This window comes from Ailuropoda melanoleuca, chromosome 1 (assembly GCF_002007445.2).
Source record: "Ailuropoda melanoleuca isolate Jingjing chromosome 1, ASM200744v2, whole genome shotgun sequence".
Classification (NCBI taxonomy): Eukaryota; Metazoa; Chordata; class Mammalia; order Carnivora; family Ursidae; genus Ailuropoda; species Ailuropoda melanoleuca.
The window spans coordinates 123,172,888-123,244,976 of record NC_048218.1 but is presented as its reverse complement, the minus strand read 5'-3'; the positions used below and the strand labels follow the sequence as shown (position 1 = coordinate 123,244,976).

The 72,089-nt window shown below is 41.1% G+C and overlaps 2 gene segments (V, D, J or C); both read right to left on the bottom strand.

The window, feature by feature from the left end:
- Positions 1-24,447: 24,447 nt before the first annotated feature.
- Positions 24,448-47,578, bottom strand: LOC117795072. The segment is given in 5 exon segments: positions 24,448-25,060; positions 33,604-33,732; positions 35,274-35,603; positions 43,878-43,928; positions 47,533-47,578. Coding segments are annotated over 5 exon segments (699 nt in total).
- A 17,372-nt stretch (positions 47,579-64,950) lies between these two features.
- Positions 64,951-66,306, bottom strand: LOC105234544. The segment is given in 3 exon segments: positions 64,951-65,507; positions 65,623-65,968; positions 66,056-66,306. Coding segments are annotated over 3 exon segments (492 nt in total).
- Positions 66,307-72,089: the final 5,783 nt, after the last annotated feature.

Sequence of the window (72,089 nt, the reverse complement as noted above, 5' to 3'; positions counted from 1 at the left end):
AGTATGAATTGTGTTATTAAAATGTCTGTATTTGTATCTGAAGAAAAACCAAAAGCAACGATTAGTGAAATTTTGACATTTAAAAAAATAGTATGCAATTGTTCTCTATTAATGAGAAGCTTGGGATATAGACTTCAAAATTTTTTGTGTGAGGAATTCGGGGTAATGGCGGAATCTGTCAGCTTAGTTGAATGACCCTGTGGGCTTTCTTTCGTGCACATGGGCTGACTTGACAGTCCATGCTTTCTATCTTCTTTCTTCACCGAGTGAAATGTCCCATGGGAAAGCCCACTGACAGCTCCACAGGGAGGCAACCAGGATGACCTGTGGTGGGAGCAGCACCATGCCAGCTCTTGTCAGGAGAGGTGGTTGAACACTGGGTTGATCACAGAGCAAATCTGAGGGCTGATTTAGTAAGAAGTGTGCTCTGCACACACAGCTAAGACCCATAGACTGCAGAGGAAGGGGCCCACAGTATTTACCCTAAAACGTCCTGCAAAATAGGGCTACATGCTCCCTTTGTCAGCAAATGCCTCTCATCACTGTGTAATTGTTACCATCCAATGATACTTGTGTAAAGAAGCCATTTTCCTCTTAAAGGACTAAAATCCTTTATTGGTTTAAAACAGAGAGGGGAAGAAGGATAATTCTCTGGCAATTCTTCTATGATTTATGATTATCTGCATTTCTCTCTCTCTCCCTTTCTATCTAATCACCTTGCATTGTTGTTAGGGTAATTTCTAGTGGACTATCTTCATGTTAGCTTCTTTCCTTATTTCTCTTTAATCTGCTCCCAGTCTTTCAAAGGCATTCTTCATTTCTGTTACCGTGTTTTTTATTTCTTGCATTTGCTTCTGGTTCATTCTCATAATTTCCATTTGGGTCTTTCCATAATTTTAGCCTAATTTTCCTTTCTGATCTTGCATATTGTATATCTTTTCTTTTAGAGCATTTAAGATATTAATGATAATCACTTTAAAGAAACTTCCAACACCCATGTCATGTCTTTGGTTCTGAAGATTGCTTTGTGTCCTCAGACTGTGTTGTTCTTGACTTTTTGTATGCCTCTGAAATTTTTTATTGGAAGCTAGACATGTATAGTATAGTAGATACTGAGGTAAATAATATTTTTTTTTCTGGAAATGAGCGCGCCTCCTGCAGCACCAAGGGGAACTTTCTTTAATTTTCCCTTATCATCCCTGCAAGGATTTTGTGGAGTTCCTGGAAAAGAAGCTTCAAAGTGGATGGGTAACACCACTTCGTGGTCCCCCAGTGTTAACAATCTCCCCCTAGACTATACTTCCCTCTTATTATTTCATTTAAAACACCTACTTTATTTTTTTTGTGTGGTTTTATTTATTTTTTTATAATAATATTTTTTTATTATATTATGTTAGTCACGATACAGTACATCCTGGTTTCTGATGTAAAGTTCGATGATTCGTTAGTTGCGTATAACACCCAGCGCACCATGCAATACGTGCCCTCCTTAATACCCATCACCGGCCTTTCCCAATCCCCCACCCCCCTCCCCTCTGAAGCCCTCAGTTTGTTTCCCAGAGTCCATAGTCTCTCATGCTTCATTCCCCCTTCTTAAAACACCTACTTTAATCTTGTGACCAGTTGAATGTGTTTGACAACATCTGTCCAAGGAGGACAAATGCCAACATCCTATTTCTCTCTGCAAGTGCCTGTGTATCTCCAGGTTTGAGTAAGTCATGTATCCTGCAACCTTGGTTCTTGGATGCGTTCAAACAAAGTAGTTAAATTTCAGGTCGTCCCTCTTTTTTGGATGTTAAAATGGGAACTGTGCAATTTACTGCTGATTTCTATGGAAAGTCCTCCTGTAATTTTGTTTGGGATTACAATGAATCTACTTATCTGTTTGGGGAATATTTGACATCTTAAATATATTGAGTCTTCTAATGTATGAATATGGTTTATATCACCATTTATTTAGATCTTCCTCAAATTTTGTCATTAATATTTTTTTTTTCAGCATATGAATCCCTAACTAACCATTATTACCATTATGGCTAATTGTAGTTTTTTAGTTTTTGTTTTTTTCTGGAAGATATAGAGTATTAATAGTATTAGATGGGAAAATTAAATACATAACCATTTTAAGTATGTCATATATAGTTATATTTCATATTTTTATATAAATAATCTCATTAAATATAAAAACCAATAAAACATTGACTGGATTAGTGCTGAAAATACTGACTCCACCTTTGGCCCTCCATCTTGTTCAAGTCCTCTCTTGGGGCAACATGTTCTGGGCCCCTTGGAGCTAAATACGCACATGTTAGAAACATCTGCCAAGGCCCAGATTGGAGGAAACTTCCTTCGGCCCTCAGTAAATTTGTAAATTTTACCTATAATTCTTCAAAAAATATGTTTTAACTGCTACACTGTATCTCATCACTCCAAAACCACACAACTAAGGTGTCCCTTTCCCGCCTGTTCATCACTGTAGTGTTTCATGGTTGTTGTGTGTTGAAATTCATGGTGGCTTCATCTCCTGAGGCCAGGCCCCATAGAGCCACTTCAATCCAATTCTGCGCTGCTCTTCTGAGAATTAAATGGAATAATCTGTGTAAAGTATTTAGCACATATGCTGTGAGAAACTTGATCCCTCTTTTCATTCACTTTCTGGAAAGGGTTCATGTTCTCTGACTCTATATTCCATTCAGGGGTCTTCTTACTGTTGCTTTTGTAGACATGTTAGAGGACAGGTGAGGCCTTATTTGAGACCCAGGCTCTCAGGTTCCTCCCACTGTGGACCCACCCCAGTCAAGAATCATGATGGACAGGGTGTGGGACACAAGATCCTGAGGTTGCCCTGGGAAGGGCCTGACACAGCTGTGGGAGGAATTCATTCTGCTTCTCAGGGTCCTGAGCAGTGTGAGTTAAAGTGAAAATCAAATATGAGCCCAACTGAAGTGGGAGAAGAAGGGCTGAAGGATCATGTGAAATTCCTTCTCTTGTGTCTGTCCAGCCCACAAATTAATCTTTCCTCCTAATAGATCTCAAAGTTGAAAAATAGGTTGGGAGAGATTTGAAATAGGGGATAGAGTGAATGGATATGTTGATGTTCTTTGGGGAATTTATCACTAAGGTGAACAGTTCACATAGGAAAGTTGCAAGGAGATAGCTTTATTTCTACAAGAAGCCCACTGGAATTACGACCATTAGAAGTAGAAAATAGGGCCTCTTTTCCTTGTTTTATATTGAAAAGTCAATTGATAATATACTGGCAATTTACTTATTCTCTGAAGACACGACACCTAATCCCTCAGGTCCTGCACTGGTGCTACAGCACATTGTGATAATTTGTGTCCGTCAATGGTCAGTATCAGTCTCACTCTGTGGTGAGGAAGTCATTTAGTGCAACAGTCAAGAGGATCCAGGTGATGTGGGTCCCTCCCTCTCTCTGCCACCTCACCCTGTACAGCTGTGTCACCTGGACAAGTCACTGAACCCCTTAGTACTTCAGTTACCTCAGGAGTCAAATAATACTGGAAAAGAACATTTAGGTGGTGTGGGTTACAGGAGCTAACATATACCCAGCAGTGAGAGCACTGAGAGAGAACTTACACACACACACACACACACACACACACACACACAATACACAGATTAGCTCTTCTGGTCTTGGCAAGCTCTCTCTTCTTTCACAGAAAGAATCAACCGTGGCCCAATATGGCGGCCCATCTCACAGCCTCAATGAATTCTGAGCTCTATTCTGATGACATCGTGCTGGCACAAACCTTCACACGCCTGCCAGCAAAAAGGCCTTGCTCCAATCTTAATACACGAGACCCCCTAGTGCAATTCCCCTAAGGAATCGCAGGGCTTAAACCTTTCAGGGCCCATTATTCTCATTCAGAAGGCATGGACTTACTGCCTTTGGTTCAACAGTAAGCCTGAATTCTTTAAGCTCTAATTTCTTAAGTCGTAAAATGGACCAATGATAGTCATATTACAGACAGGTTTCTTTTACATGCCATAATAATGGCACACCATGAATCCCTGTCTCAGCCTGAACTTTACCCACATACTGAGTTTCTGGATGCTGAGATGAGGGTCAGCTAGGTACAGCCTGTGTGCTGTCAGTCCCCACAGAGGATTTTTGTTCTCTTGGAAATAGTGTCCAAGAATGTTTTGGGAAGCACAACTCCTGGGGTCAATCACACTTGACGTGCAAGTATAATTCAAGCTGGCTTCTTGGAAAGCTCCAGAAGTGCTGCAGACCAGGGGAGGCTGAGGCTGGGAGCCCAGCTGGGGGCTGGTTGTGGTTGCCACCGTAGAGAAGGATGTGGATGGCGCAGCTAAAGGAGGAGACTTTGTATAGGTTGTGTCCACAGGTTTAGGACTGTGAGCACCATCCCGCACAGGAGAAATGGCCACATCTTCTGTTTCTATCAAATTTATGATAAGGATTGGAGTAAAAATTTGAGAATACTTTGTTGCCTCAGGTTTGTTTTTCCCACCTACATGACGTCAAGATGGGATTTTTGTCATCCTCAGAAAAATTGGGTATTCTAAAACCTGAATCAATTTCTGTCCTTATCAGTGAATGACTTTCTTTTCAAAACTTGTGCTGGATATCTTGCAATATACGTCAGTATTTTTCTTTGCATTTGTGGAAATGGATATCTGGAACTGCTCCACATTTGATAACCCAAATCCAACTGTAAGTAAAAGAATATTACAATATTATAAGGAACATTGAAGAATTTCTTCGCTCTCTCATCTAGACTGAAATGATCTGGGAGTGTGATGCAAGGAGAAGAAGGTGAATGCTTGGAGGAGTGACATCGTGTCTGCCAGGCTGTGTCCTAAAGGAGAAGGCAGGACAGTGGGGACCTGGTGGCTGGATGCCTCCTGCCTCAGTGCCTGGAGGACGTGGCCTGAAATGGGGAGGGGGGAGGAAGTAGTTGATGGAGGTGGGTTGTTGGGCCTTTAGCGCTGGCAGCAGGCTTATAAGGACTGACGGCACTGTCTTTTACAGGCCTCTTGTTTGCTGTGTCCACCTCAAAATAGGACTGGTGGTCTCTGGAGGACTGTTTGGCACGAATGTGAGGGGACATGGAAGTATCTCGATTTCCATGGAATCGGAATGGTTTCTATTTGCCAGGAGTCATTTTTTGACCACTCTATAATATATTAAAATACTGCGTAAAATATGTTAATATATATAAAATATTGCATTTAATAAATATTAACTTTCATAAGAGTATTTAATGAGCATTTTTAATTCATTAGGCTTTTTTTTTTTTCAATGTCCGTCACCTTTTCCATCTTCACAGTGATCACATGATACAGATGCTTGTAGTTTTCATTTCATAGATCAGGACAGTGAGGGACAGAGGAGTGACACCTGACTCAAGGAAAGCCACAGTGGGTAAACATCTTCCCTGAAGAAACTTATAGACAAAGGATAAAGATGAAGATAAAAATGCCCGTGAGCATCTCACCACGAGCAACAACTCGCTCCATGTGTAGAGTTCTAGATTCCTTCTTTGCAGATACATGGGCATAAGCACCATTTTGAGGAGTACAGATACATTGATGAGTCATAGGTGCATATGCACAGGGTTTTGTGTTCTTGTTTCCATTCACTTCATATTCTGAGCCTGTCCCCATGTCACTGGAGCAGTTTTTCATGTCTGAGGCTATGAAGTGTTTATGTCTGTCACTCAGGAGCTGCCTGAAACTGCAAATTTCTTAATCTATTATTGTCTCAAATTCCTCATCTGAAAATGGCTGTGATACCAATTCTTACCGCAAACATTTATGCACATTAAATAACTGAATATATTTCAGTCTATTTTAACTGTTATCAGTTTCTGGAATATAGTTAATTTTTTTGGTAATAATTAGGTTTTGTTACTAATGCTATCATTTCTCAAATTTAACATTTCCACACTTCAACCAGTATTATTTGCTCTGACTTTTATTATGAAAATGTTTTGATGACCATTTTGAAGTAATAACCTGGAAAATTAGTCACATATTATTAGTATTTTATTTTTCTGCATTTATTTTTCACGTTCCTCTTTTCTTCCATCCTTTCTTCAGCTAAGCTTTTTTGCTTGCCTTTTATGATTTCCATATGGTTTTCTCTAAATATTTGTGTGTTTTAAAACTTGAAGCAGTTCTCCCTAAAACTTGTGTGTGGCTCTGTCACATGCCTGTGGAGCTGATGTGAACTCTGGCTTGGGTCATTCCTGAGGAGAAAAGAGAGGAAGAAGCCAGCTTGATCATAAACAAGATACATTATTTCATCCATATGTACCTATTAGAATATTATATATTATACACCACTATGCAATAAGAATATGTATACATGCATATGTACATATATATGTATGTATGTATATAGTTGTCTGTGTAAATATGTTTCTCTCAAAGTTCGAGAATGCATGTTTTAGGATTCATTACAGGAAATACTCTATATGTGCTTCCTCAGTAATGCCTCCTGAGATTCATTGATTCACACATCAATTCAGCAAGTGTGTACAGAGGCTGCACTAGAGACGAGGCATGTGCGGACCCTGGCGGGGTCAGGCACCAGAGACAAAGGTCGTCCTTGGGAGCTCTTGTATCCCAGCAGCACTTGCGTTCATCTTCATTTGGCGCCGCACCTGGTGCTCACAGTCACGTCCATGACTGCAGCCATGAGCCTTTCTCCGTTTCAAGCCCCTTTTTGCACAGCCTGTGCCACCCATACTCCCTGGAAACCTCTCAGGACAAAGAACTGATGGTCCAGATTCACTCAGGCTGTTCTCAACAACCCCAGATACAAGCTGTCATCCGGTCAACAGGAAGGTAGAAGAGGAAGGCTGTCGTGAAGGCAGGGGCCACCATTCCATGCAATTTCTGAGGATTCTGATTTGTCTGAAGAATATTCGTTAGGTTGTATGAACAACAATCCCACCAGTCCATTTCCAGATAGTCAGACAGGAGTAAATGGATACAGACATAGATGATAGAGATAGAGACAGAGATAGAGACAGAGATAGAGATGGAGACAGAGAGACAGAAACAGAGATGGAGACAGAGACACAGATATATCTTGTGCAGATAGAATTATTGCTAAAATGACTGAAGGAAGATTTTCTTGATTGATTGTCCCAGTTATTTCATGCTAAGGAATAGAGACAGAAGTGAAATGTAATTACAAGTACTGATAAGTAGGGGCACCTGGGTGGCTCAGTTGTTAGGCATCTGCCTTCCGCTGGGGTGATGATCCTGGGATCCTGGGATCAAGCCCTGCTTTGGGCTCCCTGCTCAGCGGGAGGCCTGCTTCTCCCTCTCCTACTCCCTCTGCTTGTGTTTCCTCTAAAAAAAAAAGATTTACAAGTATTGATAATTAATACTGAGTCCTTACTCCAAGCTGCATGCTAAGCATCTTGGATTTCTCATCTCATCATCTCACACCAGTCGCTGGGGTGGGAGCCTCTCTGCTCCACAGAAGACAGCTCTGGAGATGCCCCAGCTGACCTCCTCCTCTGACCCCACAGTCTGCCACCCCTGGGGTCTATGCAAAGGCCGGGCCATTGTTGTTGTTGTTGTTGTTGTTTTACTACATCTCTCTTCACTATCAGTCTGTCTCTAAGCTCTGAAATTTAAAGTCTGGTTGCTGGATTCAAACAAAACTATTTTCATTGGTCTTTGACAATTCTTTCTGCAGACAACTTTATGTTTTTTACAGCCAGGAAGCTTCATGGATTAAGTTTTTAAGAAATCCTGTATTGTGTTTACATAACTCTATGCAATTCATACCTCCTAAGCAGGGCAGTTCTTTATAGATATACGAGCCCTTTATCTGATGAGACATTTGCAAATATCTTCTCCCGTTCTGTCGTTCTGTCGGTTGTCTTTTGGTTTTGTTGACTGTTTCCTTTGCTGTGCAAAAGCTTTTTATCTTGATGAAGTCCCAATAGTTCATTTTTGGCTTTGTTTCCCTCGCCTTTGGAGACGTGTCTAGGTAGAAGTTACTCCGGCCGAGGTCAAAGAGTTTGCTGCCTGTGTTCTCCTCAAGGATTTTGATGGATTCCTTTCTCACACTTAGGTCCTTTATCCATTTTGAGTCTATTTTTGTATATGGTGTAAGGAAATGGTCCAATTTCATTCTTCTACATGTGGCTGTCCAATTTTCTCTGCACCATGGATTGAAGAGATTGTCTTTATTCCATTGGATGTTCTTTCCTGCTTTGTTGAAGATTAGTTGACCATGACATTGAGGATCCATTTCTGGGCTCTCTATTCTGTTCCATTGATCTATGTATCTGTTTTTGTGCCACTACCATACTGTCTTGATGATTATAGCTTGTAATAGAGCTTGAAGTCTGGCATGGTGATGCCTCCAGCTTTATTTTTCTTTTTTAACATTTCCTTCGTGATTTGGGGTCTTTTCTGGTTCCACACGAATTTTAGAATTGTTTGTTCCAGTTCTGTGAAAAAAGTTGATTGTATTTTGATAGGGATTGCATTGAATATGTAGGTTGCTCTAGGCAGCATCGATGTTTTAACAATACTTTTCTTCCAATCCATGAGCATGGAACGTTTTTTCATTTATTTTTGTCGTCTTCAATTTCTTTCATGAGTATTCTATAGTTTTCTGAGTACAGATCCTTTGCCTCTTTGGTTAGATTTATTCCTAGGTATCTTATGGTTTTGGGGGCAATTGTAAATGGGATTGACTCCTTAATTTCTCTTTCTTCTGTCTCATTGTTGGCGAATAGAAATGCAACTGATTTCTGTGCATTTTATTTCCTGCCATGTTGCAGAATTCCTGTATGAGTTCTTGCAATTTGGGGGTGGATGGAGTCTTTTGGGTTTTCCACATAGTGTATCACGTCATCTGCAAAGAGTGAGAGTTTGACTTCTTTGCAAATTTGGATGCCTTTTATTTCTTTTTGTTGTCTGATTGCTGAAGCTAGGACTTCTAGTACTATGTTGAACAGCAGTGGTGATAGTGGACATCCCAGCTATGTTCCTGACCTCAGGGGAAAAGCTCTCAGTTTTTCCCCATGGAGAATGATATGCACTGTGGGTTTTTCATAGCTGGCTTTTATGATATTGAGTTGTATACCTTTTATCCCTACACTATGAAGTGTTTTAATCAAGAAAGGATGCTAGACTTTGTCGAAGGGTTTTTCTGCATCTTTTGAGAGGATCATATGGTTCTTGTCCTTCCTTTTATTAATGTGGTGCATCACATTGATTGATTTGCAGATACAGAACCAAGCTTGCAGCCCAGGAATAAACCCCACTTGGTCGTAGTGAATAATCCTTTTAATGTACGGTTGGATCCTATTGACTAGTATTTTGGTGAGAATTTTGGCATCCATGTTCTCCTTTTTGGTGGGGTCTTTGTCTGGTTTTAGGATCAAGGTAATGCTGGTCTCATAAAGAGTTTAGGAGTTTTTCTTCCATTTCAATTTTTTTGAAACAGCTTCAGAAGAATAGGTATTAAATCTTCTTTAAATGTTTGTAGAATTCCCCTGGGGGTTGGGAGATTTTTTTTTTTCTTTCTTTTTTTTCTTTTTGATGACTGCTTCAATTTCCTTGCTGGTTATGGGTCTATCCAGGTTTTCTATTTCTTCCTGTTTCAGTTTTGGTAGGGTATACATCTCTAGGAATGCACCCATTTCTTCCAGATTGCCTAATTTGTCAGCTTATAGTTGATCATAATATGTTCTTATAATTGTTTGTATTTTTTCAGTGTTGGTTGTGATCTCTCTTCTTTCATTCATGATTTTATTTATTTGGGTCCTTTCTCTTTTCTTTTTGATAAGTCTGGCCAAGGGTTTATCAATCTTATTAATTCTTTCAAGGAATCAGCTTCTAGTTTCGTTAATCTGCTGTACTGTTCTTTTGGTTTCTATTTCATTGATTTCTGCTCTAATCTTTATTATTTCTCTTCTACTACTGGGCTTAGGCTTTATTTGCTGCTCTTCCTCCAGCTGCTTTAGATGGAGGGTTAGGTTGTGTGTTTGGGACCTTTCTTTTTTCTTGAGAAAGGCTTGTATTGCTATATACGTCCCTCTTAGGACCGCCTTTGCTGCATCCCAAAGATTTTGAACCGTTGTGTTTTCATTTTCATTTGTTTCCATGAATTTTTTTAATTCTTTAATTTCCTGGTTGACCCATTCATTCTTTAGCCGGATGCTATTTAATCTCCATGTATTTGTGCTCCTTCCACATTTCCTTTTGCGATTGAGTTCATTGTCTAAAAATATGCAGGGAATGATCCCAATCTTTTGGTACTTGTTGAGACCTGATTTAGGACACAGGATGTAATCTATTCTGGAGAATATTCTGTGTGTACTCGAGAAGAATGTGTATTCTGTCGCTTTGGGGTGGAATATTCTGAATATATCTGTGAAGTCCACCTGGTCCAGTGTGTCATTCAAAGACCTTGTTTCCTTGTTGATCTGTTTAAAATGATCTGTACGTTGCAGTGAGAGGGGTGTTAAAGTCCCCTATTATTACTGTATTATTATCAGTGTGTTTCTTTCATTTTGTTATTAATTGGCTTATATAATTGGCTGCTCCCATGCTAGGGGCCTAAATATTTACAATTGTTAGATCTTCTTGTTGGATAGACCTTTTAAGTAGGATATAGTGTCTTTCTCATCTCTTATTACAGTCTTCAGTTTAAAATCTAATTTGTCTGATATAAGGATTCCTACTCCACCTTTCTTTTGATGTCCATTAGCATGATAAATGGTTCTCCACCCCTCACTTTAAAACCAGCGGTGTCTTCGGGTTGAAAATGAGTCTCTTGCAGATAGCATATCGATGGATCTTGCTTTTTTATCCAATCTGACACCTTGTGTCTTTTGATTGGGGCATTTAGCCCATTTGCCTTCAGAGTAACTATTGAAAGATATGAATTGAGTGCCATTGTATTACCTGTAAAGTTACTGTTACTGTATATTGTCTCTCTTCCTTTCTGATCCATGTTACTTTGGGGCTCTCTCTTTGCTTAGAGGATCCCTTTCAATATATCTTGTGGGGCTGGTTTGGGTGATCACAAATTCTTTTAGTTTCTGTTCGTCCTGGAAGCTTTTTATCACCCTTTCTATTTTGAATGACATCTTAAAGTATTCTTGGCTGCTTTTTTTTCTCATTTAGCACCCTTTATATTTCACGCCAGTCCTTTCTGGCCTGCCAGGTCTCAGTGGATAGGTCTGCTGCCAATCTAATGTTTCTACCCTTGTAGCTTATAGACTTCTTGTCCTGAGCTACTTTCAGGATTTTCTCTTTGTCTCTGAGACTTGTAAGTTTCACTATTATATGTTGGGGTGTTGACCTATTTTTATTGAGTTTGAGGGGGGTTCTCTGTGCCTCCTGGATTTTGATGCCTGTTTCTTTCCCCAGATTAGAGAATTTCTCAGATATAATTTGCTTCAATATACCAACTGCCCCTCTCTTTCTTTCTACTTCTTCTGGAATCCCAATTATTCTAATATTATTCTGGTTTATGGTATCACTTATCTCTCAATTTCTCCCCTCATGATCCAGTAGTTGTTTATCTCTCTTTTTCTCAGCTTCTTTATTCTGGATCATTTGGTCTTCCATATCACTAATTCTCTCTTCTGCCTCATTTATCCTAGCAGTTAGAGTCTCCATTTTTTATTGCATCTCATTAATAACCTTTTTTACTTCAACTTGGTTAAATTTTAGTTCTTTTATTTCTCCAGAAAGGGATTCTCTAGTGTCTTCTATGCTTTTTTCAAACCCAGCTAGTATCTTTATAATCGTTATTCTGAATTCCAGTTCTGACATCTTAGTAATGTCCATATTGATTAGATCCCTGGCAGTCAGTACTGCCTCTTGTTCTCTTTTTTGAGGTGAGTTTTTCTGTCTTGTCATTCTGTCCAGAAAAGAATAGTGAACAAGAGAACAAAATATTAAAATGGTAACAACAGCCCCAGAGAAATATACACTAAACAAATCAGAAGAGACCCAAAACTGGGGGTGGGGGAGGGGAAGAGAGAGAGAGAATATAATCTGACAGGTGAGCAGAATAGAGCAATACACTGGATTCTGTGTGTATTTTGGGTTTTTTTGTTTTGTTTTGTTTTAGAAAACTAGATCCCAAAATTGTAAGGAGAGAAAAACATATATGTACAAAAACAAAATTAAATATAATGAAAGGATAGAATGTAACTGTAAAAGTGGAAATTAAAAGACAAAAAAAAAAACCAAAAGAGAAAGAAAACAACAACAACAAAAGGAAGATATATAAACAGACAGGTGAACAGAACAGAGCAATACACCATCTTCTGAGTGTATTTTGGTCAGTGTGTTAGAGGAAACTATATCTCAAAATTATAAAGAAAGAAGAATTATATATACAAAAATAAAATTAAATACATTGAAAGTATAGAATGTAACTGTAAAGATGAAAATTTAAAAAGACTTTAACAAAACAAAATAACAAAACAAAACAAAACAAAAAAGAGAATATGATCGGACGGGTGAATAGAACAGAGCCACACACTAGATTTTGGGTGTATTTTGGTCTATTAGAAGAAACTACATCCCCAAATTTTAAAGAAAGAAAAAAATTATAGATACACAAAAATAAGATTAAATATAATGAGGGAACAGAATGTAACTGTAAAAATGAAAATTAAGAAAGATGACTTGAAAAAGGAAAGAAGACAAAATTTTTTTAAAAGTAAATAAAATTTAAAAAATTCAAGTTGAAAGACTGAAAACTCATGGGAAAAAAAGTCATGAGTTCTGCGTTCTGTATTCCCCTGGCGCTGGAGTTGTGCAGTTCTCATTGATCAGTAAACTTGGTCTTGGCTGGATGTTCTTGCTGATCTTCTGGGGGAGGGACCTGTCACAGTGATTCTCAAATCCCTTTGCCCCTGATGGAATTGCACTGCCCTTGCCAGGGGTCCAGGCTAAGTAATCTGTTTGCTCTTCCCGTCTTCTGTTCCCTGAAGGCTTTCCATGCTAGCTTTAGAGGAAAAAAATGAAAATGGTGGCCTCCCAATCTCAGGCCAAAAGCTCAGGGCCCCACTCCTCATTGTGCCCTCAGAAAAAAGCAGTCAGTCACTCCTGTCTCCCTGGTCTCCAGCAGCATTCCGTGCTCACCTGGCCTGTGACCGAGCATTTCTATCTCTGGCACGTGACCCTGTTTGGAGTCTCCAAACCCAGAAATTCCTGCGCAGACTCCTGTGCCGCTCCTCCCGGGGGAAGAAGGGGAGTCTCCCCGTTTCTGCTGCTTATTGGGCCCCTGCTCCAAGAGGTGAACAGAACAGAGCAACACACAATCTCCTGAGTGTATTTTGGTCAGTGTGTTAGAGGAAACTACATCAGGGTTTATGGCAACACTGAGTTGAGAGCCCACTCCTAGGCTCACTCTTTGCAGCCAGCTTCCCGCCTCTGGTACCTGGGAGCTCTGCCGCACTCAGTCACCCCCAGTCTTCCTGTGGCCCCATTGTCAGACTATAACTGCAGATTTTTGGTAATTACTCTGTAACTTCAATTTAGAAGTTAAAAAAGTAAAGGCAACAGTACTACAATAGATAGGAATAATCAGTTTGTGATTGAAACAGTTAAACGTTGTCTCATAGGTGGTCAGAAAGTAGTGTAAGGAAGTAGAGAAAAGATAGATCAATTACCTACTATGAGAGGCTGGATTGTAGTTGACATTATGAAAGTGGCTGGCATTTCTCTAGTGTCTTTTAATAAGAGTTGGGATTGTGTCACTACTTTATTGTATTAAAGAATATCAAGAACACATAATTGTAATCATCATAATATTGGTTCATAAAGCACTATAATCATTTATCTACACAGAGATCTCTTTAAGTAATATATTTTATTCTACTTAGGTATTGAAACTTACTTAATCAGTAGACAAATACCTGAGAACACCGGAATTAACCAAAGAACAAAACTATTACAAATAAACTACAAGCTTCTTTCTACTAAGTTCATCAACTGGAAAAGAACAACATTTAATGATAATCTCTCAACCTTTGTCCCGTTTCCTCTTATGCTACTCAGGGAAGAATACATCCTGTTCTTTTAGAGATGGGACTTTGGCGGCTTGGTGGAAATGGAAATGAAACAAACTAGATAAATTCTTCCCCCTGCTCCCCAAAATGTTTGACTTATTTGATAGAAATCAAAACCTACTTAATTGGCCACTTGCTTGATTTCCTCCTTTTGCTCCTGCAGATGGACGGACCACCTCTCTTTACCTTGCCCTGGGCATTACGAGGCTGACCCTCATGGACTGCATCTATGGTCTTCCTTATCCTCTGGTTGTTTCTTGGTAGCAGTCAATGGGAACATGAGGAGGAGGCTGGGATGTGGGAGCAGCGTGAGCTCAGGATTCCCTCCCTGAGAGGTGGCCTTGGGTTGGCTTCATCCTCCCCTGGATCCAACATCTGGCGCCATCTACCCCAGAGCCAGATGTTCATGCTCAGGAACCAAATGGTGCAGGTAGTAGTGGCCATTCCTTTTTTACTAGTTAATCCACTGAACGGATTTGTTTCTTTTCTCCCAGGAACCTGGATCCACAGGCCTGGAAATCTAGTGCTCATGGAATGAATGTTTATGTCAAGTGACAAGGTCATGATCCCTTTGAACTTCAACTCTCATTGGCCGACATTCAATGGAAATCAGAGCAAAGATGCCCATTAGTGGAATCCATAGGGGTTAGCCCCTGGAGCACAGAACAGGGTGGATAAATGTGGAGAGGTGATCCTGAGGGGAAACAGAAGGCATTCAGCAAAGTCCACCCTTTCTGCCCCTCAGCATCCATTCCTGTGCTTTGACTGGGAAAGAAATCCATGTCCCCAAAGAAGGGGACAGACAGAATCCTACTTGAAAATCTATCTTCTTCTCAGTCTTCAGGTTCAGATCACATGAAGTTAATTTCTAGCAACCTTCCATGAAAGGAAGCAGACCATGTTTTCAGGCAGTAAAAATGCCAGACCACATTTGCTGAATGAAACCACAGTTGTGTGCAGCACTGTGTTACTAGTGCTTCAGAGAATATCATTCCGCATTTCATGAGGATAAAAGAGACATAAAGAAAGCAAAAGTTATAATACAGTTGTAATAAGAAAACTGAGTATTTTTGCCACTTTATAGTATTTGGTATCTGTCCTATACAGGTAAAAGACACACTCAGCCCAAGTAGCTATTCTGAGCTCTCCAAGCATGAAACTTGTCTGTAATTTGACAGAGAGTGAATAGATTTTAGAATCACATAAGATTTTATTTTATAAAAGAAGCAAAGGTTGTTTGAGAAAAGGGAAGAAAAGTGATCAAGACAGAGCCAGTTACAGGCTGTTCTAACCATCAAATTTCACATGTTGTATCTAAGTGCTCAAAACATGCAGCGATTTTTAATATTGTAAAATATGTGAATTCTTTTAAACTAAATTTTATTTATTTTTTTAATAATAAATTTTTATTATGTTATGTCACCATACAGTATATCCTTAGTTTTCGATGTAATGTTCCATGATTTAAACTAAATTTTAAAATAAAATTCAAACACATACAAAGTTTCAATGAGACGATTTAGGGAATAAGGAAGCGATGTAGAAAAAACTATCCTGATCCAAATGTTTAGAGATGTCCTCTCTTTTCTTCTGCCCCAGGCTGCACCCCTGAGCCTATTTTCAGGGCTGACCATAAAGAACACCCATCAAAAACAGTCAACATGGATTTCCAGGTGCCTGGAAACTTTTAGAATTGTAATTTTCACAAAGTGACTGAGGTACCAGACATCACTTTCCCTATAGCCTAGTGTATGGGGGAAGTTGGTAATGGATAATATAACTATGAAAATCAGGATTCTGAACATATTCTTTTTTTTTAAAGATTTTATTTATTTATTTGACAGATAGAGACAGCCAGCGAGAGACGGTACACAAGCAGGGGGAGTGGGAGAGGAAGAAGCAGGATCCTAGCAGAGGAGCCTGACATGGGGCTCGATCCCAGAACCCTGGGATCACGCCCTGAGCCTAAGGTAGACGCTTACCGACTGCGCCACCCAGGCAACCCTCTGAACATATTCTTAGACTTTATTCAGCACTAATTTGATAACATAATGTTGGTTCCATTGTTTAAAGTCCTGTGTGTTGCTCTCCTGGTGGTGGTACCCGTAGATGCAGCTGAACTTGGTGCAAGACAGCTTGCCCTGCTGCCCACCCGCCAGCACGCCCTGCTGCCCACCCGCCAGCACGATCAAGGCCAGCTGCTGCAGCCTGACCTCTGTCAGTCCAGCTAGGAGAGGACCATGGTGAGGCAGGGGCAGCCTGGACCCCAGGGTACACCCTGCACCTGGCACAGGAGAAAGAGTCATGACTCACCTACAATCCCGATAGCAAGGAGACCCAGCATGGCTCTGAGTCCTGCTAGGTGGACAGAAGACCAGGGTGACCTCCAGGCTGCACCTGCTTGGAGGAGACCGCCAAGGTGGCTGGCAGAAGGCAGGTTAGGCACTGAGCTGCTATTTCTAGGTGGTGCCTGCAGATACCGGTGAGAGAAAGGTGGGGGAAGGAGGATGGGCGGGGCCAAGAGAGCAGGTGACAGTGAGCGTCAGGGGGCTGGACCAGGTCCTGTAGTTCCACTGTCATATCCTCAGAAATGGTGAGGCAGGGCCTCCAGAGGTGTCAGCTGAGAAATGCATCTGAAACGAAGTTTTGAGAAGGAAAGGTAGCATTGACTTCCAACTGATAGGAAGATTCCTTTTCTGTTATCCCAAGTATAACCAGGACCTCCTGAGTAAAGTTATAGCAATTAATTATGCTAATGATAGTCTGTCTGGCTGGAGCGAGAAGACAGTGGGGATGGCAAGGAAAGGGACTTATTGGGGCAGGGAGGTTTGTGTCGTTCGCACCCATTACCAGACCCAGTTCCTGAGGTCCTCCTCTTAATAAAAACCTAAAAGGCAGACACACTGAGCTATCAACAAGATTCGGGTCTCAAGTGTCCCAAAATGTAGGCTTTGATGTTGTGCTGAGTTGGTGAGGAGTTGACTAGGACACTCTGCTAAAAGAATATTCCAGGCCCATCATTTAGACCCTCAGCAGGTGTCTAGGGCAGCTGTGCTGAAATATTAAGTGGAAAAGAGGGTGACAATGAGGGGGGTGATATCTGCACAGGAAAACAATAGGTGAAAAGTGTCTCAGTAGAGAAGGTAAGCAATGTGAGGGCGCCTGGGTGGCTCACTTGGTTAAGCATCTGCCTTCGGCTCAGGTCATATTCTCAAGGTCCTGGAAATGAGCCCCACATCGGGCTCCCTGCTCAGTGCGGAGCCTGCTTCTCCCTCTGACTCTCTTCCCTCTCTCTCTCTCTCTCACTCTCTCTAAAATAAATAAACAAAATCTTAAAAAAAAAAAAGGTGAGCGATGTGGGTGATGAGAAATAAGGTGAACTCTTTTCTTCCTACTTCTCCCTTTTCTAGATTTTTACCAATAAGAAAATCTTCCTTTAGGCGAGACAATTCACAACCATCTATTGTTTCATGAAAATAAATTTTATGTCACATTATCAGCATTCAAAATTCTGTTTCTCTCAATTACTGTTCCCATTTTTCTTCAAACAATGCTGACATCAAAGGCTCAACACCTGTTGGTCATGACCAGCCTTAGTGTTTAATGAAGTCTGTGCAAGTTGGGTGCAGCCACTTTGTTTTTTGTTTTTTGTTTTTTTAATTTAATTTTATTATATTATGTTAATCACCATACAGTACATCCCCAGATTCCGATGTAAAGTTTGATGCTTCATTAGTTGCGTATAACACCCAGTGCACCATGCAATACGTGCCCTCCTTACTACCCATCACCAGTCTATCCCATTCCCCCACCCCCTCCCCTCTGAAGTCTTCAGTTTGTTTCTCATAGTCCATAGTCTCTCATGTTTCATTCCCCCTTCTGATTACCCCCCTTTTCTTTATCCCTTTCTTCCCCTACCGATCCTCCTAGTTCTTATGTTCCATAGATGAGAGAAATCATATGATAATTGTCTTTCTCTGCTTGACTTATTTCACTTAGCATTATCTCCTCCAGTGCCGTCCATGTTGCAGCAAATGTTGAGAATTCGTTCTTTCTGATAGCTGAGTAATATTCCATTGTATATATGGACCACAGCTTCTTAATCCAGTCATCTGTTGAAGGGCATCTCGGCTCCTTCCATGATTTGGCTATTGTGGACAATGCAGCTATGAACATTGGGGTGCATATGGCCCTTCTCTTTACTACGTCTGTATCTTTGGGGTAAACACCCAGTAGTGCAATGGCTGGGTCATAGTGTAGTTCAATTTTTAACTTTTTAAGGGACCTCCACACTGTTTTCCATAGTGGCTGTACCAACTTGCAGGTGCAGCCACTTTGGAGAACGTTGTGGAAGTTCCTCAAACAGTTAAAAATAGAGCTACCCTGTGTTGTGATCCGCTAACAAATGCTGACTCAGCAGCTGTGCTAATACTTACAGAGCTTCACACCCAATGTCCCCTGACCCCAATGCTGTCAGTCAGGCTACTGTTGGCATCACTCCGGGCAGGTGTCATGTTGCTGGGAATCCTAGTTGGGGGGTGAGGGACAAGGCCCAGGTCCTGTGGGATGATCTCTGGGCTCCCCAACCACTAGGGGGAGCCCCGCCTCTGCATTTCAGGGGTCCCTGCTGTGGGGAGACTAACTGCCTTAGCCTGTTGCACCTTGTGGGGGACAAAACTTAGTTTTCCAGCACACTAGCCTGCTAGACCCTTGGAGGAGGGAGAACAGCAGCAGCCGGGGAGGGATCGGGCACCACGGAGAAGCCCACGCTGGCCCCGTGAGCGTTCAGGGGCTGGAGACAGAGTGACGTGGGCAGGAGCTGGCCTGGCAGAGCTTTCCAGGCGTTAGGAGCTTCTGGCTCAGACGGGTGTCTTTTGGGAGCAGGTGCCTTCCCAGCATAAAATGTCTAATTTGAATGGTGCTGGATTAAGTGTTTGTCATCTGAGGACAGCAGTGACCTGTGCCTTTTACTCCCAAAGTGATCCTGTTACAGGTCCAGCCTCCCCCATGTCCTAGCATCACTGTCTATAATGGGGATGCCTCGTTTTCCAGTGTGAGCTCCTGGAAACTGCATTTACCTCTCCTGGTCACGTCTGTCCTTCCTGCTTTTCTCTCAGGGTCTTTTAGCTGGGTGCTCCCCATCATTTCATTCCTCCTTTATATGATACACAAATATTTTCTTCCAGAACTGCAGTGTTTTCATTTTCTTCATGGAGACTTTTGAAGCACATTTAAAAAAAATTTTTTTGATGAAGTCCAGTTTATCAGAATGCATTGTTTTATGGATAATGTGTTTGGGGGCATATCTAAACACTCTTTGCCTTAATCCTGTATCACAAAGATTCTCTCCTATGTTTTCTTCTAGAAGATTTTATAGTGTTTGCTCTTCCGTTAAGCATATGGTCCATCATGAGTTAATTTTCATGGACGGAATGGTAAGGACCTAAATTTATTCCTCCACCTTCGGAAATTTAGTGGTGGCTGAATCATTTGTTGAAAAGACTATCCCATCTTGCACTGAATTAACTCAGCACGTTTATCCAAAACGAGTTGACCATAAATACATGGGATTATTTCTGGACTGTCAGTTCTCCTCCACTGACTTGTATGTTCTATTAGCACCAGCACCACACCGGCCTTATTACTGTAACTTAATCTTTCTCTAGCTTTGAAATCAGATGCTTTGAAGTCTTTGTCTGCTAAAGAAAATATCAGCACAAACTGAAGGACGGTTTGTATTGAGTTGCAGGGGATTTTTTCTGCCTGTTAATAGTAACACTTTTCTGAATCTTTGCCTGTCTTCCTACTTTTTTATTGAAAAATACTTTGTTGGAAATATGTTCTAGCAGCTCTAATATGATTTTGACTCAGTGCTGCTTGCATGCTGAGAACGTAGCTGGGACTAAATCCGTGCGATTATATCCCCTATGGTATGGGCCTGCTCACGACTCTCCTGTTTTCTTTTTCAATATTTTATTTTTCAGCCTAGCTTCCTGGGGATCTCCCCATGTCTACGAAACTTCATGGTAGCCAAGATTAGATAGGGATTGTGTTCAGGCAGCGTTATTAAGGCTTGGGTACCCTGACAGATGATTTTGTTGTATGTGTTGGGTAGCACATTCATATTTTAGGCAATTAGCACATAGACTCTATGTGTTAAAGGATAACTCTTCCCACCTTATACTTTTTCTGAGTCTTTCATGGCTCCTCTGCATATGCTGATCACTTCCAGGTCGACTAGGACTATTAGGCCACTTTGGGCTCTATTTAGTCTTTGCTAAGCCCACACACAGCTTCAGCCAAGCACATGCTTGCTGCAGCCATGACCCCAACCCCAGACCAGCAGAGCCCCTGGTTTTCCTGCTTGCACACCACACGGCTTGTCCGCCCACCTTCACATCACTCCCCACCCCAAACTAATGCAGCTCCTTACACTGTGTAACTCTGTTGCCTCATGGCCTGTCCTATTTTAGAAGAACCTTCATACCCATGGAGCTGGGTGTTGGGAGGTGGGAGCCTCTCTAGGCAAGAGAATCACTGTTGTTCCTTGAATTCTGCAGCTTTTCAACATAAACACCTCTCAGATGGTAGCATGATTGTGGACATTTCCCAACCACTGAAATAGTTAGTTTGGTTGATCTAGTCCGGTTTTGTAGTTGTTTTTCAAGATTTATTGACCATAGCCAGAAGGCCTTGCTATCATTTACTTTTTAAATTATGCAAAGCATATATATTATTGTTTTAATTAAAAGTTTGGTTTTATTTAGGATTTTCAAATAATTCCAAGACATGTCAATTCATTGTGGCTCAAATGCTGTTAGCTTGACAGGTGGAAAGTAAGCCCAGAAACAGGTAGACATGGTATGACCACCTTCCTCAGTCTCATTTTCACGTGAGAAGGCGTTTAATCTGCCCCAGTGTCTCTGCAGCAGTTTAATAGGCTAGAAAATGAAGGCTTCCAACAGCAATACCTTTACCTATTTGTGTTACCACAAACTTCCCATGAACTGTGAAATTTAGTTTAGAGGTGGGACACAAATTTTCTTAATATTCTCTGCTATTCGTTCTCCTGTACCAGATTTTATATTGGCTATATTGCAGGCTGACGCTCTCAGAAGAAAAAACGTCCTATTTCAGTGAGTTATCTGACAAGGATGAAGCAACCGGGAGGCAGGTACTTGCTACCTTGGTCTTCCCACCGATGCTTTTTTATTTCCTTTCCCAGATTGTGAGAGTAATACATGCCTTCTAGAAAAATGTGCAGAGAACAAAAATCAAAGAACCTGTCCTTCAAACTCTGGGACAACATATGTGCTGATAGTTTCACTTGTCTCCTGCTTGTTTTGTGTTTGCAAATTCACATTATTTTGGCTGTACTGCTGATATTATTTATACCATGTCTTTAAAAGTATAATTTAAGAATTACAAAGTCAGTTTTGTTAAGGAAATTTTAGAATATCCAGAAATTCTTGAAGTTGTCTGGTTATTTTCTTAAAGTCTTTCTGATTTGAGCATATGTAATTAGGATTTTATTTTTCTTAATATGATCCTATGGAATATAGCTTTTTTCATTATATATTTGCTTTTGCATGATAGCATACATATTTTCCACGCTGTTATAAATGATATAATTTTAAGTGGATGCAAAAAACTTCATGGAAATACAATAATTATCTAACTTTTCTTCTACTCACACACATTTAGACTTTTTTTTTTTTTGAGTTTTAGAGGGAGTATGTATTACATAATGAAAAACAAGCATTATTTCATCAGAGGTATTTCCTGAAGAAATAACTAAGAATGTCATGACAGGGTCCAAAGTGCATTTGTCCAGGTCAGATAAGCTCCATCTGTGCTGTTCTGAGAACGGACCAAATGACAGAAGTGCCACCAGGAGGGATGTGGGAGGCTGAGGCTTCACCAGGAAGAGTTTCTTAAGGTGGAGAAGGGGGCAAAGAGGGTCCGCAGATTCAGTCCTCAGCACCCAAATCTCAAGAACTCAGTGCTGTGATCACAGAATATCCTGTCTCAGGAGGGGAGTGATGTGTACACCAGGCCCACTGAGGATGCGTAAGCTGGATGTCAGTGTACAAATTACCCTGAGGAAGAGCTGTCTCCCACCCGTGCTGAGCTGAAGCGATAGCATGTAGCCCATGCTCATGGAAGCCAAGGCTCACCCAGAAGTTGGCTCCATGCGCAGAGTAAGAGGAGGGAAGTCTATGGTGAGAATGTGCTGTGACGTCAGACTGTGAAACCCTAATGCAGTGATCTTAGAAATTAAGTTTTGATTCCCCAAAGACTGGACAGATTGGGTCCCAGGACTGGGAACCTTTTCTGTACTCTGCTTGGATGGGGTGGGGGTGGGGACACTTGTTCTTTGTGCTCACATTGCTGAACTGCCCTCCTCTTGGACCCCATCAAACATATCTGATGTGCATGTCTTCTACTGAGCCTTGCTCAGCTGGACTTTACTGTCATTTGTCCCTCTAGAGGGACTGAGATGACTCAGTCTACGACATTCAATGACGCAGTTGAACTCTGGGCCTGCATGTGTCTGTGTTCTTGTGAGGAAAGAAGCACCTGCTGTGTGACATCTACCATCTACCTGTGCTAGTAGCTTCATGGGCACGGGTCTCTGTCACCTGTCTACACTGATGCAATGAGACCGAAAGTCGGAGACTCAGTAAACCACCTGCCATGGAAAAGCGCAGATCCGGGTGGAATGTCGGGGATCACCTAGTGTTAAAGTCTGTGTGCTGTTTCCTTCAGAGCAGTGTCAGCGGAGTGGCCTGAGGGTGCAGCGTCTCCACGGTCCTGGTCATACGACCCCAACTCACGTAGCAGCTACTGGAATGAACTTGGTATAAATAGGGGGACCCCCACCCACAGCCTGACAGGATATTTGACAGCAGGAGCGTGCGTGTGCAGATGGGTCTGTGCTTCCCATTAGCTGTGGCCTTTGGGAAGTGAGCTAGTTGGCTGTGGTTTAACTGTCCTTATTTCATCTTTCAACACCCAAGCCACCACTCACACAGCACTAACCAGTAGGGGCCGTTTTGAGTTCAAGCATTTTCCGCAAATCGACCACATTTGACAGAGCATATCAACAAAACAAGCCTGAGAAAATAAAACATCATGACCACGTCAGCGCCCTCCTGCCCCCCACACTGTCTCCTGCACAGCCACCCTCCCCCTCTCTGCACTTCCCCATCCAGGGCAGCCCAGGTCCAGGTGGGGAAGGAAGGTACTAAGGAGTTGGAAGCCACAGGAGACACTGCCCAGGAGCCCCAGTAGTGACATCAGCCCACACAGCTTTCCATCATTTGCTAGTTGCCCCCCTGTGCTTCCGTGTTTTCCATGTGCAGAAACAAATCCAGATCTCTAAGTAGAGGCCCAGGAGTTTTTTCCTAAAAAGCTCTGACCAAATTCCTGAAAATCAAGGTGCAGATGGAAATTAAATTTCCTCTTTCTTCTATTTGCTGGGTCTTATATTGTTTCCACACCAGAACCTCTCCTTGGTTTCCAAAAGCACCTGTTTCACAGAAACTGAAACTGATTATAATAAACAAAAACTCTTTCCCAGTTTTAAGTGAGACATGGTTACATTTCTAATACATAAAGGTTTTTACTTTAAATTTATTCATTAGCAAAAGTAGAAAAATATATTCCCTTATATTTTTACCCGCCTATCACACACTGAACGTTTTGTTTGATGTCTATGTTTGCAGAAATATACACACACATATAAATGAGTGTCCTACTTGTTAGCGTGTGAGCATGGGCGGGTATATTATTTATTATTTCTAACTTAGAGCTGCCAACAATAGATGCTAATACTGTTGACGACTTCCGCGTACCCAGCATAATTAATTCATTTCATCCACACAACTCCAGAAATAAGAACTGTCACTTTATTTTACAAATGAGAAAACTGTGGCACCGAGAGCTCAAGTAGCTATAGACCCAAGATTTAAACCCTGGTGCTTGGGGTTCGGAGTCCAAACACTTAACCCCTCCACCACCTTACTTTCCGGTGTTAGTGCAGGTGTCATGGGGTTCTTGTGAGATCAGAAAACATGGTGCCCGTGACACACTGGGATAGGTCTGAGCACCCCTGCCTCTCCTACGACATTACACTTTCGTCACCAGAGTGTCTCACACTAAATGAGTCTGAATCTGCTCACCGTTGAAGGAGAAATAGCCTGGGCCCCTTCACTGGCTGTGGCCCCCCTGGGGCCAGTGCACCAAAGTAGTCATCATAAGGACTAACTCAGGAAAGAATTAGAAATGTGGAATTGATGAATATTACAACCAACACTGAATTGTAGGCTCAGGTGTCATGCTGACACTTACTTGAACACTCAGATTACACCAAATGAAAGCACACAGAGGCCTACGTAGACTTTTGCTTGTTTTTATTGTGTCTATTACGAAAAACACTACAACGTTCAGGTAGCAAGGATGACAGCTTCCAGGTATGTAAAAGAAAAGTCTTTCTGGTGAAAGAGCCCTGGGGGACACGACCAGAAGTTGCATGCTGGCTGTGCTAGGAGGCGTGGGGTCTGGGTGGCTGAGGGGGCTGGTGGACACTAAGGAGAGAGTGGTGCTGAGGCCCCTGTGGATGGTCGCCTGGCCCTGCCCCTGAGTCATGACAACATTTATTCTTGTTGCAGAGTGAAAGTTTCTGTTGGCCCAGGGGTGTGTTAACCTGTTCTGAGGAAATGACACAATAGAAAGAGGCACATGTGAACTGAAATAACCCAAACGGAGAAAGCAAGCCCGCTAGATCCTCAGCGGACACTTTTAGGGACAATAGCCAATGGAGACAAGTAGACCCTTGGTGCCATGCACGATGTGTTAGGAACTTGTCCCACTGCCACAGAGTGCTGGTCTCCCGAGCAGACAGACGGCCATGATGGCGGAGTAGACCACGCTCTTCACAAGAAGGAGGACGTAGGTGTAGTAGACAGACGTGTTCGTGAGCTGCAGCTGCAGGGTGGCTAAAAAAAGTCATTTATTAGTTTCACGTGTATTTTGAAAGGCTAGGACTTTTAATGGGAGAGAGGTGACAGTATACATTTCTGCTGACTTAGATTGAAGTGACACTCTCATATCTGCACAGCTGGATAGTGGACACCACCACCACCACCACCACCACCACCACCGAGACAACTCAGAACCCAGTTTGCAGGTCAAGTCAATCAACAACCTCGGCAAAATTCACTTATAACATTCCAAAGTCTTAAAAGGTAAAGTTGCATTTTTATTGAATGAATCCAATGAGAAAAAAAGCATTGGTGATAAATAGCTATTAGCATTTCTTCACCCCTACCGTGTCTCTAAGTAAGTTTAAGAGCCAATATTCATTAATCACAAACTAACCACCACTTAGCTCAGAGTTTTGAATGCAATGCTTTAATCTTATTTAATTTTCAACAACCTATGAGATTATTATACTCATTCCCATTTTACAAATGAACTGATCAGAGAAATTATTTGCCTGTTGTTATACCATTAGTAAGTACCAGAAGCCAGATTTCAATCCCAGAATCAGACACTCAATCACATATTCTCAGGGACTTTGCATCTCCACATGCACTAAGTATCCAAGACATCAAATGATTAAGCATAAATATCAGGTGGAATTACTAATTTAGAAGCATCTTAGCCATTACATGCCATGCATTCAATGAGATCCCTAGGAATGGTACAATCCATCGAAATTTGGTGGTGTTGACAATGGGGTGGGTGAGAGTTTTTTTGTTAAGATGATATTATATAAAATAGAAGAAAGGGATTTATAAAATTTTCTGAAACTTTAGGAGGTCGTGGCTTATTCACCCGTCCTTCTTGAATATCTCTCATTGTATCTATGATGTCATAGGACAATAGCATGTATCATCCTTTGACATTTTGCAGGAAAGACATGATGTCAGGAAATAATGACAACCACGGTGGGCCAGCCTGGCTACTCAAGGAACCACAAGGCCAAGTCTGTTGCCGTGGAAACTTCCCTTACTGGTTTTACCTCCAAAGAATCAGAACTGCAGAATTGTTGGCTCTTGGTGTGGAAAAGGACATCAAATGGTGCCGTGCTCATAGCTCCTTGCCCTTGGCCAGGTAATTCGTTAGCTAAGGTCCAGAGGCCCTTCTCCAGAGGCCCCTTGAGATTGGACATGGAGAGCAGATCAGCGGCGCTAGAGCCAATGCTCCTCGTCACTTTCTTTGTACATATGTGGGGAGAAAGGGCCAGGAGCCAGTACTAACAATGTGTCAGCTAAATGAGATAGCCTATGCTAGACAGTCCACATAGTGACCTTATGTCTTCAATAACTGAGTGAGGTGTCATTCGTGTTATGCCTGGTTGGCTCAGAAAATGTAAGTAATGTGCCCATATTCATGCAACTGATAATTACAACACTGGGGTTAAGTCCAGTCTGTGGCACTTGAAGCCCTGCGTTCACACCCCCTCCCCATGTGTGCACCTGTCTCAGGGTCTTGGCTTTGGGATTTAGAGGAAGAATAAAAACCAAGTAAGTGTGTGAACTCTCGATTCAGGTGGTCTGGGTTGAAGACCCAGATCTCGCTGTGTGGTGTGGTGCAAAGGGCTAAATTATTTTAGCTCATTGCCCTCATGTGTAAAACGGGAATAAAATCCTTCACAGTGAATATTAAGAGAATTACACAAATGCACCCACAGTGCAGCACAGCACAATGAGGAGCTCTCAGTGTCGGTTCCTGGTATCAATTACCAGAAAGAACAAAGACTTAAAAAAAAAATCTAGAAGCAACTTGGTACCATGTTTTCCTCAGTCAGTAGACACAAAGGTTGCAGAAAATGAAGTCCATTGTTGAAAGAATTCAAAGGACATCACTGCAGCCCTAATTAATAGTCCTCTCCCACCCAAACCAGCCTTTACTGTGCAAAGATGACTCCTGAGAAATGATGGATTGACTTAAAATATCGCTCAGTCTATTTTGCAAGCTCCAGCCGTTCTGAGCTTTCTCCCCGAAGCCAGGCAAGTTCAAAAGTTAAGGTGATAGGAGGAAAACACTGGGAATGAAAGATGACTCCAAACTTAGACTTGAAAGAGAGAAAAAATCAAGGGGGTCAACGCTCAGAGGTGAAGACCCTTTGCTCTTCTTTGCTCCCGCTTTTATTGATCCTTCCAGATAATCACAAATCCTTATCCCTGTTTCGCAAGCACATGATGTGTGACAAGGGGTCTTACTGAAACTGGGAGGATCTGTGGACCAAAAGGTACTATATGCTAATTTGGGTATGTTGTATTAAACACAGCCTAGGGGACAATGCCTACACCTCTTAGATCACAGGGTGACAGTTTGGGCTAGGAAAGCTTCCGGAAGGCAACTCCCCGCGGCATTCCAAGGGCAGAGTGGTCACACAGACCTCGGCATTCCAAAGGCGTAGGCCCCTCTCCGAAACTTTCCCTGCCCTCAGCTGCCTCTGTGTTACATTTTAGCAAGCCAGCTATTACGGCTGATTTCATGCTCTACAGGAACCCCAACAGAAAAAATGCTATGACATAACATAAAGGCAAACATAAACACCTTTTTCCTCTTTCAGAGAATCTTTTGTGAAGTTAATAGCAGTGAGCTCTAAAAGAAATGAGAGCAGATATTATTCAGTTGTTCATATCCATTATTTGATGTGTGTCTGTTTTGTAGATAGATAAATAGATAGATAGATATAATTTGTCAGCAAAGAGGAGAGAGGCATTAGAAATATAAACCCCACAATTCCAGAAATGGTCGGTCTGCTTCTATGTAATTCAGTAGATCAGTTCATATATTGTATTTCTGCACACGAAGATGTTGAAGGTCATGAATGATGCATTTTTTTTCTCACAAGCGGAGAATAATATCTAAGATCTTGTTTTCCTTCTGTGTCCACAGCTCCCAGCACAGAGCGTGCCACATAGTAGGTGATGTATAAATACTTGTTAAATAAAAAAATAGCCAGAAACAGTGGCTGCTGTTTGGTCCTCAATACCTGCCACCAACAGGAAGTGTTGTTACCAAAATAAATTCATCCAATCCTAGAATCCACCGCAGAATCTTACATGTTGGAAGGAGTCTATTTTAGGTAAATTTCCCATCTAAGCAAAGAAAGCAGCCCTAGCTTTCAAATCATGCACGCCCCAGGGTCCCCAATTCCGACACATGATTTTTGGAATGGTGGGTGGTATTTGTAGACATGATAAGAAACCAAATGAAAGCCAATACCTATTGAGCGATTATCACTGTGTCAGACACTATGGGAAAAGTTCAGGTGTTTTAAGTCATCTGATCCGCAGTGACAATGATGTGAGCTATATTTGAGGACTCTATGTTAGACAAGAGGAAATAAGGCGGAAAGAGTCCAAGTAAGTTGCCAAGAGTCATACCACCGAGGGGCAGAGCCAGCACCCAAAGGACCATTGTAGAGGTTTAGATGACCTAAAGCATGTGGAAAGTCCCTTGTAAAGCAATCCATAGAAACAGAATATAACTCCACCATTGTGGGCTCTCAGACATCATCTTTTCCAGAGATCTTAGTTGTTCTTATCAAATCATCTTTTTATTACAGAGTCTCAGTGTTTCAGTGCACTTCTTTGCAAGGATACAATGACAGGTCAAGTCACATTTATACCTGTCTGAATATATGAAACCTGAGGTGAGGGCTATATTTATCTATAGTGTTAAAAAAAAAAAAAAAAAACCCCAACATAGATACAAAAAAAAAAAAATCCTTAAAAAGATCACTGATGGTGGGATGCCAGAAAATAGAGTTGCATAGTTGTTTTGTGTTTTTGATTTGGTTTAGTTTTTGGTTTTATTTTTAGGGAAAGAATGAGAGACAGAGAGAGGAAGACAATCTTCAGGCAGACTCCCACTGAGCCCACAGCCCAATGCAGGCAGGCTCCATCAAGACCCATGAGATCATGACCTGAGCAGAAACCAAGAGTCTGAAGCTTAACCAACTGCACCACTCAGGCACCCCCAAAACCTTCATTTTTAATGAAAGCTAATAAGCAAACAATTGTGAACTGTTATACCAGTATTCCTTAGATGCGCAAATTCATGAATACATTTCAAAAGTTCTAGAAATGTGTGCTTCTTCATGAAACAATCATTTAGTAAAGCACAAAATACATTTACAAACACTCCCAAATTTATCTTTAGTTTCTCTGCCATAAGGAAACTGAACGTAGATAAACCCATGTTCATTAACTAATAATTTAATATTCTATCTTCTAGATATTTAATGAGTGTAACTTAATTTAACATTTGACCTAACTCAGCAAAATTTTAAGGTTTTAGGTTACCAAAAAGATTTGGGAGACTATTTTAAAATATATTTAAAGTTTCTCGTTTTATTTCCATATGTTTGATGTGGGGAACGAAGGCAAAGAAATGTAGATAAAATTAAATTTCCTGCAGCCCACTGACAAATACTTGAGGCAGGCAGAGTGTAATATCCCTCAAAGGAACTCCCCACTGTCTTAATGTTAATGCCTGCTGCCCGGGAGTGGGGTGGGGGTGGGGGGAATTCAACCTTAGCTTGACAACAGCCAGGCCTCCAGTTTCCTGTGAGTTTTCTTCAAAATATGACATAATATAATAAAAAATCATTAAAAAAATATATGAAAGTCCTTTTGGAAACTTCCCTTAGTCTTGACTTCCCCAAACTCCATTGTATATAATCAGTTGCTTCTCAAAATCCAGGTGCAGCAGTTCTTTCTGTCCACGGGTTCTATCCCTGTACTTTAATAAAACCACTTTTTCGCACGAAGACAACTCAAGAATTCTTTCTTAGCCATTGAGTCCAAACCCCAACACTCCAAACCACATCATATTCAATTTAATGGTTCTTAGCAGTTTTGCAGAGATTACCCATAAAAACTTGGTGAGACGTGGGGGAGGATGGGTTGTAAAGGTGATCAGGATTAAGGAGGGCACTTGTCCTGATGAGCACAGGGTCATGTATGAAAGTGTTGAATCACTATATTGCACACCTGAAACTAATATAACGCTGTATGTTAACTAACTGCAATTAAAAAACTTTAAAAAAAACTTTATGAAGCATCAAACTATGTCATTTTCCTCAAACTATTTCTTTTAATATTTTGTAGAAGAGGTCCAACCTACTTATTGGAGTAATATTAAACCCAGGCACGTGAAAGTTTTTTAACTTCAGTGCTGATAATGATGTGATTTGAAGTGTTGGGGTCCAGAGCTGACGGCCAAGAAAAAATTCTTGAGACGTCTTTGGTGCAAAAAGGTGGTTTTATTCAAGCACTGTATGCTTTACAAGACCTGAAGATAGAAAGGGCTGTGCTGGGGTCATGAGGCATGGCCAATTACATACTTTCATGTTGGGAGGGGATTAGGGGTAGCCTAAGTCTCTAAGTAATTTTGGAAGCAAGGTTTTCAGGACCTTGAGAGGGCTAGCTGTTGTTAGGAAATGGTCATTTACTACTGTCTAATAATACCTTAGTCATGAGAACCTTCAGATGTATATCCCTGGGTCATATGCTTCGGGGATGACTGCCAATGTACATCTTGAGGGTATAGATAAAGGAAATCTCCAAAGGAATTTTTATATGTTAAAGCAGACTCACAGGATTGGGTTTGAGGGGGGCGAGAGGTTGTCAGGCTAAGATTGCTTTTAGCCTTAAGCAAAGTATTAACGTGAAGGCAGCTGAGTTCCTAGAGGAATGTCACTCTTTTTGCCTTTGTGTCCCACGAAGGGACAATAACTCTGAAGATAAATAACTCTTAAAATAAATCTATTTTACTTAAACCAACAACCAAATATTTGTTCCGCGATATGATATTGAAACACATATCGGTTAGTTTCTATCTTTCTGAGAGTTTTAGAATGCCCAATCCTTTCAAGTGCTCATCTTTAAACCAAGGTTATAGAGCTCTTTAGAAATCAATGTTGACAATACCATCCAAAGAGAAAAATATCTCACACTGACAAAGTATATTTGTGGACACACAGGCCTCTGCACAGACCCTAGAGTCACTAATAGGTCTGGAGAAAATGTACAGATTTCTATGTGTCCCTGGAATGATTAAGGAGACTGCTAGAGGTTATGTACAAGGGCCCTTTAGCAGTTTGTATTTTATTTTATTTTATTTTATTTTATTTTATTTTATTTATTTTTTAGGGAGTTTGAAATTCTGGCATTTATTTATTTTTTAAATTTTACTTTATTTTTTTAAGACTTCTAAAAATTTTTAAATATTTTTTTAACTTTATTTATTTTATTTTATTTTTTAAATTATATTATGTTAGTTACCATACAGTACATCTCTAGTTTTTGATGTAAAGTTCTGTGATTCATTACTTGTGTATAACACCCAGTGCACCATGCAATATGTGCCCTCCTTAATACCCATCACTGGGCTAGCCCAATCCCCCAACCCCCTCCCCTCTGAGGCCCTCAGTTTGTTTCCCAGAGTCCATAGTCTCTCATGGTTCAGAGAAAGAAAGCTAGTTCCTGCAAGAAGGACTTTGTTTTTCTAAAGCCAGTATTTATAAGCCCTTTTCCATAAATAGAAGTTTGGGGAAGGGTAAAGGATTAGGGGGACTCCGAATTGCCTCAAGGGCTGCATTTCTAGTTCTGTTAAATTTGTGAGGACAGTTGCTCTTGTTTTCTCAAAGACCCGGATTTACGTGAAATGACATCACAGGTTGCTCCAACCTATCCGAGCACATGAGCCTCAAAGTGCTTCCTTCCCTCTGGGTGCGTAGGTTTGATTTTAAGGATTTCTGGCACCAGAACTTCCCTGGGGTGTAAGACGGGTCCTCAAAGAGGGTGCAAAGGATATCACTCTCCAAGATCCAGAGTCACTCACAATGAGAGCCAAAGGAAGAACCAACCGGCCGCACGTCCCCGGCAGACAGAAAGCTAAGAGCAGTCATGCGGGATGCCACCAGCAGGAAGACAATGGCCATCTCTGCCACAGAAAGGATCGATAGCAATGGGTCTGGATTTGGAAAGGGTGGGACAATGTGAAATTTTATTCTCCTCTCTGGACCAGGCACTGTGAACAGAGTGATTCAGAAGGAGCTGATTCCTTTGAGGGTTTCCACCCATCCCTGGCTTTGGCCATTTTTTTCAGGACCCCTTCTGCAGGCCCTGTTATTTACCAGAATTTCCACTTGGCTGTAAGGGAACAATGCGCCAGTTTGCCAGAAACCATCCAGTTTCATCAACTCTGGGAGGGGCTCATTTGGGAGCCCACATTTGAAGGCAGATATGGGGGTGTCTCTAAGGCCATGAACTTGGCAGACTTCTGTTTATGACTGCATAGTCTTTTCAGAGTGGAAAAAAATCTGACTAAAATGAGTACTCGGAGGAGCAAAGGGGTAGCAGGGGGCATTATGTCAGTTTTATACTCTTTTGTTTATGTACCTCTTCCAACTTTAATTTCTCATTAGCCTTTGCAGTAAATGTTTCGATGAAACTACCTTTGAATTTTAAAAACCTTTGGAGGCTTCTGCTTGCCGATTAACAGAGATGTCCCATCTTGTTTAATTGGAGAACCCTTGCTTTTAAGTGTACTTCTTAAATGATCTTATCTAATTGGGAAGTTCCTCATTATGTCATTGTATTTCTAGGTTGTAATTCCCCAGAGGGCTGGTGGAAGTTCCATGGGACCCTAGCGTTGAATGGAGTTAACCCACACTTTTCTCCAGCCATGAGTAGTCACAAATGAGGTGTAGACACATTTCTTTCCAGCCTTACTTGGGGTCTCCAATCTGATGGTTACCAAGCCAGTTCCTCAGGACACAAAACAAGCTTAGTAAGATTTTGCCATTTTTGCTTGATATCTGTAACTTCTGGAACTACAGTTCTTAGAAGTAAAATAAGCAGGTCTATTGGAATGTGGTGCACTTGACTCTTTAGAATTTAAGGATCCCATTAGCTAAAATTTTGGGCTTCTTGGAGCAGAACTAACACCTATAAGGGATGTGCCCTGAGTTAGGAATTGTGTCTGTTTTCCAGAGTAGCTCCTTGCAGGGAAGTTTTCTTGAGATCGATGGGTGACCTAGTGCTGATCCAACCCATTCCCCGACCAACTTATACTATCACAGGACTGTTCCTAAGGTGGTGAGTATTTTGAAAGCCTTTAAAAGGTTTTTGTGCTTTTTCTGTTTCTGAGATCCCTGTTAGCAGTAGCCTTTATCTAGATGAAACAAGACAAACAATGACACGCACACGAGTGCATGGGTGATATCTAAGAGATGTTACTGCATCCTGGTCTCAAAAAAGCTCTGTGTGCACCGCCAACAGTTCTCCTGGAGCCTTGCTGAGATTTCCACCTGGGGAACTTGGTCTGAAAGGTAAGAGGCTTGGCTTAGGGGAGACCCTTCTGACAGTTCAGCTGGGCTCCTACAAACGTGCCCGCTCGACTAGGCTCTGGGCAAAACCTGCCAGCCCGAGCTGACCCACCTGTAGGAAAGCCAAGTACATCAGGAGCCCAGAGGCAAAGAGAGTGGAGCTTAGAAACAAGAAGGACTCACCGATAGCCCTTGAGAATGGTGAGAGAGACAGCGACCTCCGTGGGCTCACAGTAACCACCCCTGTCTTGGGTGCCCTTGTCTCTGGATGCCCCTGAAAGTCCACTTTGGATCCCATCATTGCCACCAAACCTGTTAAATACAAAAATTCAACCACGTAAATAAATGTTCAAGCTCTAACAACTGTATTCATCAATGGACTTATGAGTCGGGCAGCATATCTAACAAGCAGAGGGGAGCTCCCAAAGACTACAGCAAAGGAAATGTTATTAAAAAGAGAGTGGGAGTGGAGAAAAGGAAATTATTAGCAAAGAATCCATTGTTTACAGCAAGGTTGCCCTCCAAAGGGGAATGGAAGGAGTCAATCAGTAAACTCCTTAGTGCACCAGGAAATCCCCATGTTGACTGGTTAAAGGTCACTGTTCCGGGGCTGGGGGTGGGGGTTGACATTGCACTTGGGTTAGGTATTAAGTCTTGGTTTAGTGACTTGGGGACTTAAGCTAAGTGTTGCCATTTTAGGTCTGTGGTTTTCTTTTTAACAGACCCCAAAAGTTGAAGACTTGAGAAATTCAGACTTGTGTCCAGAAAGCTTTTCACAGGTCTTATTAGGTGCTTGTTCCCCACTGCTTAAAAAGGGTTCGTGAACCACAGGGAAAAGTGCAAACCGGTTCCTTCTCATGCACCCTCTGGGGCCTTGGTCTGTGAGTTTCATGCTCAGGACTTGACTTCTGAGCTAGTGAGTTACCGGATCACAGCGGGGCCAGGGCACATTCAGCTGTCTGCCCACACTGTCTGAATACGACCAGGGTCTGCCCCAATGAGGTTCGTTTGCGTCACCATTCCTGAATCATGACTGACCCAGAGTGGTTGGGAAAAGTATATTCTCTCTACTGTAGGGCTCCTCCTTGGGACAGTAGTGCATCCTGCATCCCTTCCAGGCCTGGCACACACTAGGACCACAATAGTGTTTGCTGAGCCGCATTTACCAGTGGTAAGAAAGACATTCACTGTGTAGAATGGAAGAATGTTCGTAGACAGTAGCCTCACCCAATCTTTCCTTACCAATTTCACCTTAGAGAGGTATGTAAAATTCAAATCTGAGAAACCCAAGACCATACTAAAACCTCAGCAACCACATTACTATTTTGGTTGAGCTGTGATCCGGGTCCATCAAATGAAAAACATTTTGTTCCTTGTAACTCATATTCATGGGTTATACTTTGAGTAGAGCAAGATTGAAATGAGAGGAATTTGACGCTGAGTAAAACATTCCTGAAAGATGTGTAATTGTTCTTATTTCCTGATCAAGTAAGATCATCCAAGGGGGTTCTCTTCTTGAGCGTTTATGCGTTGTGAGGTTGCCCACGCTTTCACGTGTATTATTTCATTTAACCCATAGGGTGACCTTCAGACACATCACTGTGACCTTCATATTTTGAATGAGGAAACTGAGACAGGAAAGGGTAAGGGAATTTGTCTCTTTCTTTTTCTTGGTATGTTCCAAAGCTTGTACTAATTTAATTTAATGGGGATATAGGACGTTTATGCTACCGTTAAAAGTAACAACGTTAAAGGAAGGTGTCTGTTTGTTTTCCATTAAAACTACAGGAAAGATAAGGTATTCCCTCTGAAAGTAAGGGTTCTGGGAGGTTATAATTATGTTTATAACATACCTTTTTTTATTGAAGGAAACAGAATCTCTTGATCAACCCCTCCTTTATTATTTTTATGTGTGACGATACATTTGTGGTCTTTATCCATTGATGCTCCAGTCACGGTCAGCCAGCTGAATTTCATGTATGTGTCTTTAGTCTTCATGGTGTCTCCCTGCTGGGATTTCAGAATTGTTTTGCCACCCTTTTCTTTCCAATCTATCTTAATAATGTCAGGGAAAAAATCCTCAAGAAGACAAAGATATGTTCCAGCATCATGGAGTCTTTTTTCAGCAACTGAAGGAAGAAAAATTGTAGGCTTGGGGGAAATGTCTTCATTAGGACTTTTATCTATGGGAGAAAATGGAATGACATTTAAAACCTGAGAGAGACACAAACATAGTAAGGTTTGGAAACACCTAGCATATAGTAAAAGGAAGGAGAGGTTGTTATAGAATTAGTGCCTACCATAGCTTTTCATTCACAGTGGGTTATGAGGTGCTTAGTTCCTTAGTTTCCATGGGAAAAGAAGCTCAAGAGGTCATGTAACTTGCCCAAAGTCACCGCTATTTAGTGGCAGGCCTGGATTAAATAGTGTAATAATTTTAAACAAAACATAGTCACTTGTTTGAATGGGAATCTATTTCCAGGCATACTTGACAATCTATCAAGTTGAACTTTTAGCTTCAAGTATGGATCCCATGTCCACTTCTGTTACTGGAGGTCTTCTCTTTGATTTCTGATTTTATAGAACATCTCGCTCTTACATCTGAACCATGCTAGGATTTTGATTAGGGCAATGTTTAAAGTGGCACCTCCAAATTATTTGAAATGATTTGAATTTAGAAGCAAAGTGGCAATATTCCCAAAACTTCTACTTAAAGAAATTATTATTTTCAGAAATGTTCTTATTTTAATCTTATCAAATAATGCACTGATCACAATTTAGTTTTGCTTTAAAAATGTTCACTAAAAGTGGGGTTCCTGGGTGGCTAAGTAGGTTAAGTGTCTGTCTTTGGCTCAGGTCCTGATCCCGGGGTCCTGGGATCCAGCCCTGTGCCAGGCTCCCTACTCAGCAGGAAGTCTGCTTTCCCCTCTCCCTCCACTGTTCCCCCTGCTTGTGTGCTCTCTCTCTCTCCCTCTCAAATAAATAAATAAAATCTTTTTTTTTAAAGATTTTATTTATTTATTTGACCGAGATAGAGACAGCCAGCGAGAGAGGGAACACAAGCAGGGGGAGTGGGAGAGGAAGAAGCAGGCTCATAGCAGAGGAGCCTGATGTGGGGCTCGATCCCATAATGCCAGGATCACGCCCTGAGCCAAAGGCAGGCACTTAACCGCTGTGCCACCCAGGCGCCCCAAATAAATAAAATCTTAAAAAAAAAAAAAGAAAAAGAACATGTTCACTAAAAGCGCAGTTTATATTGGAATTTCATTTGAAGTTGAAACATGACTAAGAAGACACCATATTTTGACTCAGCACCTCTCCCCAAATTTGAATCTGCCCTACAAGTCTGCTGAGTTTGTTGTAGTACTCCTCAATTTTCTTTGATTCCACCTGCTGAATAAAGTTCTATGTAACTGGTGTAATGTTTAAAGTTATGGTTCCAGGATTTCTTGCAGACATATGTCAAAATATATAATGAAACATCATGGTTTTCAAGTGCATGTCACTTGAATGCCGGAATGTTACCAAATTATACATTTATTGTTAATTTAGTAGAAATAGTAGAAACCATTCCAATTTGATTACCAACTGAAACATAAATGTTTTACATATTTTCGACTAGCTTGGAGTTAGAATAATAATTAAATAGACATCTCCTGAGAAAAGAAGAATTGGATTTCTCTTTTGAGAAGAAAAGGGAAAATATTCTTGAGAATTTCTGTGTGTAGTAAAGCTCCTGATTTTTATACTAAATCAGTAAGCAATCGATGATGAGTTTTTTACTCATGCTGTAAATAGAATTAGGTCATAATGTGTTTGTTTTAACTTTGTACATCTTGCTTGTAGTGCAAATAGTATTTTATTGATAATAATAGTAAGACTGTTATTTCTCCAACCATATACTTTGTTTTTAATTTAAAAGTATGTTATTTGAAACAAGGTTAATGTTTTAATTGTACATGATATTTATATAATTTTAGCCTCTTTTCAATACATTAAATCATCTAGTTTTCATCTTGGGAAGTTTGCTTTTCCATAGGAATATTTCTGATTCATCATTGTAAAAGAAAATTTCTGTACAGTAAGACACTATGCTTACCTCCTGCCCCTTTTCCTTAGTTAAATTCCTGAAGTTTCATTCTTTTCTGAATAGAATGAATCTTGAACTTCCATAACTTTCTCAATGTGATAATTAATTGAGCATTAAATAGTGAACTTGATTATATATGGTTAGTGCCTAATTTGGGGTGATAATATTACATGATTTTTGTCTCAACATTCTCTTTTAAAATATATTAACTGTTTTTTATGGCTCAAATCATTTTATTGATGCATAAAATGGAGATCAGTTTACAAAATAAATATGTTCTTCAAATACATTTATATACATTCATAATAAAACATGGAGATGAATTGCCTGAGTTTTCTTATGAAAATGAAACAGTATGAATTCTATATAAATTAACCAAATACAACCACATTTTCAACTAAGCATGATATTTCAAACTTGGATATTCATATTGATTCAAAAGTTCTTTATTTTGGGGCGCCTGGGTGGCACAGCGGTTAAGCGTCTGCCTTCGGCTCAGGGCGTGATCCCGGCGTCATGGGTTCGAGCCCCACATCAGGCTCCTCTGCTATGAGCCTGCTTCTTCCTCTCCCACTCCCCCTGCTTGTGTTCCCTCTCTCGCTGGCTGTCTCTATCTCTGTCAAATAAATAAATAAAATCTTTAAAAAAAAAAAAAGTTCTTTATTTTATTCTTCTCATTTTTCTTTTATTAAGTAAATAATTATAGCTATTTCATATATAAATATGAATTTCAAATTCAAGACTTTCTAAGTATATTTAAAAGTACTAACTGTATCTCTAACTACATTTCTAAGGACTTTCTAACTGTATTTTAAAAGCTTAATTATTTTTCTGCTAAATACAAATAGGAAGCTCAAATTTGTTAGTTTTAGGGATGATATCAATTAACATAAAGGATTAAGATTAACATACAGAAAAGAACTACAAAAATACAAAAAAAAAAAAAACCCCACACAGTTTAATATCATTTTTGTTGCCTAGGGAGGGAAAAATCCACTGAACAGAAACAAATGCTAAATTCGAGTTTTCTGTGTATCGGTGGACAGTAAGGTAACTTTCCACTGGAGCAGTTACAAGTCGAGCTGACTCTCCCAGAGGATTTCTGCTCCGTCAGTATGATTGGCTACAAACCACTCTCCACTCTGTATATAATTCTTGCTTTTGGTTCGGAAGGGCAGTAGCTCTGAATCCCCTCTTATGTGTTAGACAACGTGCCAAGTACTTTATTCACAGTCTCTCATTCAATTTTTATATGACCATTACTGGATACATACTGTTATCCCATCTTATAGATTAGGAAACTGAGGCCAGAGAATAATCGTCCAAGTTTGGCTTGAAACTCCTACAATGGGTCTTCATGGCAGAATGACTAGAGCAATGGTCAGTTGGCTGATCCTGCAAACCTTCTATTATCGCGTTAAATCACTAGATTGTCACCTGCCTGACCAAGTCTGCTGAAGGCCATCATCTGTGAATGACATTAAGTGTCATGGTGCCCATGGTAATGATGCAGTGGGAGCATGAAACATGTTTGTTAAAGACCATATCTTCCATTTTATAAAGTGGATGTGGAAGCCAATGCCCACAGTTTCGCTTCACATTCCTCCTAAAGGACTCATGCATTGCAGTCCTTTTCTCATTTTATGGTGGCAAAAACAGAACATACTTGAAAACTTGGTGTGCTCAGCTAATAAAACCTACGTACTGCACTACATTTTTCTCCTCCCTTTGAACATAAAATTTTACTCTGTGTTTCTTGTTAGGAAATCACAGGCCTTTTTTCTTCTGCTTTCCTCAGTGCTTTTGATCTTCTATTTTTATCACATGGCCTAAATCTACTTGTGTGTTTCATTTTAGGTCTTCTCAAATAGATTTTGGAAATAGGCGGTATAAATAAATGAGAAATAGTTCGTGCGTTAAAACTTGTTTCTTTTTCTGTCCAGAGCTTGATATTTTAGTAAGGTCTACCTCAAAGGTGACATGAAAAATGGGAGAAGATATTTGCAAATCCCACTCTGCAATATAGATGCAAAATATGCAGAATTCAAACACACTGAAATTCTAGAACATAAGGTGAAGTTTTTGTTCCCAAAATTATGCCTCATGAAACAAAGTTCGCCTTATGTTTCAGCAGGGGCAACCTCCGATTTCTCTTCCAATACTCTACTTTGAACAAACAATGCTACCTGGACAGGATATCGACCTGAAATAAACTCAATTAAATCCAGTTTAGAGGTAGCGCTGGTAGAAGACAAGAAAAGTTTGATGTGGATTTGGTAAATATTACCTGAGACTAAAGTCTCTATACTTTAACGCCTACGTTGTACATATGATGACAGAATAAACGGAAAAAATGCTTTTATTTCATAAGTGTGTAATTGTCTGTTCCCATAAAATATCCAGTGACGTCATCATATGAGGATCCCAGAACAGACACCCAGACCTTGCAATGATTCAGCAATTTTTTTTAGAGTATACATTTTATATTCATGGGAAGAGTCTGAATAAAATATTTAGTGAAATGAGAGGGCAAAGAAAGCAGTATTTATCAAGTGATATGTGTATGATATAATTTTTAATCTGTAGGTATAATCCAAAGAATATACTAAATAATACAAGTGAATATTTGACTTCACAAGCATATCAGTGTAATTGTATATATTCAAGTTGTAAAACCCTCCTCTTTTACATCCAGATGTTTCCCCTGAAAATGAGAAATCATCGTATGCTCAGGGTAACAGTACTTCAGGAAATGCTTATTACATTCTCATTATTTTTAGAAACATGTAACAATGAGTCTTAGAAATTGAAACTATTTTGCAAATGTTGACTAATTGTTCTAAAGTGACCTGTAGACTAGATCATAATTAATCCATTTTTCTGTACTCCTGATTCAGAAAGTACGCCAATAGGTGATTATTTGAAATCTATAGAATTGACCTTTTTTAATCACCTACTGTGTCGCAACCTATGTCATAGCTACTTCCATACTTAAATTTGCGTAGTCCTCAAATTGTCCACTTGAAACGGTTGTTACATGGACAGAATGAATGGATGGAAATATAGCAAATGTTAACAGTAATAAGTGTCAGATACAATTTTAATTTTTTCTACTTTCCAATTTTTTCTATACTGGGCATGTATTATTTTTATAATTTTAAGGAAGCAATAAGCAGTGACTCAAAATTTATTTGTTGAAGGGTGATTATACAGAAAGTGATAGATCCAGAACCACGGTCCACATTTTTCTCTGCACCTCACTCTCCTAAAAATTATTATTCAAGACCTCTTGAATTAGAACTGTGTCACCATTATTTAATTGCACTGGTAGAATTTATATTGAGTTTGTAGTCAGTGGGAAAAAAGAAGCCCAGAAAGTTGCTTTTTGGTTTATGAATTTGTTTGTGCCTGGGATCATAACCATTAAGGAAACCAAAATCAATAATTTCTCTTATTTTTCCAAAGTTTTACCTGCTTTGTGAAACTTCTTTGAAAACTTCTATTTGACTAGATCTAGCAGGCTACAAACATCCCTGTGAGATGTTCTCCCTCATCCAGGCAAAATTTCATCTCTAACGCTAATGAAGAATGAACAATTTACCAGCTTATGACATTCTTAGATATGTTTGCACAGTTAAGTATGTTGGTACCTGATATGAATCACCTTCTTACACAGTGACAAGTTTATCAAATTTTGGTCCATTCTTCTCCACTGATTATTTCCAGAATCAAATAAGTAAGAGACACAAATTTCTTTACAAATCTTTCAACACAGATATCCCAAAGGGACCTAACATCTCCACCCCTTAGGTATTCCCAGTTGCTCTTGCCAGTTAGCTCATGGTTAATGTCCCCCATGCTAACTCAGGCAGCAACTACCCCCTGAGACTGGGACAGAGTCACCAAGTTCTCCAAGGATCCCAATGCTATTTGTGCCCAAATTGAATGAAACCTTGGAATTCTGAGCCAGCAGAAGCACATAGCCTGCAGCCCCTGCAAAACCTGCCTTCCCTCCCTACTTATGCAGAAGAATTAAAGAGTATTTACCTGTAACCCTGAGGTGTGTGCCAGGACCAAACACTTTGTTGTTCCAGTCATAATATTACACCGTCTGAAAAGCTTTTACAGAAATCTTCCTTTCTGCCCCTTACAAAATTGTGCCCATAGTTTTTCAATATTTATATAAATAAAAAAAGTGGGCCTTGCTCACATTAAACAAAGGTAAAGCCCCAGCAAAGTCACATTAGATATGATCATAGTCAAGAATGGATGAACTGACCCTCTCTGGCTGGACAGATTGGTTCTGCCTTTCCCATCTCACTCACACGCATTGGAGAATCTGATTTGACCTTTCCTCACCATTTCCTGAACCTTATACATCTTTTTTCTTGAAAGGTTTTCACATATCTTATCAGTTCTTTTCCTGGAGTGTACTTTACTGTTATTATTTCTATAATTTTTCAAGAGGACAGAAATAAAAATAATATAATTGATTATTTAATAAATGAATATTTAATGTTTGTCTAGAATTTGATTTTTCTATAGATTGAAGGATGAGTATCTGGTTTGATTATAAATAAGTTATTTCCACAATCCAGTTCCCACTGATAGTGGGCCAGATGAGTTGTTACAGAGTCTGAAATCTTAATGATGATCTCTTAACTTACTTATTCCTGGGAGACTGCTCTTTTGGATTTGAAATTCCCCAACAGTTTCCAGGGCATTGACTTACAATCCTGAGCTGCTCATCAGAGGATCCTGTTTGGCTTGGTCTCTCTGCAGCTGGCCCAGCAGGAGTGCAAATGCCCCTCTGAGTTCTGCAGCTGAGTCCTGCATGTAGGACAACTGCTCCCGTTCTTCTGTCCGCTTCCATGTTTCCGGCAAATCTGATGCCAGTACAGAAAGAAGGTTGGATAGAATGGTGTCAGAAAGACTTGTCATTTTATAGAAGTACTCTTAAGTATCACACCGTGAGAATATAATAAATGTGTATTCAATATGACTTACTCGATCTTTCCGAGGAAGAGCAGCAATTTGAATATCATACTTAGAAGCAGAAGCAATGTTTTTAACATGAGTAGTAATACAAGTTATGACCTATTACTAGTTAAGCATTCAACTGAGAGATGATACAAAAGGTCAGGCTACAGAATATTTTCAGAATTAAAAATATGGCTTGACGTTTCTACATATAATGGTCTAGACAATGCACTTTGGAACAAACAAGTCTCTGTTGGGTCCAAAACTTTTCCACAGTAACTAGCCATGTGTATTTAGGCAAATAACTGAACTTCTGTAAGCCTCGGGTTCTTTATCTGTGAAATTGGAATAGAAGATCTCCTGTATAGGGCTGTTGACTATGGAGATAAGGGATTGAAACTATCCAACATGGTATTTGGCCCACAATAAATATTAGCTAATATTATTATTTTCTATAATGGGATGGCTTGGGGCCACCTGATCAAATTTTCAACCAAACAAAATTTATGGGTTTTATAAGACATAAGTATTAGATAAATTAAGAAAGACAAAGAGACTTTCTGTATCTCTGTCAGCCACAGGCTGAAAACCATGAGATCCAATCAAACCACAATCTAGAGTATTTATCCACTAGACTAGAAGCTTTTTGAGTGTTGGGATCATGTCTTGTTCACCCTTTTATCTCTAGCATCCAGCACAGAAACTGTCTTCAATAAATGTTTGATGAGACAATAAATGAACAAACGAGGGTGTAAAGCCAGGCAGACTCTTTTCATGAACTCTTGAGCTGAGGTGGTTTACTGAGCTCACAAATTCCATTAAACTGGTCCATCTCTAGGCAATATCATTAAGAGTCGCAATGGCACAAACGTTGACTAGTCCCAGCCTACCCTCTGAGGAGCTAGAGTAATAAGAGTAAGTGAGATTTATTGATGTTCTATAGTCATTCCTGTAAGAGTTAATTGTTTGCACTGCTGTTAAAGATGAGATCAAAAGAAATCATAGAGATTTAGCAGGATGTTAGAGAAAGCAGCACTATTAATACTAGAGGTATTCATCAAAGAGTTTCTCACTTAAAAGATCATTTACAAGGAAAGGATCTTGAACTATTAACTTACACCAATGATTTATGGACACAGTCCTAAAAATCTTCTAATTTCAAGCCTAAATCTATACTTGTGTATATGTGTGTAGTCTAAAATAGAATTATAATCTGCTTGTAAGCAGGAAAGTAAGAAACCATTTAAAAAGAAGTTTTGTTTCCATATACAGTGGTCAGTAGCAGCAAAATTGCTGTCCAAATGCTAAGGTGATCCCACATTTTTTTCCTAAAAAAGCATCTATCAGTTTTTCATTCATAGGATGAAAAAAGAACAAAGTTACTTACCAGGAGGAGTTACTATGAGCCTAGTTCCTTCTGCAAATACCTTGATCCAGCCTGGTTAGAGGTTCTCACACTGGCTAGAGGTTCTACAAAAATGCCAGCCTTCTCGTGGCAGGACCAGCAGGTAGAAACCTTTACTGGCAATTTGACCTTCTGGGTTGCCTAGGAATTCCTTGATTATAGGCTTCATGACATCTGATATTTTATAAGTTTTCCTCGGATTAGTTGACAAAAATGTCTGTTTTCCAAGGAGGCAGTAATCACAGAAAAGTGCTTATAGAGAATAGAAACACTAGGTTAAAAAAAGTAAAAGAAGAAAAGAAAAAGAAAAAAGAGAGAGAGAGAGAGAAGATGGGGACCTAATGGTCAACCAACGACTTCTCTAAATTTCCAGGAAAATGTTCAAGTTTTAAGAGGTTTTGATTTCCAGGTGTTCAAGTGTGTGAAACTGCTCAGAGATGCATCAAAGGAAAAGCCCTTCTGTTCTCACGCACACCAGACCTGCTGTGTCAGCAGTTTGGGACTATATTTCTGAAAGAGGATACGCCTCAGTAACTGAAAAATCGAACATGCCAACAGAAATATACTTGAGAAATGCGAACAGTGTTCTCCACCTTTTAGTAAGCCACTTTTACCATTTGGAAATACTAGTCTTTATGAGGCAAAGCAAAATGAGAAAATAATTTCCTTGATGACAATAAATTCCTGGAATGAAAAGAAATTTGTAGAATTCTATCTCTCATAGAAAAACAGATTCCTTTTTAAAGCTCAAATTGGAAAACAAACCCAGTTCTTTGATATGCTGTAAGAGGAAGTCTCTTGGAAGCTATTCTGTGACCTTCAGAAATGCACGTGTAGCCCTGCGTCTGTGGATAACTAGCTTTGGACAAGGCGTTTACCATCCCCGGACCTCCATACCCCATTTGCTGTGTGGGCATTGGGCTACGTATGTCCAAAGGGCCCTTCCTGTCCCCACAGCTTATGAACCCGTGATGAAGAGCAGAAAAGGGTCTGCTGTGGTTGCTCAAGTGAGAAAGGAGTTGAGGGTTAGTCATAGAGATGTATTCTTACAGGTGCCCTCTGACTCTGTGACATTAGGAGATCTTAGCAGGCACAATAGCAGGTGAATTCATCAGACTTCAGGACATTAAGGATTATCAGGTAAAAGGCTCTGTTGTCTTTCTTACCTGTGCCCAAACTGGAATCGAGTTTGTCTTACAGTTGATATTGGTTGAGCCATATAGGATTCATTTCAGGGACTCCTCTTCTTTTAGTTGGTACCTATGGACAATGACCTTCTCCAGGGAAACCTCAGAAAGCTTGCAATGTATGTTTAATGTTCTGTCTGGTGTTCAGGTAAAGGAGAGTTGATCCTGAGAGATTCTCATTTTTTTGTCTCCTTTTAAAAAGCAAAGGAGGGAAATCAGAGATACTTGAACAACATGACAGTGGACATAAAAACAGTGAAGAGGCAAGGAAGGAGCATAGTCAACCTAGAAACGCAAACCAAAGACACAAATAAATCCACGGGGTTGGCATTGCCGGGGACTAATCAGAATGGGCTCCAAAAGGGGGCATGAATCAGGCAGTGGTAGGCCAGTTCTTCAGAGGCAGGGATGGGGGAGGAAGGTTTGCTTTAGAACCAATGAACGATCTTCCAGTAAGATCTGTGTCAATGTTATTTATTTTGTTCCTGGTATAAAGAACTATCAGCTCCCAGAAGACCTCACCTAAACCCCATGTTATAATTATTCAGTGTTATATTCCCCTTGGGAACAACATCCTTGCATTTTTCCTCTAAGTTTTACTTCAAAAACAGCCAACCTTGGCTCTTTGTCACTCCTTGAGTTATTGATTTTTCACCATATTTTGTCAGACCGTGCCAAGGTAGATGGCTCTCATGAGAATTGGAAGAGAAGTCATGTTACTGTCTGTAATAACAAACATCATGTAGGAATACGTACGTTTCATAGATCAGTAGTTTGTGGCAAGTTCACAAATTTGGAGGAATATTAGCAAAGACTGTAAGTATTGCTTTAAGTGCTATGATGTCACTATACCCTGCTGTGAATGAAGGAAAACCTTGGAGGAAAAAAAGTCCTTTGGTTTATTACCCTTTACTCTTTTCCTATTCACAACTCTTACCTTTTCAGAATAAAGCAACACTTCACTGTTGTTTGGAGGACAATGTAAGATGTGACTTTTAAAGAGTCCCCTGATGGGTGCCTAGGTGGCTCAGTAGGGTTAAGCGTCTGCCTTCAGTTCAGGTCACGATCCCAGGGTCCTGGGATCAAGTCCTGCATCAGGCTCCTTGCTCAGCAGGGAAGCCGCTTCTCTCTCTCCCTCTGCCTCTTTCCTCTGATTGTGCTTTCTCTCTCTTTCTCTCTCTCAAATAAATAAATATATCTTTAAAAAAATAAATAAATAAGGAGTCCCTGAGTTCCTGTGTTAGCTGAGATGGCTCATGAAGTGGTTTAGTTGTGATGGGAAAGGACACTGTGATGTGTTGACCCCGTTTGCTAGACTGTCCTGTATGGAACCTTCTTCAGGCCCCAGCAATACTGTGAGAAAGATCTGGTAACTTTCCTGGATGGTGCCGTCAGTTAGGTGGCTGAGCAGGAATTCGAACCTAGTTCTCTACCACTCCAAAGGCCTTGTAGTTTCCATCATTCATTCATTAATTTGTTCATTCATTCATTCATTCATTCATTCATTCATTCATTCAAAGTCAGCACATCATTTTTCACACTGGTTACGGCTTCCTTCCTGGAAGCTACTCATAGATAGAAAAGCAGAGAAAATTCAGGACACCTACAAGAGCCAGCCTACACCCAGAAAGGTAAAGACAGATGATAAAATGACTTAATTAAAGAAACATCACAGATTGGGTGCTTGAGCTCCCAGCTCAGAACTTGCTGAGGACACAGATGCAGGAGAAAAGTCGGTAGAGACAATAGTCAGGTCCCTCTGGCAGGTAGAAAGGAGCATGTATGTGTTTGCAGGGCTGTGGAGCTGTGGGAGGGCTTTTGCTCAGTGGCCGGGGAGCATTTCCACACAGTGTGTCCCAGCAGGGGCAGTAATCCAGCCCAGCGTCTGCCTCATTAGCTCCGTGTATCCTGAGACTTGATGGCAAATCCCTCTGTCGTTCCTGGCTTCATATCTCTCCTCACCAACACCTTGGTCATGGACCACATTTTCATTTGAGGAAATGTACAGAATGCATTTTAGAGGCTGGTCTGGCTTCTGTCGGCACCAGCGTGTGTGTGTGTGTGTGTGTGTGTGTATTTAAGATATATATATTTAAGATATCTATTTTTATTTGGCATTCTAAAAATGCTATTTCCTTTTCCCTTGGTAATGGATGTTACCAGTTGTGTTATTAAAATGTCTGCATTTGATTCTGAAAAAAACCCAAAAGCAACAACTAGTGAAATTTTGACATTCATTAAAATAGTGCACATTTGTTCTCTATTAATAAAAAGCATGGGGCCTCAGGTTTACATTTTCTTCCTGAAGAATTCAAGGTCATGGTGGAATTTGTCAGCTTAGTTTGAATGACCCTGTGGGCTTTCTTTGCCCACATGGGCTGACTTGATTGTCCATGCTTTCTATCAGCTTTCTTCACTGAGTGAAATGTCCCATGGGAAAGGCCACTCACAGCTCCACAGGGAGGCCACCAGGATGACCAATGCCAGGCGCAGCATCCTGCCAGCTCTTATCAGGAGAGGTGGTTGAATACTGGGCTGATCACAGAGCAAATCTAAGGGTTGATTTAGTGAGAAGTGGTGCTCTGAACACACAGCTAAGACCCATAGGCTGCAGAGAAAGAGAGTGACAGTATTTACCCCAAAACGTCCTTCAGAATAGGGCTACTAACTCAATTTATCAGCAGATCTTCCTCTTTACTGTGTGATTCTTACCAGCCAGTGACATTAGAGTAAAGAAGCTGTTTTCTTCTTAAAGGACTAAAATCTTTTTGGTTTAAAACAGAGTGGGAGAGGGAGAGGGGGAGTTACCTGGCAATTTGTCTATGATTTATGATTATCTGATTCTCTCTCCCTCTCATCTCCTTGCATTTCTGTTTAGGTAATTTCTAGTGGCCTATCTTAATGTTAATTTCTTTCCTCATTTCTCTTAAACCCACCAATAAGACTTTCAAAGGCATTCTTAATTTTTGTTACTGTATTTTTTATTTCTTGCAATTCCTTTTGGGTCATTCTCATAATTTCCATTTAGGTCTGTCCATAATTTTGCTGAATTTACCTGTATGATCTTGCATGTTGTCTGTCTTTTCAATTAGAGCTTTTAAGATACTAATCATAGTAACTTCACCTGAGACTTCTAACATCTGTGTCATGTCTTTGTCTGGTTCTGAAGATTGCTTTGTGTCCTCAGACTGTGTTTCCTCTTCACTTTTTGTATGCCTCTGACGTTTTTGATTGGAAGCTCGACACGTATGGTATAATTTCTGGGGTAAATATATTTTATGCTTGGAAATGAGCAAGAATCCTGCAGCAACAAGGGAGAAGCCTCCTTTGGATTATCTCTCATCTTCCTTGCAAAAATTTTGCACAGTTACTGAAGAAGATGTTTCAAAGTTGATGAGTAATACACTGTTTATGGTTCCCCAGGTTTCATACTCTCCAACTAGTCTATACTCAGCTCTTATTCTTTCATTAAAAGATCCTACTTTGACCTGTCACCAGCTGAATGTGTTTGACAACATCTGCCCAAGGAGAACAAATGCTCACATCCTGTTTCTCCTTGGAAGTGCCTGTCTGTCTCCAGTGTTTGACTAAGTCATGTTTCCTGAAACCTCATTCTCCAGTGTGTTCAAATTAGTCATTAAATTTCACTTTGTCCCACTTTTTTGCATGTTATTGTAACATGGGAGCTGTGCCCATTGTAGTTGATTTCTAGGAAAACTCCGCCTTGAATTTTGATTGAGATTACATCGAATCTACTTATCACTATGGGAAACTTTTGACATCTTAAATATATTGAGTCTTCTAATTCATGAACATGGTGTATCTCTCCATTTTTTTTTTACTTCTTCTTCAACTTTTGTCATTACAACTTTATTCTTTCAGCATAGAAATCCTTCACATTTTTGGTTAAATTTAATCTCTATTATGTATTTTTTTAAATATAAGTTTTTGATGTTGTTTTTGCTGTTGTAAATGGTTCAGCTTGTAAATTCCAACTCGCAATTGTGAATTGCCAGTATATAAAGTATAATTGATTTTGCATCTTACATTTTATTTTATGGTATATAGTCCTCCATTGTGTGCATGTGCCATCATTTATTCAAACAATGTCCTATGTCTGGATATTTATGTAATTTCCAACATTTTGTAGCTACCCAATGACTACCTTTCCGCATATATGTTTTCATAATGTTGAAACTGTGCAATCCAGAGTAAAAATTCTAGAAGTAGTTTTGCTAGGTTGAAAGGTAAATGGATATTAAGTTTTCTGGATATTTCTAAAATCTCCTACAAATGATTAAGAGTGCCTATATTCCCTCGCAGCTTCACCATCACAGTGTCCTGTCAAACTTTCATTCTTCTCAATCTTTTGGTTGAGAAATGGTATCCTAATACAGTCTTAACTGATCTTCATCTATTATAAGTAAAGTTAAGCATTTTTTATATGTTTAAGAGCAATTTCTGTATTTCTCTTCATGAACTGGTTCTCACGTCTTTTGCATTTTCCTACAGGATTTTTTAAAAATGGCTTACCTCCATTTTAAAAATGTATTTTATGATAGAGGCAGTTGGCTTTTATATGTAATATAGGTTGCAAATATTTCCTAACGGTTTGTCATTTGTCCTTCGATTTAACTTATGCTGTTTTTTTGCTATGCAAGATTTGTTTTTATTTTCATATAGTAAATTTACTGATATTTTCCCTTACTACATCTTGAATTTTAGTTATAGTTACAAATGCATTCCCTAACACCTTGTTGCACAGGAGGGGCTGTCAAATTTTTTCTGTATGAGACCAGATAAAAAATATTTTATTTAGGCTTTTGGGCCCTAAGTTACGATTAGTCACCTCTACCATGTAGCTCGAAAGCAATCATAGACAGTTAGGAAATGAAGAGACATGGCTGTATTCCAGGAATGTGAGCATTAACTGTTCTATTAGACATCGTTGAAAGGAAAGGTTTCTTTTTTCATTCGTTTCTATTATTTAAAATAAGAAGAAAAGAAAATAATATGTTACGGGTTTTGTTTTATATATTTGTTGATGTTTTTATATTGCTTAATTTTGCTTTTATATTTTATTTTAGCTTTATATTTTGAAAGTAAATCTGCCATGGTATTCATTATTTATTTATTTATTTATTATTTTCAACTTCCTTTTCAAAAACTTTTTTTTAAATAATTTTTATTTTGTTGTATTAGTCACCTTACAGTATATCCCCAGGTTTTGATGCAATGTTCCATGATTCATTATTTGTGTATAACACCCAGTGCTCCATGCAGTATGTGCCCTCAATACCCATCACCAGCCTATTCCAATCCCTCACCCCCGCTCCCCTCTGAAGCCCTCAGTTTGTTTCCCAGAGTCCACAGACTGCCATGGTATTTATACTTGTGCTAGGAGGACAATACGTGAATTCAGACTCAGCAGAGAATAGTCACCTATTTGTTTCAGGAATTATTTTGTGAATAACAGTTTGTCTTCTCTTTGGCTGTAGGAAGCACAGAGTAAATGCCATTTCTACTGCTTGTGTTTCAGAGGCAGGACAGTACCTGGTACAAGGACAGACCCTGAAGCCAGAAACCAGCCCTCTATCCCCATTTGGTAACTCTGTGACCACAAAGTAAATAACGCCCTTATGCCTTTGTCTCCTCATCTGTAAAATGTGAATCGTGATAGTGCCAGTGTCCCAGGATTGCCACGGGATGAGCTAGATTATATCTAAGGGATTAGGAACAGTGCCTAAGAAAGAGCAGCAGCTCTGATTAAATGGCCCCTTCAATCCTCCCTAGGTTCACAGCAGAACCCTGGGGGGGCAGGGAGGGGAAGGGGGCCTGACAAGATTTTCCACCTTACCGTGTGATCACTAATGCTTCCCTCCCTGCCCCAGAGGATCTGAGGCTTTTGCAGAAGGAAGTGTGCTGCTGGGGCTCTACCTGGACCCTAGAGTGTGGAATGATCTATAATTCTCACAGTAGGAGAGGGTGTGAGCTCCTGTCCACATTCTCCCCCAGTGTGTACAGAGAAAATAAATGCTGAACTGCTTCAGATGACCTGACGGAGAAGCAGCAGCATGGGATGAAGGATTTAAAGGTCATTTCATCTCTCTAAGTTTCAAACTATTCATATTACAGTGGAAAAAATGAATATTACATTGCAAAAGTTTTGTGATATATTATCAGCAACATGTTTCCTAGAACTCAGTGATTTCCTCTTTGGATCTGAGCCATATAAACATTCAGGTAATCTCTAGGCAGGGGGCGGGAATAAAAGAGTAAATGTAGGTCCTAATGTGTGAATAGAATCCGAGTTTTCAGAGACTGAGGAAGCAGTCCTGGGAAGTGGAGTCCAGCCCTGAGAATGAGTCAAGGAGCTGCTCCTGGTACTCATGTAGGGAAGGATGTGGGTAGACACAGACCTGAGAAGAGGCTCTGTGTGGGTTGTCTGGGCACCTCTTGTTCTATCTTTTTCAGCAGGTGCAGTAGTAAATACCCACATTTCTTTTTCCTGTGAATTCATTCTCGAGGTCAAAATGGAACCAGGGATAGTGTTTCTGGCTAGAGAACCTCATTGAACTTAAGCAGGTGACATCGTTGGCAAAGACGAGTCAGGCTATGCTTCAACCCGTGCAAGTTTGCTAGATATCATCTTCTCCAGTATTTGGACTTTCTACATATTTCTCTGGAAAATTAACATTTCAGGATGCTCCAACCTTAACTGGAAAAACAAACTGTAAGCAAAAAAAGAGAAATTCATGTGAACACCTGATCTATAAAGATGGACCATCAAGGAATTTCTTTGCTTTCTCATCAGAAGTGGAAATGATTTAAGAGCAGCAATGAGCCCTCAGAGAGCCCTCACGAACACTTTCCATTCCTTCTTTTCAGGGAAGCGTTCACGGTCTTGTGTTGTTCTGTGTTACTCTCACTTGATTCTCTACCTTTAGATTCTGGCTTCTCAGACTGTAAAGAACATTGTGCAGTGGGATTCTGATTCAGTAAGCCTGGCTGAGGCTTGATTTTCCCCATTTGTAACAAGCTCCTGGTGAAGTCATTGCTGCTGGTCCATGAATCAAACTCTGAATACCAAGGACTTAGTGTACTCGTCTGAATAATTTCCTTTAAGAATATGCAGTAACAACTCATATAATCAAAGGCATGCCTCAATATAATGAACGTTAGGCATGCTCCAAGCACGTGTGATAGCTCGATACTTCTTATTGAAGTTGGTCCTCTCCACAGTTCCTTCAGATAAATATAATGATGTTTTCCATTTTCAAATGATGCAAATGAATCAAACAGATGTTAAGCAATTTATGCAAAGTAAGGCACTTAATATAGGGAGAGTGGCTATGTAACAAAGGGTCATTGAAGAAACACTGAGAAATAAGGAAAGAAAATAAAAATAAATGTCAATCCTCAGAAATCATTGCAGGGTACTGATTGACAAAGGTTTTCTGTGAGGACAAATGGTAAATATTTTAGCATTTGTAGGTCTCTGTTGCAACCATTCAACTCTACTGGTGTACTGCAAGAGCAGATATAGACGATTTGTAAACATACGGTCAAGGTTGTAATTCAATAAAACTTAATTATAAAACTGGGGGTTGCTGGGCATATACGTGGTTTGCAGATGCCCATATCATGGTAACCATTATCACTATGGCTAATTGTAGTTTTTTAGTTTTTGTTTTTCTTGGAAGTTAAATAGTAATAGTATTAGGTGGGAAAATTAAATATATAATCATTTTAAGTAAGTCATATACATAGTTATATTTTTTATTGTTATATAAATAATCTCACTATTAAATGTAAAAGCAAAAAAAAAATTGACTTCAGGTGTGCTGAAAATACTGACTCTACCTTTGGCCCTCCATCTTGAACAAGTCCTCTCTTGAGGCGACATGTTCTGGGCCCCTTGGAGCTTAATCTGCACACCTTAGAAATGCCCGCCAAGGCCAGATCTGGGGACACTTGCTTTGGCTTTCAGTAAATTTGTAAATTTTACTTACAATTCTTCAAAAAACATCTTTGTAACAGCTACATAGTATCTTATCACATCAAAGCCACACAGATAAGTTTACTCATTCCCTCCTATTTGTTACTATAGTGTTTCATGGTTGCTGTGTGTTGAAAAGTCACCGTGGCTCCAACTGCTGAGATCAGTCCCCATGCAGACACTTCAGCTGAATTCTGCTCTCTCTTTTGAGGGTTAAATGAAATAATCTGTGCAAAGAATTTAGCGCAGATACTATGAGAAGCTTGATCCCTCTTCATTCCCCTCCTTCTGGAAAGGGTTTGTTGTTCTCTGACTCCATATTTCATCCAGGGGTCTTACCTTTGTTTCTGTAGATGTGTTAGGGGACAGGTGAGGCCCTCTTGAGACCCAGGCCCTCAGGTTCCTCCCGCTGGGATCCACCACAGTCAGGAATCACTATGCACAGGGTGTGGGACACAAGATCCTGAGGTTGCCCTGGGAAGGGGCTGACACGGTTGTGGGAGGAATTCATTCTGTTTCCATGGCGTCTCTGCACTTGATAGCACTGCCTGATTCTTAGGAGGAGAAACAGAGAATGAGTGTGTTGTCCTTATATCAGGAACCGGGGTAGAAGGCAGGATGTAATCAGATGTCCATGTTACCAAAGGTTCCAATATTAGAACATTTTCTGAAGTAATTGTTTTTCTGTGGTTGGAAAGTGGACTCCAAGAGGTAGGAGAGGAGTTTTTATAGTTGCACGTGTTACACTTCGTTTCGTTATTCCTTGAAAACTGGCAGCCATCCACCTACTAATCACAGAATGCAATTATCAATCATTATTTTTTATTTTATTAATTTGTGAGAAATATTGTCTTCCTTTTCTTTATAAAGGGTGCATGTATTATCATTCTTTTTAACCACCTGATCCTTATGTAGGATCTTTAGTTTTATTTGAAGAACCCCAGAGAACAAAGTCTTAGAGGCCTATCCGCCATGTTGGAGACACCTGATGTGCTCAGGGGCCTGTTCCAATGGAGCAGTGCTGGTTTTCTCCCAGCCTTGAGCCCCGAATGTGGAGTGAGGCCCTGCTTCTACCTCTAGGATACAGGATTTATACCTCAGCCTCTCCTATTTCCCAAATAGCTGATTGTTTAGTTACAGATATAAGGGTTAGGAGATTCCTTTAGCATGGCCACAGGTTACTAATAAAGGCATGGAGTTTTTATGTGTGAAAGATCTTTCTATGTCTGAAAACTACAATGCCCATGAATAAATTTGGAATGTCATAATAACAAGAAATATTTATGTAAAATGTATACCCCTCTCCTGTCTTCATTCTGAACCATTCAGGTACTAGAATTCTCTGACTCAAAGAGACAAATGGATTTTTGTCTGAAATATCCACCCTGCTATTTCAGAGTTCCTCGACAGTTCAGTTTAGTGGGAAATGATATCAAATTGCTTTAATTGGGGACACAATTGCTGAATTCAATGGGGCTCACTGTCTGAGCAGAATCTATGATGTCTTACTGCAAACTTCAGGAAATACCGCAGAGGGAGCGGCTCAGGCTGCCACCCAGCTGCGCAGCCTCCGTGGTTGCCCGTATGGAGCAGGATGTGGGTGGGTCAGACCTGAGGACCGTTCTTGTGCACCTTCTCTTGGCAACGCTGATGCCGTGGGTCCCAATCCAGCAGCCACAGTAGTACACGGCCTTGTCTCCTTGCACTAAGAAATTTATTTTCAAGGTTAAAGTAGAAGTTTGTTGTCCTCCCACCTAAGCAACCTTGACCAAGGTTTGTCAAGGCAAATGTTAGCTATTCTATCCCTGGTCTGCTTTCTGCCAGAACCAGTGCATGGCTGCTTTGTTAATATGCTCAGTGCATACTTTCCAATATATGTGGGCCCTCTAATTTGATATTTCAGGTTGTTCTAACTTTACTTGCCCAAGGTCAACTCCAAGCAAAGAAGAGAAATTCCCATGAACAAATGATAATGGAAAAGGTAACATTAAAGAATTTCTTGAGGTCCCTGGGTGGCTCTGTCAGTTAAGCAGCCAACTCTTGATTTCGGCTCAGGTCATGATCTCAGGGTCCTGGGATCAAACCTCAGGTAGGGTTCTATGCTCAGCAGGGAGTCTGCCTAAGGATCCTCTCTCTCCTTCAGCCCTCCCCCCATGTCTCTAAAATAAATATATATATATCTTTAATAATAATAATAATAATAATAATAATAATAATTTTGGTAGTATATCTTGTAGAGTGAAGTGACTGGGGCGCTCAGACCCAGAGGGATCAGAACTGACTGTTTCCATCAGTGGCATCTCATTGTGCTGGCTGGGTCCCCAGTGACAAGGTAAGAGGTGAGGTACTTGGTAGCAGGACTTGTCCGGCCAGTGACAGGAGGGAGGGGGGGTTGTTCAGATTTCTTAGAAGAAGCGGTGGCTTAGATAGCTCCCTGGGGTTCTTCATGATCTGCCACAGATATGGGCAGGTCTGGGGCTTCCTGTGCCCCGTGAGTGCTGGGCAGATAGGGTGAGAGTGTTTCCAATCTGGAAAGAAATTCCTGGTATGAATGTGTCTCTCAGGGTTTGGCAGGATGATTCTCACACCCACTCAGCCACTCCCCCTGGCATCCCATGCTGCAGAAACATTGCTCAGAAACAGGAGGACAGGCCTCCTGGGGTCAGCCCCTATATCTATCTGTCTCTGATTTGATAGTGATTCAGGGTTTGGATAAGAAACCTGACCTTTACTCTTCCATAACGCAGCACAACAAAACAACAATCAGACCTTGAAATATCTCATTGATGTTATTGAATATGCCATGTACACAAGCACTGGAGTATTGTGGTGTTTCGTAAAGTTAATTGAGATGTTACGATGCAAATTAGGACTCAGAGAAATCAGATTTCATTTATAGTCTGGGTCCCTCCAAGAAGGGACGAGGCTGCAATTGCTGGGCATACATGGGTGAGAGCCGTCTCTGGAAACCAGCTTCTACTCACCCTGGGCCTTGCTACTGTCTCATGAGCGTGATGTCACATGATGAAGATGGTCACCTTCAAAGCAGTGTTATGTGTAATATGTCATAATAAGCTTGACAATGAATATCCATCCTCTGTCCATTCTAGACTTGCTATTTGTCAGGCAATGTTCTAAATGTTCTCTTGCATTATTTTATTTACTCCTTTCCGCAGTCCCATGAAATAGCTGTTATGATTAATCTCCATTTCACAAATGAGGACAGTGGCAAAGAGAAGAGACTCATGTAAGGACACAGAGCCTTAAATATGAGAATGGATATAAGTAACAGTAGTTCCATAAAGAAAATCTGAATTAATTGAGATATAAAAATGACAATAGAAGGTATCCATAATTTACTTTCACTTTGAATTTTCTCTGTGTATATCAGAATACAAATAGGATTGCTTCGTATTTGATATATAAATATACATTTTTAAGTGAATTTTGTATATTTGGCTTTATATTCTCTGATTTGGGTTCATTTATTACTGTGAACAATACTGCAGGTCTTTAAATAATCTATGAGAATATCATTTTTAATTGCCAGAGATAATTATTACCCTCCTTTGCCACTTAAACCATTAGTTAACTTTGTAGTTTGAAAAATTTTCAGGCCCTTAAAAGTTCTTGTGAATATTACTCAAATGACTTATGAAAATAGACACCGTTCTATACTACTTAACTCTTTGGATGTCAACTGAGTTATTGAATCTTTTCTTTTGGTCTCAGATTCTACATCTATACTTGACAAAATAAGTGTTTTCCAAACTTGAAAAAGTTACATTATCAGTCTAAAAATGAGAATGAAAAAGAAGTACGTGTGCGTGATAAATGTTAATGAACAGAAAGTATATTATGCATATGACAAGAAGTCCTTTCTGATGCTTTCAAGTCATATATTTATTATATTGAAAAACAAGAAAAAATGACCTTGTGAAATAATATTTTTATTGTAAAAATTCCTGTAGTACCTGTTTTTGAAAATATATCAAATTACTAAAAAAGAAAGGAAGGAAAAAAATAATCCATCCTCTCTGTCAAGGAAAAGGCTATCTTAAAACCCAAATATTTCCTTTCATTTTGCTTCTTCCGCCAAGAGAGGCATTACAGATTTGAGATTTAATGTATAGTTACTTGAATTCCATTGGGTTTTTTTATATTTGAATGGAAACATTTCACTTTTTTATTAATAAATCTAAAAATACCATTTTCATTGGCTTCACAGTATTCCATCACTTGAATGCAGCATAAGTTATTTGCCTCTTTCCATTTGCTTATCATTGAAATTTTCACTGACTTTTCTAGCTTTCATATTGAAAAGCTGATATAACACTTGTCTCCCGAGATCTGCTTCTCTGAAAACACTGTATTACAGAGGTACATTGGTCTTCTGTATGTGACAGGAGAAAACACTTTTAGGAAAGACATCTTGCGAAGCAAAACAATACTGTAGTTAAGATTTCTTGACAAGCAGAATTCACACTTTTGATGCATTCCTTTTGAAAAAGGCTTGTCTTCCTGCACTCGGTGTGTTCCACTCGGGTTCTAGCCTCCAATGTGCTTCCATAAAAAATATAGGGGACTAGGAAGGTTCTGTTCAGGCTCAAGAAGACAGTGGTCCCCCCAAAAAGGAACTGTCATGGTCCTGAACAGTGTGAATTAAAATGACAACCAAAGAACCTGAGTCCACCCGAGGTGGGAGAAGAAGGGCTGAAGGATCATGTATCTAATTCCATCTCTTGCGTCTGCCCAGCCTGCAAATCCCTCTTTCCCCCAGCATATCTCAAAGTTGAACAATTGGCTGTGGGGCCTTGAAATAGAGGATAAAGGGAATGAATATAGTCGTGTGCCTTGGGGAATTCATCATTAAGGTGAACAGTTCATATAGGAAAGTTGCAAGGAGATATCCACATTCCTACAAGAAGCCCACTGCATATAGTACTACTAGAAATAGAAAATAAGGGTCTTGTCACTCCTTTATATTGAAAAGCCAACTGATAGTTTATTGATATTTTACGTATTCTCTGAAGACACCTAATCACTCAAGTCCTGAACATGTGTTTGAGCACATCATAATAATTTGTGTTAGTTAATGTTTAATAGCAGTCTGCCTCTCCTGTGGGGGACAGCGTATTGTTCTTTGGGTTGTCCTGCAGTGAAGAAGTGGTTTAGTACAACAGTCAAGAGGAGCCAGCTGATGTGGGTGACAAGTCACTGACCCCTTAGTACTTCAGTTACCTCAGGAGTCAGGCATGCTTGTGGATAACACTGGAGCAGAACATTTAGGTGGTGTGGGCTACAGGAGCTAACGTGCTCAGAAGAGAGAACACTGAGAGAGAACTTACACACACACACACACACACACACACACACACAGAGAGAGAGAGAGAGAGAGTTTAGCTCTTCTGGTCCAGGTTCTCTCTCTTCTTTCAAAGGGAGACTCAATGGTTTGTCCAGTATGGTGGCCCATCTCACAGCCTCGATGAATTTGGAGCTCTATTCTGATGGCATCATGCTGGCACAAATCTCCCCACAGCTGCCAGGGAAAGGGCTTTGCTCCAGTGTGAATTCACCAGGTCCCCTAGAGTTCACTTAAGGAATTGTAGTCCTCAAACCTTTCAGAGCAGTTTAGTTCAGGTCAGAAAGCATGGACTTACTGCCTTATGGCTGAACATTAAGCCTACATTCCTTAAGGTTTAATTTCTTTTGTCGTAAAGTGGACCAATAATGATTATATTACAGAAGGACTTATTTAAATGCTGTAATAATGACATCCCATGATTCCCTCTCTTAGCCTGAACCTTACCTACATACTTAAGTCTCTTTATGGTGAGATGATAGACAGTGGTACAGCCTGTGTGCTCTCAGTCCCCACAGAGGACGGGACTATTTCATTGGGAAATAGTGTCAAAGAACCCTTTGGAAGAACATTTCCTGGGGTCAGCTAAACTAATGTGCAGATATATTCCAAGCTGGCTTTCTAGAAAGCTCCCCAAGTACTGCAAGCCAGGGGAGGCTGAGGCTGGGAGCCCAGCTGGGGGCTGGTTGTGGTTGCCACTGTTGGAAATTTATGCTAAGAATTGAAGTAAAATTTTGAGAATACGTTGTTGCCTCAACTTTGTTCTTCCCACCTACATGACTTTAAGCTGGGATTTTTGTCAACCTCACAAAAACTGGATGCCCTAAAGTCTGATTTGGTTTCTGCCCTTACCAAGGAATGACTTCCATTTCAAAACTTAAGCTGGATTTCTTGCAATATATGTCAATATTTTTCTTTACTTTTGTGGAAATGGATATCTAGAACTACTCCACTTTTGATAAACCAAGTCCAACTGGAAGTAAAAGAAGAGAATTTCCAATGAACTTCTGATAATATAAGAAACATTACAGAATTTCTGTGTTCTCTCACGTAGACTGAAATGGTCTGGGAATGTGACTCATGAGCCCAGAAGGAGAAGATAAATGCTTGGAGAAGTGACATCCTGTCTGCCAGGCTGTGTCCTAAAGGAAAAGACAGGACAGTGGGGACCTCATTGCAGGATGCCTCCTGGCTCAGTGTTAGGAGGGCGTGGCCTGACTTATGGGGGGCAGAAAGAAGTAGTTGATGAATGTGGGTTGTTGGCCTTATCATGCTAATGGCAGGCTTGTGGGGACTGGGGACTGAGGGCACTCACTGTCTTTTATAGGCCCCTTGCTTGCTGTGTCCATCTCAGAATAGGCTGGTGGTCTTAGGAAGACTGTTTGCCATGAATGTGAAGGAACCATGGGAGCATCTTGATTTCTCTAGACATGGGAAAGATTTCTACTTGCCAGAAACCATTTTATGAACACACTTTCTCAGTATAATAGTTCAAAATATTTCATGTTAATAAATATTAATCTTCAGAAGAGCTAATATTTAATGAGCATTTTTTATTTGTTAGACTTTTTTTTTCTAAACGTCCTTCACTTTTTCCGTCTTCACAGCGATCACATGATATCGATGCTTGTAGTTTTCATTTCATAGATCGGGACAGTGAGGGACAGAGGAGTGACGCATGACTCAAGGAAAGTCACAGGGCTGCTAAGTAGGACATGCGGGCAACGATCTCCCCTGAAGAAACGTAGAGAAAAAAGATAAAGATGATAAAAAAAAAAATTCCCATGAGCCTACCACCAAGATCAGCAACTCTTTCCATTATCGTGTATGAACTTCTAGATTTCTTCTGGCAGATATGGACATAAATATTATTTTGTGGGATATAACACAAGTTAAAGGTGCAACATAGTGTTTTGTTTTCTTCTTGTTTCATTTTACTTTATATTCTGAGCAACTTTCCACATTTTCTAGCAGCCAATGGAGACAAATGGATATAAGTTCCTTTTTCATCATTGCCAGCATCCTCAGCTTGAGCTTTTCACAATTCTGAATATCTCTGGGCATCTTTCTTCTCCCTGAGATAATCAGACCATTTCAACATTCACAGTCTGTAAATGGGAAACCAAGTCAATAGGTGATTGTGTAAAACCAGACATCCGGGGCACAATTAGTGGCATTTGTGGGGGAACAATTGTCAGGCATCAGACTCCCTTTCCTCTTTCCTCTGATACAGAGACGTTGCATAATTAAAAATATATAAAGTGCTTAATACAGTGCCTAGGACATAAGGAGTTTTCACTAAAAAGTAGTTATTATATTCTTTCTTTCTTTTTTTAGAGAGAGAGAGTGGGAGCAGGGAAAGGCAGAGGGAGAAGGAAACAGAGAACCTCAAGCAGGCTCCATGCTCAGTGCAGACTGGCCCAATAATGGGCTTGATCTCAGAGCCGAGCTCATGACCTGAGCCAAAATCAACAGTCACTTATCTGACTGAGCACCCAGGTGTCCCTGCCATTATGTTCTTAATAGAGCATTACGTTATATGTATTTATTTTCATATGGAACTGAGTTCCTTGAGACAATGACTATACAGGCAACTCTGTACACATGATTAATTCTTTTCCTTTAGCTGAGCAAGGAAAAGGAATCAAAGAAATCTGTTGAACTGTGGACTCCAAATGCTAATTCTACCACTTTCAGAATGTAACTGCAGATTTTTGGTAATTAGTTTGTAACTTCAATTTAGAAGTTAAAAAAAATGCAACAGAACTACAGTAGATAGGAATGATCAGCTTGTGATTGAAACAATTAAGTGTTGACTCATCGGTACAAGAAAGCAGGTTAAGGAAGAGCAGAAAAGATAGATCAATTATAACACACGTGAGAGGCTGGATTTTAGCTGACATTATGAAAGTGGCAGGCATTTCTCTAGTGTCTTTTAACAAGAGTTAGGATTGGTTCACTGCTGTACATGTGCTTATTACGTCAAAGAACATCAAGAACACAGAATTGGATTCATCATAATATTGGTTCATAAAACAGTATAATCATTTATCTATAAATAGGTCTTTTTAAATTATTTTTTTTTAATTCTACTTAGGTGTTGATGATTTACTTAATAAGTAGACAAATACCTGGGAATCCCTGATTTAACTGAAGAGCAAAAACATTACAAATCATCTACATGCACTTTTCTTAGTTCATAAACTAGAAAAATATAGAATTTAGTGATAACCTCTCAACACTTGTCCCGTTTCCTGTGTTGTTACTGACGGGACAGGGCACATCCTGTTCCGTTAGAGATGGGACCTTGGTGGCTTTGTGGAAAGTGACATGAATCAATTTAGATACAATCTTCCTCTTATTCCCCTATTCCAAATTGTTTTACTAATCTGGGGACAAGCATAACCACTTATTTGGCCATCTGCTTGGTTTTCTCCTTTTGATCCTGCAGATGGACTGTCCACCTCTCTTTACCTTGCCCTGGACATTACTAGACCGACCCTCACGGACTCCGTCTGTGGTCTTCCTTATCTGCTGGTTGCTGTTGGAACAGTCAGTGGGAGCACCAGCAGGAGACTGGGAAGTGGGAGCAGTGAGCTCAGGGTTCCCTCTATGACAAGTGGCTTTGGGTTGGTGGCATCCTCCCTGGGTCCAACATATGGCACCATCTACCCCACAGCCAGAGGTGCAGGAACCAAGAGGTGCAGGTGGGATTAGCCATTCCTTTTTAATCCACTGGGAGAATTTTTTTCTTTTCTCCCAAGGCCCTGGATTCAGAGTCCTGGAAAGGTAGTGCCCAGGAATGAGGGATTGAATGTTGTTTGTCAAGTAACAAGGCCAAATTCCTTTGAGCTTCAACTCTTAGTGGCCAACATTCAATGGAAATCAGAGCAAAGATGCCCGTTACTGTAGTCCATAGGGGTTAGCCTCCTGGAGCACTGAGCAAAGTGGAGAAATGAGGAGAATAAATCCTGAGAATAAATGAGGAGAATATTTTTCTGCGGGGAAAACAGAAGGCATTCAGCAAAGTCCACCGTTTATACCCCTCAGCGTCCACTCCTGTCCTTTGCCTGGGAGAAAAACCTGTGCCCCCAAAGAAGGGAACACACACAATCCAACTTGAAAATCTATCTTCTTCTCAGTCTCCGGGTGAAGATCACGTGAACCTAATTACCAGCCACCTTCCATGAAAGCTAACAGATCATGTTTTCACACAATAAAAGTGCCAGACCATCTTGCTGAATGAAATCACAGTTACATGCCTCTCTGTATGCAATTGTGCTTGAGGGGATCCCATTCCTGACACTGCATGTGGGCAAAAGAGACTTAAAGACAGCAGGGACGTTACAGTACAGTATTAACAAGAAGACTGAGATTTGTGCAGCCCTCTGTAGGACCTGGTATCTGTCCTACACAGAGGAAAAGACACCCTCTTCCCAGAAGCTACTCTGGGCTCTCCCAAGTGTGAATCTTGTCTCTAACTTGGCAGAGTGTCAATGGCCATCAGGAGAGAAAGTGAGATTTTGTTTTATAAAAGAAGCCAAGGTTGTTTGAGAAGAGGGGAGAAAAGTGATCAGGACAGAGCCAATTACAGGCCTTTCTAACCATCAGATTTCACATGTTGTTTCTAGACGCTCAGGAATATACAGCGATTTTTAATATTATGAAACGTGTGAATTCTGTATCCAATAAATTTTAAAATAACATTCAAAAGTGAGACAAGGTTTCTATGAGACAACTTGGGGACCACAGTAGTGATAAAGAGAAAACTATTCTGATCCCAATGTGCAGAGGTGACATCTACAAGTTGTGCACTTTCCTCTGCCCCAGGTGTGTCTCCGAGCTAATTCTCCAAGCAGAACATAAGACTGAAATCAGAACAGTCAACACGGATTTCCAGGTGTGCCTGGAAATTTTTAAAATAACGGTTTTCACAAGGTGACTCTGAGGTAAGAGACATCACTTTTCCCATGGTATTAGTATGTGTGGGCAGCTGGTAATGGATAATGGAACTATGAAAATTGTGATTCTGAAGATGTTATTAGACTTTATTTGGCATTAATTTGATAACATAATGTTGGTTCTATTATTTAAACTTATTGTGTCTCATCCACGCCAGATATGAAAACAACTGAGTCGAGCCCAAATCATCAGGACATGTGGAGCGTGTATCTGTGTAAAATCCCACATGCAAGCCCTAACGGGAGCCCCTCAGAAATAGTCAAAATACGAATCTCAGTTCAACAGACATTAATGGAGTGGCCACTGTGCTTTCTAGGTCTTGTACATTCTAGTAAGATGCTTTCAGTGTCTTTATAAATTAGACATGTAAACAAACATTTCATTGGCAAAAGTTTACTTAGGACAGGAGGGCTGGTTGGTTTCGCTGGTTTGGCTTTACTGTGTATGGCCCAGGTGTCCTTGGTGAAGCTCATTTATCCACAAGGACTAGGGCAGGAGGAGGAAATGACTTCAAAGTTACCCCCACCACCACAATGGGTTTTTGATCCATGCACAAGACCACTGTCCTTCCAGGTCGTACCTCAAAAGCAAGACGTATAGAACCATGTAGAAAATTCAGATTTACATTGACTTGGGATGACTTCTCATGAGAATGCCCTCAATATTTAGCTACTTTCTAATCAGGTCTCAGAGTCACGCCTCTGTGGAGTCAGGCACTGAGAGGAAAGGGTTCAGGTGTACTGGGAAATGGGGAAGACAAATGAAGGAAAATCCCCAAAACAGAGCAAAGGTAAGTTTCTGCCCCTCCTCCCCCACCCTTCCTGCACCTGCTGGAGGTCTTAGCCTTGACCCAGCCTTCAGTAGAGGGTAGGAGTGTTGGGTTTTTTCACAAGCAGGCATGTGTTAAATATAAATCTCCCATGACAAGAACAGAAGCTCAGGGAGACAGATGAGGAGTTAATGAATCTGAGGGACCAGTTTCCTTCAGAGCACTTAGACTTTCCTTTCATTAATCATTTTTACCAATGTGATTAAGCTGTAATTGGACTTTGAATTTTCAACTGAAAATGGGTTTCATTCAGCTCAGACCTCCAGGAAGAGCTTTTTTTCTTCCCCACGTATAGAAGCAGAGGGTTTTCAAGAATTTGACTAACTTTATATGAAGGTAGTGAACATAGTGATATGTTATTTGTATAATATTAACTTAATACAGAAATCGGTCCTGTATTTGTGGCAGTTAAACCACCTTATTTTATAGGTCAGAGAACAGAGGTCTAGGGAATCTGGACCCCAAATCCCATATGGGGCAGCATTCAGGGAGAAGCAGAAGGTAAAGTGACTCAGGTCTCATCCAGGGTTGATACATCGACCTGCCTGAGGGTCATGTCCCCCCACAGGCGTTAAGGGCCAGGCGTGCCAGGGTGTGAGGGTGCTGGAAAGTCAGTGAGATTGTTTTCTGTGTTTCTGCTCACTGACTCTGTGCTCACTGCAAAGTAATTAAAAATCGGCGGGGCAGCAACTTAGAAACGGGAATCAGGAGGTGACTTTCAGTCTCAGCTTATAACCATTTTGTGGTAAATCTCCAGAGAGTCCTTCAAACTTGACACCATTTACACAATATTTTATTTGCACATTATTCAGGGGACATGGTCAGAATCTTAAATCACCGGTCTATAACAGCACTGTCCAATAGAAATAAAAGTAAGTCATCAGTTTGAGACACAAATTAAAAATGGTCTATCTGTTGCATCAAAGAAAGGTTAAAAGAACAAGTAAAGCTATTTTTACTCAGTTCAAGATATCATAAATATTATTTCAACATGCAGTCAATATAGAAACTATTAAAGAGATAGTCTGTCTTCTTTTTGAGTCTTCAAAATAATGGTTTGTATGTTACACAGAGAGCCCATCTCAGCTTGGACTAGTGGACTAGCTACATTTCACGCGCTCAGGAGCCACGTGTGGCTAGTGGCTCGTGGCTCCTGCATTGAGCAGCACAGATTCTGCTCCAGATGCTTCAGAAACGCCGTGCTGGACGATCTTCAGAGAAGTCCCTCCAGACAGGACAGCTCCCTGGGTCTCCAGGGTTCTGTGCAGTGGACCTGCGGAGGGGGCGTTAGTGAGAGTCCGGGGTGCTGAGGGCTGACCCCAGAGCAACCCCAGGGACCCAGAGCCAGTGAAAGGTGCCAGCCACGCATTGCCCAGGGAGTCAGAGACCTTTTTGTGCTGGGACCAGGAAGGCATGCAGGGCTGTGAGCTTCCCAGGCAGCGCAGTAGTACACGCCCTCGTCGCTCTTCTCCAGCTTCGACATCAACAGGTTACAGCTCTTGCCATCTGAGCCCCTCCTGGCAGTGACCTTGTCCCCTTTCAGAACCGAATCTGTTTGCACGTAAGACGAAAATAGTGCCACTATAAGGAGCCTCTGGGGAGCGTTGCCCTCCTGGTGCTGGTACCAGTGGATGTAGCTGACTTTGGTATTTGCTCTGCAGGACAGGGTGACCCAGGTGCCACTGCGTGCCACGACCAAGGCTGGTTGCTCCAGTCTAATCCCTGCCAGTCTGCCTGTAAGGGAGATCATGATGAGGTCAGGGGGGCCAAAGCCTCAGGGCAGCGCCCACACCTGGCAAGCAAGAGGGAGTCCAGACTCACCGGGAAACAGGAGGACCCACAGGATAGCAAGGAGACCCAGCATGGTTCTGAGTTCTGCCATGGGGTCAGAAGCCCAAGTGACCTTGTGGCTGCACCTGCTGGGAGAAGACCACAGGGGTGGGTGGCAGAGGGCAGGATAGGGGCTGAGATGCTGCTTCCAGGTGGTACCAGCAGATACTGCTGAGAGAAAGGGGAGAGGGAGGGTGGGAGGGGCCCAGAGAGCAGGGACAGTGAGGGTCAGGGGGCGGGATCACGTCCTGCAGTTCAAATGTCAGATCTTCAGAAGTGGTAAAGACAGGGTCTCAAGAAGAGTCAGCTGAGAACTGCATCTGAAATGAAGCTTTGAGAAGTAAAGGTAGCATTGCCTTCCAATTGAAATGAAGGTTCCTTTTCTGTTATCCCAAGTATACCAGGGCGTCCTGCATATAGTTATGGTGATTAGTTATGCTAATGATAGCCTGTCAGCCTGAGGGGAGAGGGCAGTGGGGATGGTCAGGAAGGGGACTTGGCCGGGGCAGGGGGGTTTGGGTCCTTCACACCCACTACCAGACCCAGTTCCTGAACTCCTCCTCTTGGCGAGCCCTGAAAGGCAGACATGCCAAGCTGTCACCAGAATTTAAGGCTCAAGTGTCTCAAAACGCAGGCTTTGTGCTGAGTTCGTGAGGTATTGATTACAATACTCTGTCAAAAGAATATTCCAGGCCCATCATTCAGACCCTCAGCAGGTGTCTAGGGCAGCTGTGCTACAAAGTTAAGTGGGAAAGAGATGACAATGGGAGTGACAAGAAAACAGCAGGTGGAAAGCATCTTAGTATAGCAGGCAAGCAATGTGCGGGGTGAGAAATTGGTTGAAATTTTTCCTTCCTCCTTTCTCTATTTTCTAGATTTTCACCAACGTGAAAATCTTCCTTTTGGGGAGAAAATCCACAACCATCTATTCTTTCATGAAAATAAATTTTATTTCACATTGCCAGCACTGAAAACTCTGTTTCTCTCAATGACTGTTCGCATTTTTCTTCAAACACTGCTGACATCAAAGGCTCAACACCTGTTGGCCATGACCAGCCTTAGTGCGATGAAGTCTGTGCCAGACCTCCATGCGAATACTCCCCTGGGTGTGTCAAACAACAAAAGTGAAGCAATTCAGTGTGTAGAGTGTGGTGTCCTTTATTCAAAGGAGAGCAATCCATGGATTGGGGCGCTCAGTGTCTCACAAGCAGGGGAGCACTCTGCCCCAGGGATTCAGGGCAAGAGGGAATTTTATAGAGACTTAGAAGCAGCAAAGGGGGAACAGGGAGGATGAGCTGGGAGGTCAGGGGTTCCTTCCAAGGCTGGCAGGTCAGTCAGGGAATGAGGAGAGAGTATCTGGCTTAGGTTGATTGCCTGGGGGTGCATATCTGATCTTATCACAGATTCCTGATGTCTGGGGCCTGGCCGGCTGGGATATACCGTGTTTCTGGTCAAGGGCAGCATTCACAGGGACAGGAAAGTCACCTAAGTTTCAGTTTGCTGACTTGGCATCCGGGCAGGAGCGCCTCCGTCCTGGGCCTGGAAATGCATTTCTACAGGTGACAACTGTTTTCCGGTCCTCGTTCTCTCCCTGCTCTTGTGCGGCTTTGGTCTTCTGTAAATGGTCCTGAGAGGTCATATTTCTCTGAAATTGACACATGTTTAAAAAAATAATAGGAGAAAACTCTTGAACGGGACAGAAAGAGTAGCCCAGGCTTCCCCACCACCGCCATGGGGAGAGTGGAGAGTTCTAAGCAAGACCCCACTGGTCTCCAGGAAGAGAGAAATCAAGTGGCTCCTGGGGGAGCAGCACTTCCTGTCCCCCCAGGTCATCCTGCTGCTGCCATGAATGAAACTGCTCTGATGGCCCCAGACCTTGGCCCCAGGAGAGAGGCGGGGGGGGGGGGGTCAGAGCAGGTGTGGACTCAGGCAGACTCTGGGCAAAGAGCCAGGTGCTGAAGCTTGGACATTTCCACTGAACCTCTGAGAGGCTGGCTTGCTTTCCCTGACCTGGGGCAGCTCCCTTCTGACCATGGAGAATCTGATATCTAATCCTATTTGACTTCTTCCCTTAGACCATGTGATGTCAACTCTTAGTGAACAGGACAAGCTCAGAAAACCCAGAACATGATAAAGACATTGATATATTTTGATGAGAGGACTGTGCATTAGTATTCTTTCTTAATCTTCAACTTACACCTTTATAATACTTTGTGTTGATTAAAAATCTAGAAAAATCATTTGTTTTTTGTTAGATTAGTAACCCCATTTTTAAAACCAAGTCATAAGTGTCATACTGGAAAATTGCACTTTGCTATGGGTTCACAGAAAATTAGAACTTGAAGATGAAAAGTGTAGGGGACCCAGGGCAGGCTATTCCTGATGGGCCACTTCAGCATAAAGATTATTCTGAGTTAAAATAATCAAAACCTAGGAGATGCAGGAAAATTTCTGCCTCCCCCTGAACTGTAGAAACTTACACTGGAAAGGAGAGCCCGTGGTGGCAAGACAGCTATTAACAGACTCCTCTTTGTCTAAGGAACTCATCTGCATAATAGGGCAACCTTGTTCTTCCAAACATCTCCTCTCACCCTCTTGCTCCTGGCCCCTTTGTGTCCTCAGACCCTGACTCTTGCTTTAGCTCATATAAGCTTCCTGTTGCCTCTTGCCTATTAAATTTGATTTTCTCCTGTAAATTGGTCTCATATCACTTGATTCTAATACCAGCTGAAGAACCAAAGGGCAGAGGAAGGACTTCTTCCTTGGCCTTCATTCCTGGAGTTTCATTGTTCCTCATCCCTAAAGATGAGAAAACAGTTCCCGACTGCAGGTGACTCATTGAATATGACAGGACCGTGAGCAGCTGAGGCGGGATTAGAACCCCCACCACCTTCTCTGTACTGTATGCACCTGTCATTGAGTGGCCCTGGCCATTCAAACTCAGTCACTACATGCAGACCGCCCACTACATTTCAGGCACAGGACCAGACCCCTTTCAAGCACTACTCTCGATTTCATAACCTTGAAGATAATAGAATCTTTGAGGCACACGTTAGTCTTCTCAGTCAACAGAAAATGAGAATCGGTCTCCTTGGTCAGTCCTCACAACCGACTCCTTTAAATAGCTGAGCAAATCTGATAAGCATTGAACTGGCTTTATTAGAAGGAATTAGGATCCGTTATGTTGGCCACAGTTGACACTCCTCAAAGCTAAATAGGTGCGTATGTGTGTACGGGCTCACACAGAGTAAATTAATTTAGTGGAGAATTCCTGTTTCTCCTCAAATAAAATGGCAGCCTCACATAGGGTTGCCAGATTTACTAGGAACAAAAGTACAAATTGCTATGCAATATTTGGACATACACTACAAAATTATTTGTTATTTATCCAAAGTTCAGGGAAATGCGAATCAATTCCACAACGAGATGTCACCTCACACCCATTTGATTGGCTATTATCAAAAAGTACAAATAACAAGCATCATCACAGAAGCTGGGCGGTGAGGAAGGGCAGGGACTCAGGGTGACCGTCCTTTGATCAGAGACCCCATGTGCCGGGGACAGGAGGCTGCCCCAGGAGCAGCTGAGAGCAGACTCTCCCAGGCAAGCTCGATGTCTTGCAGTCCTGGAAAATCCCTGCTGGGCTAGAAGACTCGTGGTTTCAAAATTAAGAAAGTAAAAAACTGTCATCACACCACAGTGGAAAGAGTATTCCACTTAAACAGTAATCTTAAGATAAAGATGTAATAAGAGAAATCTCTAACAGAATGTTAAAGAAACTATAAACCCACACAAATGAAAGGAGTATAATATTGGAACTAGATTTTATTCAATCAGCACAATTTACCCTAAGAGGTGCTGGCATGGGTTGGGTGTGGGTAGAAATCTTAATTTTCATCCTCTGAGCCTAGTATTGTTAGTGGTGATTATAATTTGTTTATATTTATATTTTTAAATATATGTCAGTAGTGTTAGGCACAAAGATGTCAGTGTAAGAGAAAAATGCATATATACAATTTCTATGGCTTAGTAAAAACTTTGTGATCTATAATTTGAATTTATTTCTCTAAAAATTACTCCATTTCTTGATAACCACTAAAAGAACTGAAAGCAGTAATAATCCAGAAGTGAGCGCTCCTAGTGTCTATGTTGTGGCATCAGATGCCATTTCTTACTCCAAGTACAAGGGCTCAGTGGAGAAATGACTGAAAACAGAAATAATCATAAAAGAATCAGCCACTTATCTGCCCGTTTCCATACAGACTCCGTTTCAGGCTACACAGAGCTTAAGAATGACAGCTCTTCTCTACGGAATTATTACCACCGCTAAGTGCAGGAGGAATCAGAGAGAATTCAAGAATTAGGAAATCGCCTCCAGGCACCCCCTAATGAGACACTGGATCAGACACTGTCCCCAGGGGTCGGCAGCTCCCTCACTGGCACTGGTGCTGCTCCTGTTGTCCTTCTGTGTCCTCCCCCCACTGCTCCCCCTCTGCACCTCCCTCTCTCCCCATGGCTGTGTCCACACTCTTTCTTTGTCTCCTGTCCTGTTGTTGTCCTTCCCTCTGCGTCTTTGTCTCTCCGTCTCCCATTCTAGCTGGGTCTCCTTCTCCTGCTGTATTTCTCTCTATCTCTCCTCTGTCTCCTCCTGATCTCTCTGTCTCTGTGCCTCTCACTGTGTCTCATGTCTGTCTCTGTACTTCTGTCTCCTGACATCTGTCAGCCCATCTCTACTCCATAGTTCTTTCATCTATTGACATCTCCCTTATGTATTTTACGTTCTATCTCTATCTTCCTACCTCTTTCCATGGTCGCAGTAACTAAATTCTATGTTTTTCCATCTATGTCATTTCTCTGTCTGCTCTCAGAGATCTCTTCATATGAGCCTCTTCTGTCCGTTGTCCCTTTCTTCTCTTGGGTCATCTTGTCACGTCTCCCGGGGCCTGTGGTATGCAGGCCTGTGGGTCTGTGCTCATTACGGTGGCAGGATGGATCCAAGCTCACAAATACACATTTACTCCTTCGCCTTCTCCTGATGATCGCACCTGCCACACAGCAAGACATCAGAATGATGCTGGCCGTGACGAAGACCTGTCACCATTGCTGCCCTGGGGACACAGTCATCACATACACACTAGTGCTTGTGTTTCTATCTCAGCGGGTAATGACATATTACCTAGAAACAGTAGGAGAAACAGTCTATTTATTATGAATTATTAGAATCTCCTGTGAGTTCATGACCTCTGAACGGGTCTCTCTCTTTATGTTGTTTCGTGACTGCAGCCAGACAGGTCAATAGTGTTCATAATGTGTCAAGAGCACTAGGACAAAGGCCTGGAAGATGCTATTTGTTTAATATATATGTGTAAGATCATATACGGTGTGGGTTTTAGAAGATTCTTATGGGGTGTCGCTGAGACTGAGTAACACAGTGTGTCTTTCGTGCATGAAGATCAGAAGAAACTGTCAGCAAACAGTATTTTCAAGCAGTCTGGGCTGAGACTTGGATGGGAACATGACTTTATGCAAATCATGACTCAACACACTGGACTGAAATAGGGGTTGACAGTGGGGGAGACAGGAAGCCAAACAAGGGCCCAGTTCCCGCTCCCCGGCCCTGTGCTCCTCGGTGCCGCCCCGCAGCTTCCCAGACAGCAGCCCCATCTCCTGCTGGTGCTCTGGCAGGCCTGGCCCAGGGCACTTTCCAGAAGAGTCCAGGGGAGCCCAGAACCCTCAGCCAAAGCTTCCCATCTGCCTGCTTTTCCCACAGGCCCTGCGGCTGCCAGGTGCTCGCGGTCTGCAGGGAACGGCGGGTTCAGACCCACTGCACGTGCCTGCCAGCCTCCCAGACCTGCTGGCCTCGGGAACGCTCCAGTCACGGGGCCCAGCCTGGGAGCCCAGCTCTCCACACAGCCCACGATGTCATCTGATCAATGGTGCGCTGAGGGGAGACGTCCTTCTCAGTCTGGAGCTCCAAAATGGGACACTTCGGAGAGGCTGAATGATACCTCCTAACTCTGGGAGG